At 46.4% G+C, this 72089-nt stretch overlaps 1 protein-coding gene and 1 long non-coding RNA gene across 2 annotated transcripts; both read left to right on the plus strand.

The window, feature by feature from the left end:
• Window positions 1–6819: 6819 nt before the first annotated feature.
• LOC144093780 (uncharacterized) lies at window positions 6820–52991 on the plus strand. The gene is made up of 3 exons (XR_013306328.1): window positions 6820–7018; window positions 49481–49814; window positions 52480–52991. It is a non-coding gene; the product is annotated as an uncharacterized LOC144093780 (long non-coding RNA).
• On the plus strand, window positions 15170–32670 carry LOC144094384 (uncharacterized). Its single transcript, XM_077628353.1, has 3 exons — window positions 15170–15446; window positions 23967–25402; window positions 29420–32670. Exons 1-2 carry the CDS (start codon window positions 15170–15172, stop codon window positions 25367–25369), a joined length of 1680 nt encoding a protein of 559 aa, XP_077484479.1. The 3' UTR covers window positions 25370–25402; window positions 29420–32670.
• Window positions 52992–72089: the final 19098 nt, after the last annotated feature.

Consider the following 72089-nt stretch of genomic DNA (forward strand, 5'->3'; position numbering starts at 1 on the left):
TAGAAAATAAAGTTGAAATAATATGGGAAGGAATTAAAAGTACGACAAGTCTCGAGGTACACAAAGGATTAAAGCAAAGTTGTTTTCTATCACCGCCGCTGTTCATGCTTTGTGATTAATATAGAAAGAAGGCTACAATGAAGCAATATAGCTTATAATCTGTCGTACATATTAGTCCGAAATGTTGTTGAGCAACGACTAGCGGATTTAATGTATGCGGACGATATTGTACTGTTATCAGATAGCCAGGAAGATTTGCAAACTTTGGTGAATTGCTGTGGAGACGAAGGAGACAGTCTAGGTTTCAGTTTTAGCGCAACTAAGTCAGGTGTGATGATTTTCACGGTACAACTGATGAGGTGCTTACAATACAAGGCCGTGAAATACCCCGAGTAGCCGAATACAAATATCTAGGGGTATGGGTAAACGATGGGCAGATGTACACGGAAAAGCACGAACAGTCTATTATAGCAAAAGGGCGGCGACAATCCGGGATAATGAAACATACGGCAGTATGCGGATACAACAAATGTGAAGTACTGAGAGGTATTTGGAAAGGAATAATGGTGCCGGAGCTTACTTTCGGGAATACGGTTCTGTGCTTAAGGGCATAAGTTCAGTCGAGATTAGAACTAAATCAGAGAGCTGTTGGAAGATTAGGACTAAGTGCCCTCGGGAAAACCACAGACGAGGCAGTACAGGATGATATGGGCTGGACATCGTTCGAAGTCCGGGAAGCTCAGAGTAAAATTCTGCATGAAGAACGTCTGGGGAAATTGGACTACAACAGGTGGGCAGCTAAGGTATTTAAGTACCTATATAGAAAGAGCGTTGACTCACAGTGGCGGAAAAGAACTAGGAAGCTTACCAGTAAGTATGCCAGACACGAGGCGGGAGAAAGAAACAGCATTAAATGACAGCTTAAGAACGGGGAAGGTAAAAATTGGGCAAATTCAATGGAAAAGAAGCATAGTGTAGAACTATATCGATACTGGAAAAGGCAGATCCGGAAGGAAGCGTTTTATGGTAACTCAAGAAGCAGTGCCCTACTGTTTGAAGCTAGGTCAGGGTGTCTTAGAACGCGCAGCTACGAAAAGAAGTTTAACGAAGAAGATTGAACACGTGCTGTGTGTGGTAAATCTGTAGAAACAATTGAACACCTCCTACTCAAATGTGATGGTATCCATCCCCATGTCGATGCAGGCACAGTCACTCTTCCTGAGGCCCTAGGGCTTATAGATAACCATAGTCTTGTAAATGAATCTGCGGTGGAATTACCAAAAAGCGATTGTGAGGTTGGTGGCTAAAAATCAGAGAAGTGACAATGTTAGAAGTGTAGGAAGACGTATTTAACGAAGATTGCCAGTTTTTTATTAACAACATACAGCACTGTTAAACAAAAATAAAGGGAAAAATAGCTGAGCATGGTGGCAACTGCCACCACCCCGTTTGAAAGGGCACGCTCCTACCTTTCGACCATTCATCCAGCGTATACATGCTCCTTCCAACCAATGCGGGCCGAGTCAACCCACCGTCGGCAGTCGGGCTGGCTCAGCCCGCTCGACGGTCGCTTAGCTCGACCTCCTACGGTTTACATGAGCCCGACAAGCGGTTTTAATCCCGACAGCCAACTCGACCCGGCTTTTGTCGGGATCATGTAAACACCCCGACATTGAAGGAGATTTCTTTTTGAAGGTCTAACATTCTCAAGACGCTCCCACGGGAAAAAAGGGGGTCTTTACTGGGAATTCTACGCACTTGCTTTAACTGGTCTTCCCTTCCACGCTTTAGCTACGAAGCTTTTAGTGAATCTGCCAGACAGCGAAGCCGAACGGAAAAGAAGTATTTCGCGGGATATCTACGCTAAGCAATTCTAAAGTCAAACAGGTTTCTGCTGACAGTCTTTAACGCGACGGCTGCCGGAATGCTTCGTTAAAGAAAAAAATAAGGCCAAAATATATTGCTTGTAAGAGATAAAGCTAACCGTTTTGTCACAATAACATGAATGTTTTGGGACTACTTTAGCCATTGTGGAAGTATAAATCATTTTAGAACATGCGTGTATACTCTCTCGAAAGCTCACCTGTACATCGTCTAAGATCTCGAGGTACTGAAATGTATTGGCGCTCTTTATTAGAGCCATGCATGACATTATTTACCTGTCCAGTTTCTGCATTCCATTATGGTGTTTTGTGCGCAGGACCAAGGTACAAAAACCTCATTTCATGCCTACCTGTCTGAAGCGTGGTTTTAACGCCATCACTATTAAAGTAAATATCCATACACCAGCTTACTTTACAGTATTTTTTTTTTCTTTTCAAGTCCCCAAACAGTTTAATGTATACAGGTTAATACAACAACACGTGCCCCTGGTAAGGGAAGGCATCGACACTATGCAAGGCATCCTGGGAGTGCTCGGGCATAACATCAGCAGAGAAAACAACGCAAGCCACGCGAGAGCAGTTGGAAGCAGTCCTGTCCAGCTCGAACCGGGAAGATGAGGGCAAACTGATCAAGCAAGCCCATGAGGCAACGCAAGCTACGGATTCCCTGAACTGAGGGTGCCGAGCACTCGACTCCAGGAAATCTTGTGGGTTCAAAAGTTTTTTCTCTCTCTCTCTCTCTTTTCACTAAACCAGAACCTGCAGTTTCAACGAACAACACCTACTTCGAGCCAACAATGCAAGAATAATGCAAGAATAGATATACTTCTAAGTTTAGAATCTTGATAGAATAGCTAAATTCCAGTGTTTGGAAATGGGTATTCTCGCTGAATTTCCTCTCTTCTCAGAAGCTTCATCGACGCAGTAGAGAATTTTCTTCAGGTCTGTTTAATACTGGAACACAAAACGTCTACCTGCATTTCATGCTGTGTGCAATAATGTTTACTAAAGATATGTTGAGGGAGCATCGAATAAAACTGGAATTCTCATTTTATTCGCACTTCTTGCGCTCCATCGCAGATCTCAGAGGTCCTGAGCTGCAAGAAATAAGAGAAAAATGGAGACCACGAAAGAGGTAGTATTCAAGAAAACAATTTATTTGCCAGCTGAAAAATATATACTAAAGAAACAAACAAACAAAAAATATCGGTGACGTCAACCGCGAAACAAGCATATGCGTATTTACAGCAGCAGTAAACGTGCGAAGAAAGGAAGCAAAGGTAGCATTTAGAAGAGAATGGTTTCCACTTCAGAAACGATGCATCGTTCACCCGTACAGGTAACCATCTCCGTCCAGTACAGGCCTCGTGCCGGCGTGGATGGGAGTGCGGGAAGTGTTTCTCTAGGATTGAAATTGCAGCAACAGCGTAAAACACTAAACGCAAGTCTAGAGGTATATGATGTGTCATGTTTATGTTGTGTGCGTGTGGGGTGGTAGTGGGCGCGTCGATTCAGCAGCGGTGTGCCTCTAACGGGTTAGGGGAGGCAGCTGTGCAGTTGTGACTGGGGATGAGTTACTTAAAATAAGTACAAAAATAAACGATGTCAGGGGATTAGGTTCCACAGCCGCGCAGTCAGAGATCCGCTGCTTTCATCGGCTTCTGTCTTGTAAACAATTAATTAGTTACCGCCTCGTGAGGTGACCCGCCAGTAAGACTGATTAGCTGATACCTCGAGCACAAAAGGATGCAAACAGTAAAACGACATCGCAATCACACGCAAAAGTCTCAAGGTGTCAATATAAATTAGAAAGCTTCGTGTTCTTTCACATCAACGCCTAAGGAACAAAAGTAGTTGCCCTGAGGAAGCTGGACAAACGACGGAACAATAAAGGAGAAGCAGTTAGTGCACAGCAGGTAATGAATGCCAACAGTGACAATCGGTAAGGGAAGACAAAAACAAGCATGTCAACATGGAAGGGCTAGAAACGCTGAAAACATTGTTACATAAATACTAATAACACACATGAAACCAGTTCACGACTAGGAGGAAAACAGAAGGCAGCGGCAGGAGGGCAGGGGGGGGGGGGGAGGTAAGGGCTCCTGGACTGAGGTGAGGACATCTTAGTATCGACAGTCTGCAACATGCACTCGACGTTCACGTCCATGCGCACAAGAAGAATGATTGTTCCTGCAAACACACTAACACAGTCAGTCAATCGCACATTTGGGTGAGGTGAATGGAAGCTGACTATGGCCATGGTGAGGAAGGGAGGAAGGATATGGTGGGGTAACGGTAGCGGAGGCCAGATGTGTTGTAGGTGGTGCGACAGGGGTACAGTGGGAGAGCGATGACAGTCCGTTGTTCTTCTGAGTTCTGGATGATGACGAGGGGAGGTCTCAGCGATATCGTGGAGCCGTGCCAGCGACACTACCACCATCCGTGTCCACCGCCGCCACCACCTCCAAGGAAGTGCGCTCCTCCAGAGACGTGGCCGCCACCGCCTCCATGTCCACCGCCGTAGCCGTGGCTCTCAGGCAGGATGACGTGCTTGTAGGCGCTGTGCGACTGCACCGCGTAGTACGCCGGGTAGTGCACGGGAATCTTGGAGTGCTTGGTGATGTGGAAGGGGATGATGGGTATCACCTTGGGGTGCAGCGCCTTGGCGATAATGAGCAGCTTTGCGATCTTCTTGTGCTTGAGATGGTGGATTGCTCGGGCCTCCTGCACCGCGACCGCGGCGACAAGGAGCGCCACCAGGGCTATCGCCAGTATCCTCCTCGAGTGCTGCATGGTGGTTGCGGCCGGTTCGGTAACCTTCGCTGCTGCCTGAGCACGATGCCGCTGCTTCGCCTGCGCTCTGCTCTCGGGTTCGGCCGCCTGTCTGCTTGGACAAGTGTGCTGCTGCTGCGAGTGCTTCCCCAGAAGTGGAAACGCTGCCTCTTATACCCCCGCACACTCGTCTGCCTCACCAGCTGACCTATATGAAGTCATTTCCATTGACATGGTAGAAAGCCACGACAACGCCTCTAGCACGCTGCCGGAGGAGGTGCGCGCTGGGCGAGGAGGAAGAGGAAGGGTGGAGAAGTGTACGAAGAATCAACAGCTCGCCTCCCTTCTTTGACTTTCTCCGGCACTCTTTCTCACACGGGATCACTGCACTGTTGTCCTGGGTGCCAAAAAAACCCATCGGGCGAGAGAAGCAGAAGAGAGTGTAGGCGGTGGCTCCGGTGTCTGCGCGGCCGCTCGGCGTTCGGTCGCCGCTGGCGGTAGTGCGGATCGTCGGGGCCTCCTTCTTTCGTCCTCAGAAACTTCTTCCCGCAGCGGAGACTCGAAATAGAAGCCTCGGTGGTCCACATATGCAAGCGCGGCCACCGATCGCGCGGGGAGGGCGAGGTCCGCACAAAAGCAGCAGCAACAGCGGCGGCGGCGGCGAAAAACGCTTCCTGCTCGCTGCTGGTCGGTCGGACGCCCTTGGTCCGCCTTTCCTGCGCGCCGTTTCCCGCCACCGGCGGTCACGGAAAACAGCACGCCGCTGCCACCGCTGCATCCCCCGGAGCGCACAGATGAGGCCTGGAAATGGACGCAACGGTCGCCCCCCTTTTTTTTTTTGGCGTTCCCGGCAGTGCGCGCGCACGCACGCACGCACACCACCAGCGCCTTCGGCTGGAAAAGGCGTTTTCCTTCGCCGTCGTTCGTCCACTTTCACTGCCGGCCGGGCCCGGCGGGGGAAACGTGTCGGCAGCGCGAGGAGCAGGAAAGAAAAGCAAGAACGCGACGGAGATGATCACCAGGCCGAGAAACAGCGGCAGCTGCTTCCTATCGGCCGCGATGAAGCGAGGGTGTACGCCGCTGCCGAAAAAGAAGGTCAGCCTCTGTGTACGAACATGGAAGCGCGGGACCAGAGAAGAGGGAGAGCGGAGACGACGGTGGAAGCGAGGCCCGTACGTGTCGCGTACCCGTCGATCGGTTCGGCGGCGGGACGTGTGCCGGCGCGTGCTGCCGGGGCCTCCTCATCCTCTCGGCGTGGCGAGAGCGTGTTTGTAGAAGAAAATGGATCACGCTTGACTAAGGTTGAGGGCGGCGCGAGCCAACGCGTACGTGCACGTGTGTATATGTTTATATATATCCACCTAGGAAGTGCGAGTAAGGTAACGGAGAGTCAGAAATAAACTGCCTGCTCCGGCTCTTTAATCGCCGCGCGGCCTCCAAAGACGAGAGACGCAAGGGAACCCGACCGAGAAGATGCTGGGAGTAGGTGTTTGGCATGTAGCGGGCAGTTGTTCTACGGGGACGGCCTGGCCGGGCCGCTGGGGCGTGTGCATAGAGAGAGTGAATGCGCTGCGTCCCTTATTAGGAAGCCGTTGTTTGCGAGCGGCAGTTGGGGCTTCCTTGAGGACGCCTTCCTTCCCAGCGAGAGTTTCCTTCGCCCAACGCGGAGCCGCACTGTTCGCTCTTGCATACATTGCCTGCGCCCAGGCCGCGATCTAAGTCCCCCTCCAGTCATCACGGCGAGACATCAAGCTCTAAGCGCACAGCGCGACGGAACAGGAATAAAACAAGGCAAAATAAGCCCCGCGCTTGTCACAGTTTGCCTCCGTCTCTTCGCCTCGCCTCGTACTCAAGCGGGTGCGCACGCAAATAATGAAAAAAACTTCGAGCCGGCATTTCTCGCTTTCCCTTATCCTTGGCCCTCAAACGCCCGTGGCTGGCAGCGCGACGATAGCGAGGTTGAAACTCGTTCTTTAGTATGCGTTGTTCTTTCTCGGCGAGCATGTCCGAGCTGGAAGTAGAGCCCACTCAAGGCCATGGTCATCGGCACACGAGGCTTACATCCGCCAGGCGCCTCCACCATCGGCCCGCAGGCAGCGCTGCCGAGCGGCAACTTCTGCGGTCCCGTTGCCAATGATCTCGTGCCACATTCGTGCGATGAGAGTTCGCCGACGCATGATGTGTTCAAGTAACGTTACAACAGTGGTTTCTCGTGAGGCTAGTCATTACCGAAAGGAAGCCGCTGTTTTCTTCCTTGAGTTGCCTTCCTGGGGGAATTGGTGCGAAGTGCCAGCCGTTATCATGCAGCGGTGTTTACCTCATATGTGATTTGCAAGAGTCGCCTGGGGCGGTCAACAGAAGAGGTAAGCGGACCTTACGTTATATACGTGTCCTTGTCTCGCGTCATTCATCATGTAATGTGGAGCAAGTCTTGAATATTTACAATTTTCGATATAATATTCCCGATACTAGAGCCGATATTACACTTTATGTAAACATGTTCCCGCTTTATTGGTCATCTATTTGCCCATTTCCACCAAAGTGGCGTCAAAATCGAATTGAAATTATCGAAAATAATGTTTAAATCTGAACGTATATCTAGACTCGCGTTTCGCGTAGTATATTGGCTTGATCTGAATTATTTCCCCGCTAGATGAAAAATTCGATATGCTCACGCGGCGCAATAAACTTGGGGTGAACTATACATTCATTTCTTTGGCAATTTTGAGCTTATCACCTTAGCAGCTATTTGTGGTATATAATCTGTCGCGCTTTCAACCATTACCTGTAGCTGCCAAATGTGATAGTTGCCTTTATCACTGAAGTCAGCACTATTGCATCAAGGTCCTCTACAAGTATTATTTATTTAAAACATACTCCCCTGCACCCACACAGGGGAGTAGCTGTAAGCAATAAAAATTAGAAATACAAGTATAAATACTGAAAAAAGCAGTAAACATAGACAATTACAACAAAACAAAACGGTAATAGCCTGTTATTACAAGTATAATCTATATTTATACAATATCAGCTAAAGCTATACAATATCAGCTTTGAATTGGTTGAGATGTTTATTGGCAGCAATTTTGCCGGGAAGGCGATTCCACTTTTGTGTTTCAGAAAGGAATACCGACTTTTGGGGCACAGTCTAGTCGAGAAGAGATGAGCTGAGAAACTAATACGTGTTCACTGCGAAGATGACGGTGGTGGAACATAGAGTGAGAAATGCAGTGGAGAAGTACGTAGTTTGGCAAGACATGCGGGGAAAGGCAGGTATAAGATGGCTTACATGTAAGTTATACTCGCTGTTCGGTTAAAATGAGAAAGTATGAAGCGTACTGTGTTTTGCTGTAAACTTTCTAGCGAATATATGAGGTGAGTCGGGCTTGCATCCGCTGCTAGGGCATGATATTCTAACTTGGAGCAAATGACCGGTTTGTAAAAGAAGTAATTTTAATTATTCAGGTGCTCGAGAAGTTGCGACGAAGACAGCGTCAAGTTCGTTAACCTGTTAAACTATGTGCGAGATGTCTACGGTTTAAGCCTGGCTAGCCACGATAAGAATATCTACATACTTATAATTAGCTGATATTCTTAATAGACTTTATTGATGCATTAAGCTCGTAACGAACGAAATGTGTCAGATATAGTCGTGTTTATATTTATTAATGTTGGGGACCATTTGCCGCATCCTTTTAAATCGTTACCTGCGTTAAGGTTGAACTGAAGGGTATTTATGTCCTCAGTGCTGGCTATTTCACGGTATAATGCGCACAGAAAGGTTAACATGAGAAAAAGCGCTAGAAGACGACTGACTGATAATTATTAGAAAATGTAGTGTGCGCAGCACTGCTGTATACCCTGATGTGTACCTTGATGTACTCCGGAGCGAACAGGAGTTACCTTAGAGTTCAGATTAGTAGCTTCAACAAACTGTGATGTAACAATTAGAGTATTCCCGCCAAGCAAGATTATTAGGGTCAAATTTAAGTTGGTGTAACTTATGCAATAATAATTAACAGGGAGGGAACTTTGACAAATGCTTTCGGGAAGTCTAAAAAGAAGCAGTCAGCCGGAGCGGAATTATCGGAGAATGGCAGAAGTATACTGGCAAACGGTGTCAGTTGTGTTTAGCAAGAGTAAGTTTTCCGAAAGGCAAGCTCTGACCATGAAACAATGGTGTGCTTGGAAAACGCAACCGACATCTGAATATACAGTGCTTACAATTTTCCATGCAATATTAATTAGACCGGTGGGTCCGTAGCCAAATGTTGAATGCCGGTTACCTGACCGCCGCACTGGAATCACGTTCCCGACGTTTTTTCAGCATTCGATTTCAGAGTTTGAATCACAGGCTCAACGCCACCGGCTTCAATAACAAAAGGAAACATTGGGACGTAGTTACAACATTGCACGTGTGATAGAGATCCTTATCGCATGTCTGATAAAGGGTTGCACACACTGCAGACAGCCTACATTGCCTCCGCCGGCGGATACAGTTGACGCCGATGCGCGGTGCAGAGGGCGCTCTAGAACTGACAAGGCCGAGATATGGCTACCATCGATAGGAAAATGGATTCTGTGAAAATCCAGCTGCGCAATCAGGATTGACGAGATTCTGCATCGTCTGCCGACGGCAACGGCCGCAGCACAGTCGTTTTCAGGAACTCCATCACCAGACATTGGTTTTTCACACGTGACACGCGTATTCGAATCACCATATTAATTTTAAGCAATGGGAAATAACGGCTTAACTAAAAATGGGGCTAAGTGCAGGGAAGAAGGTGGCTGTCCTTTAACTGTGTGCGTTGTGATGCGTAAGGGTCATTCCGTATCAAGGGGCAAGGAGGGGAGGCGAGGGGGGTGCCAATCGTCTCTTCTTTTATAGAACACTCTTCAAAGTCGTGAATCGACGCGGCAGCATAAGATCTCTATTAACTGAAATCCGTGAAGCTAGGACAATTGTTTTCTTTTAGTTAATGGATGCTACGCTTTCAATCACATATTAGTTGCTATCCGGTTTTTTCAGCGCCCAGTTCATGTTCCGCTTAACGAAACAAAACTGCGTCGCAAATGGGAAATATTGTGGCGATAAAAAAAAATTAAAATGCGAATGGTAGATTCTGTATGCTCAGCAGTACTTTACATTGCCTACAAGAAAAGTTCGCCTTTCGCTTCTCGTTAAAAAATGTAACGAAGGCTTCGTCCCGGACTCGCAGAGTCGATTATACCCGCATGCAGTCTGTGCGGTTAAGGCTCAGGATTTTTGGCTTGAAGCGAAATGTGTACTGGATCTTGTACAAACGGAGTTATTTCACTGGCCCTTGTTTCATTTCATTAAAGCCAGTATCTACAAGCGATATTTGGCTTTGGGCGCTGCCTTGAAGAGCCATTAGACTGCACAGACTGTAGTTTGCAGGCTGCGCCTCCGCTGCCCAAGTCATGATCGCATACATTGGCTTTACGTAGGTCGGCAGCACTAGCCAGCCACAGCAAAAGGATTTCCTCGCTAGATGCTCTTATCCTGCTCTTATTGTTGCAAGAACAAAACTCGGTTCTGCTGGACTTACTTTACATTGGAAACTGCAGCTGGATTATGTATGTGGTGGTCATTATATGTGGCAGTCTATTAACTTTGATTTATTTATTTTTTCTAGTGCTAAACTTATATCTATGTTTGCAGACTGAGAAAATTGATTTCAATTATCCTGGCATGTTGTTTTTATGTGCAAGGTGTTTTACTTAGGTTCTGCACTGATCAAATGTTTTGATTTGTATACTGACTGTTCTCTATTGTTGTCGCCAAAACGCCGCCTAATAGTTGGGGCTGCGGACACGTCAAGCCGCCTACTGGCTGCTTTTTTTCCGTAGTTCTCCATCCGTAATGTGTATGGTGAAAATAAATATTTGATTTGATTATGTCACCATTATTAATGTCCTCCCGCGAGAGATATTCAGTGTTAATGGCACATGCTACGTCCTTGCGCCAGCGAGGTTCGACTTCACAAACACCTGTAGCGAAGTTTCGCGTAAAGTACAGCTGTCATCTAACTCGTCACGTTAGCTATTTTAGTGGATCTACTCTTAAGGGTGTCTTTCTCTTTGTCGCTTGAATGACATGTTGTCAATCCGATTTTCCGCTTTATTTCTCCAAGCCAGAAAACATGAGCCCATTGTGGTCGAATAATTTCCCTCGCTTGGTGTTCCCACTGGACATTTTTGTTCTCAACTATACTGATTGACACCCATCATCGAAGTCGTACAAATGTCTCACACATGGCTGGAATCAAGCCTTCAGGCATTGGTGCGTTTGGAATCACTAAGTTTTAAGAGAAATACTTCTTTGGTAACACTCGACTAGCGCACGCATTTATTCACTTCTAAAATCCTCGTCACGATTTTCTCAGCCAGCATTACAGTCAAGGCTGAATTTAGCTAAGGGCGTTCTCCGCTGGAACCGACCTATCGGCGACGGAGAGCCGCAATCTCGACACGCCTTCGACAGGAAGCAGCGTCTAAGGGACATCAAAATTTCCACATGTTACGCCACTGTATAAGACACCGCACCGAACAGGTGACCTGGCCAAGTCATCTTGAGGCTAGCCACCAAAAATATGCTAGTGCTTGACTTCATTTTTTCAACCCTGAGCCATTGGTGTAAACTTACAGACAAGCTCCGCAGACACTGCTGACAAGCTCGAACACCGGTAATTTTGCCTCCGACGCGGGCGTGAAAAGTTTCGAGTGAAGGCCTGCTTTGGCTATTTGGCATTTTGTCCTCGTATGTTCATGGACAGTCTTGGTGACACTTGTTCGTTGAAGAAGACCTCACTCATTCGGCGAGGATGGTGCGAAAATAAGCAACGAAGTGACCGTAAGCTTAAATCCCCATACTTCCGAGCAAAGCTCGGCTAGATCGAGTGCCATCACGTAGGAAAACGTTGGACTAAGAATCGGCCACCTTTCGGACACCTATTGACGCAACGGAAGACGAGGAGCTTCTTCTAAGACCTTAACAGAGTGGCTTACTTGGAACTACAGAGTTGTTTCCTAAGTCCTTCCTTCGGTGATCTCGAATCAATTATTTGGAAGTCTGGAGGGTCATGCAGTCAACGCGTAGAATTATGCTGGTCTCGATGGTTGTGAGTACTTTCAACATTGTCGGTGGACCACAGCTTCACGCAGCCTCTTCAAGTGCTTCAACAGGTTTCGCCTTCGAAGCGTGGATGATGTCAGAGATTCCTCACTCCCTAAATTTTCGACACCAGCGATGCTGCATCGAATTTCTTGTTGAAGAAGTCGCGACCGTGTATTAACTACAAATTAAAACTTAAAAATCACAGGGCATTTAGGACTGCTTAAGTGCTGTGAAGACGTAAGCGTTCGACAGAAGACGCGCCTCCGAACACTGATTCCACAAAAGCTGAATCCAAAAAGGTCCGAGTGAAACACTCGAACACTCTGTCTGAATACCAGTCGCGAGCCGGCCCCCAACCTAAGAGACGTATGCTATATGCAACGAGAAACCGTATGACACCACCCGCAACGGTGTACGATGAACGGTTGAGTAACAACTATGACACGAAAACTGACTTTTGAGGAAAGTAAATGCGCAGTAAATGTCCCACATCTCGGTGGACACCTCAACCGTGCTTTAAGGGAAGAGGTAAAGGGCCTGGGAAGGTATATAATTGAAGGTGCAAATGTCGTCAGTCCGGATTCCTGTTACAAGCTAGCTTCCAACTTCAGTAGCGCATGCACACGCGGTTCACTACAGTATACTGTGGTACACCCTGTTGACTAATTATAACGTGCGGCCTTCAGTTTAAGGCTGTCGACTCGTGTACTGTACACAGCAATAAAAACACAAAGAAGATCGTGTCGCGCTCTTACCTTCCGTTGTAGTCATAAAACGAAGACACCAGCTTTCCTTTAATGAGCCAATTAGCTAAGCAGCGATGACCACTGCCTTGTGCATTTTCATGATCACATAATTGGCTGCAGCTGATCACGAAAAAAATGACGGGCCACTTAGCATGTTTAGGCCATGTTTAGGCCAAATTCGAATTAGGAGCGCTGGCAACTTTCATGTTCACTTTGGTTTCGGTTCAAGGTTCGATGCTCGGTTTCTAAGGTCAAACAGTCTTCAGACAAAGACGCGAAATCGGTGAGTGGGGGCCTTAGTGATGGCGCACTGAAACCGGGGGAGACACTTAACCTCCACCTGGTATGACGAAGTATGACGAAATAACTTTAAAGGCTCTTTTTCAGCTACCTGGGGTCCTCTTTGTATAGCACTTCGCAGAACCGCATACTGTCGGACAAGAAACACAAGGCCTCCCTCTGACAAAGTCGAACAAACGTGTCTCGGTGACTTAGGAATTTGGCGGCCGGTGCTCTAGCAACTGAGCTACGGCGGTGGCAAAGAAAACCCTCTTTTTTTTTAAGCTCCACACTTCGAATCTACCCGTCAAAGACCGGCTTCACGCCAAGGGGACTTTTGTGCCATAGTCAGTGAACTGTCGCCTATGCGGCTAACCAGAGACGATCGATCATTGCTTTGTGAGGGGACGTGACGCAGTATTTTTCTGGGACGTATTTCAAGGGCAACCAAAAAGGACAATGAGACATCGCCGTACCCTATGAGGTTCTTGCCTGTGCTGAAAGATACCGGGATTCTGTGCCAGCTGTTAATGCTGATTGGACTTTTTAGCATGAGGAAGCGCCTCGTGAAGGATCGACACTCCGAACCAATTTGTTCATTTAAGTCTCTGTTCAGTCAGCAGTGCGCCTTGGTGTGGGGGTTATCCTGTGCAGGACGGGCTGGTCCTTAAGATAACCGCTGGTCCTTAATATAACCGCTGGTCCTTAAGGGTAACGGAGTGGATTCCAAGAGAAGACAAGCGTAGTAGTGGGTGGCAGAAGGTTAGGTTGGCGGATGAGATTAAGTTTGCTGGCTTAGGGTGGGCGCAGTTGTAAAAGGACAGAGTTAATTAGAAAGACATGGGAGAGGCCTTTGCCCTGCCGTGGGTTTAGTCAGGCTGATGATGATGACGATGTCTCCCGCAATTTTGATGTGCAGGTGGAGTGCAGTGTACGAAGACATGAGAATATGTCTGCATTGCTGTCTAGTATGTGTGCACGTAAAGCATTTGGTAGCTCAGCGGGATTGATTTCCATGCAATAAAGAAAAAAAGTGCCTCGGTGGACTAGGGGCAGCGGGTCTGTCCCGGTGTCCAAAGGTTCGGGCTCGATTCCCATTTCACTTTCTTGTATGTCATAATCGCATTTTAATTATGTTACTACCTTATATTCACAACTTATGCGATTTTTTCAAATCCGCCACTCCACTTGTGACGTCACTACCTTTTTGAACAATCCGCATTTCCTGGCACACCGCGTTCTGCGCTGAACGCTATCTCGTTAATATGCTTTTACTGGGGCTTCGTCGTTCGTTAATAATGAAACTTCAAACGTATTAAGGGAGGTATTACCCGCCAATAAATATGGACGGGAGACTCCTTTACACGACTTTTTAGAGAAGTGCGGACATTTATTGCAGACAGTGCGTTTCTTGCGCTGATTAGTTACGCTATACGTTCCATGGCTATCTGTAAAGGCTGCACTCTGAGCATCTGTCGAATGAACAAAAAAGAAAAAACCTCTTGCTCTAACGTGCAAAACGCATTCGGTGGTGCTTCTGTAGTGAGGTATTTTGTCCAATAAAGATGTTGACCTAATTGTTCCTGGTTGTGGTTTGGTGAGCCTCCAGCGCGGTGACTGATGTAGGAGTGGGTGGTAAAGGCGTTTGTCAAAGCGGGGCTCAAGGTAGACCTCCTTTATGGTACGGCGCAGGGAAAGTCTTCCATCATCCTCCGAAGGCTTGAGGCCAGGGAATCAACGGTGCCCGGTAAAGAGTGTCGCGGGCGAGCTGATGGGCCAGCTCATTGCCGTCGATTCCTGAATGCCCATGGACCCAGCGAAGAAAAACGGCGAAAGGCTGTAGTGTGGAGATCGCTCGTTCGACCTCCTGTGTGAGCAAAGGGCCTAGGGTGCGGTTTTGTATGGGGCGAATAGTGGCTTGAGAGTCAGAATAGACCAAGTACTCTGGAAAGAGGGAAGGAGGGCAAATGACTGGAGGGCATGCGCAATGGCGAGGACCTTGAGGGACAATGTATCCTAGGGGCACAGGTGCGGCCCACTGGTGTGGATTTCAGGTGCAAGGGGGTGTCATAGTACAGGGCGTAGCTGCAGGAAGCTTGAGGAGCCACGACAGAGGCAGCCCTGTCGGCCACACCCTGGGCATCAAAGAGGGGAATGGTGCTGCGCGGCCGCATGATGACGGCCGGCGTGCAGAACGGGGGGCATGCTGGTCGGGAGGGAGACGATGCGAAGATTGGGAGCCGGGGTGGGGATAGGAGAGCTAAGGTGAAAATGGGAATTGGACAGATACCCGGCTGAGCCAATAATCACTCACCCTGACGGGTAACGGAAAGCCAAAGAAGCAGCGAGTCATGGTGTGGAGTGACAAGAGAATGGAGAGCATAGAAGAGGCCTGCGGCAAAGAGCTTAGCAGCAGAGGTATTGATAGGGAGCTTGAGAGCTGCCTTGTAGAGGTCCACAAGGGCAGCCTTGAGAGTGTAAAGTTAAGTCTGAGCGAAGGAAATGTACGGTACGAAGTACAAGACCTTGTTGAGGGCGAGCGCGTGGGCAACTCGCCACACATGAGCCTCGTGGAGACCTGCGCACCTAGTGACCACGCGCCGCAGGAGGCGAGTTACCGAGCCGCAGGTCGTGCCAGCTTCGTGGAGGGCTTGCATGTTCTTGTCCGCATGCAAAGAGAAGCCAATAACTTTGCACTTGTTAAATGTGTGCTTATTACAAGCAAGCCTAAGCTCAAACTCTAAGACAACCTTTTAAAAATACAGTGATTTATAAGGTCAACCTCAGGAAAGAATTCTTGGTTGTACGAGCAAGTTACACAGATAAACAGCAGCAGCAGCAGCAGCAGCACACATATATTCATTGGAGGACTAGGAGCTCTTCCAGTGACCTCAAATGAACTCCATGCGCCGCCAGCTGCGACCACCTTACGCATGCAAACTTCTGAACCGCATCGACCCACCTGATGTTCTGGCGAAGCCTGCTGGACAGATGGGAAGAAGTAAATAATTACGAAGGAGACTTTCCTGGCATTGAAAGACATATGAAATGCATGACGCTAAGCTGGTTGCTTCTGCTAGGATTGTTGCAAGTATGGAATGAAGAAAGAAAAGAACATGGAAGGAAAGAAGGAACGAAGGAAAGGAAGAAAGAAAGAGAAAGGGCAGAAAGAACGAAAAAAGGAAAAATCAAGAAATAGGAAAAGAACGGAAGCAAAGAATGAAGAAAAAAATGTGAAAGGAGGGAAGGTAAAGACGGAAAGCCACAAAGGAAGAAGCCAAGGAAGACAGAGAAAATGAAAGCAAAAGAATGGCAGAAATACGGAAAATAAGAAAAGCCGCAAAAAAAATGAAGCAAGGAAAAAAAGCGAAACCAATGAAGCAAAGTAAGGAAGAAAGAGAAAAAATACACAAGGAAAGAAAGGAAGAAAGACGGAAAGAAAATTAGGGAAGAAAGAAGGAACTAAAAGCAAGTAAATAGAGAACAGAAAAAGATACTCGGAAAAAAGAAGGAAAGAAACAAAGGCAGGAAGACAAGAGGATTGTTTTATGGTGTTTAACGTCCCTCCGTTTGCCCAGTCTTTCTCTTCGGTAATTACATATAAACTTTCAGATCATTACTTTGTAGGTTCTCATATTCTTTTTCCTTCTTTAAATAAATCATACCCCAATAAGGAGCGAATTTCATATACAGACACTGCCACATTTGATAACCTTATAGCCAATTTTAACTGGGTCTCTTTCCTCGAGGAAGTTAATTCTTTTAGCGTGTATGACAGGTTTGTGCAGGTTGTCAGTTCTATAATAGCCTCATCACAAAAGGTCAAAGTGATCAAGAAACGCAACCCAAACCTTCCTTGGTTAACAAGTGACATTCTGAAGGCCATTGCAGAAAAAGACGCCCTTTGGACACGTTGCGAGCGTAGTCCCAAAATCACACTCCTCAAAGATAATTTCAGGTTGCTTAGAAATAAAGCCACTGCCATGATTCGAGCTTCGAAACGTAACTATTTCAATTCGGCTTTTCGTAACAACCAACACTCTTCACGTAAAACTTGGTCAACTATTAATTGCCTTTTTGGACGAAACCCGAAACAATCCATTAGCGATTCATTTGCCAAATACTTCAAAGATTTGCCCTCTGCGGCCTCTGAGTTTAATGCATTTTTCTCTCAGGTTTCCAGGAAGTTTTCTTTATCCCACTATGAGGTTCCACGGTCTTTGTATTGCACAGCTTCTTCAGCTTTTCTCCCGACTATTACAGCCCAGGACCTTCATAGCATAATCTTTAGCTTCAATTCGATGAAAGCTGCAGGTATTGACAATATAAGAATGAGTGACCTCCAACGGAATTTTACGAATTTGCAGTCGGTACTTCTTTTTATGTTGAACGGTTTCATTACTGAGTGCTTCATTCCACACAATTTAAAAGTTGCCATAGTTAAACCATTACATAAATGTGGTTCTTTAAAAGATATTGAAAATTACAGGCCTATTTCAATTCTACCTGCGATTGCGCAGATTCTTGAAAAGCACCTATTCCAAGTTATGTACAGTTTTGTTTTTACGAATAATATCCTATCAGAGGCACAGTTTGGTTTCATTGCAGGTAAAGGAACTGTTTTGTTATTAGAAACTTTTACTGATATTATTTACTCATGTTTTGATAATAACCAACTCGCATGTGGTCTGTTTTTGGACGCTAGCAAAGCTTTCGATTGTGTTCGGCATGACCTACTGCTTGAGAAACTTGATGTCATGGGGTTTAGGGGTCCTTTTAATAATTTGCTAAAAGTCGATTTTTCTAATCGGGCTCAAGTTGTTGAAATCAGCGGGCATCGAATTTCTGAATCATTTCTGTCGGCAGGTGTTCCACAGGGCTCTGTTTTATCGCCATTGCTTTTCAATTTATTTGTAAATGATTTATCAAATGCTGTGACTGAATGTTATGTTTTTCAATACGCCGATGACACGTTATTGTTGTCAACAAATGCTTCGTTGCTTCTGGCCATGGAGGCTCTTGGAACAGATGTGGTGCATGTTATGGACTGGTTCTTAAATAATTCGATTTCAATTAATCAACAAAAAACTAAACTCATTTGTTTTCATAAACCCCATAAAAAGATTTCGTCTGTTGAACCATTGTTCTTACATTCTTCGCATTGTCTTAATTGTTGTTGCATTCCTATTAATTTTTCAAATAGTGTTAAGTACCTTGGTATACTTTTTGACAGAGATATGTCTTGGAACAGTCATCTTACTGCAGTATGTAACAAGCTTCGTGGTTTACCATGTGTACTATACAATGTTCGATATTTATTACCTTTTCAGACTCGCAAGCTTGTTGCGCATGCTCTTATTTATGGTATCCTCAGATATGGAGTCACTGTATACTATCATTGCTCAAAAACTTGGCGAATGAAATTAAATGCCATACTAAGGAACATCCTTCGATCCGTGGCATACAACACGGATGCTTCACCTGACTGCAATTTGTTTTCGCTTTTACAGCTGCCCTCTTTTGATGCCCTCTTCCATCATGTAGTAATTCGTGCTCACTTTTGGGAGAGCGAATTTTTGGTTCCTTTCATTCCTGTTCGTTCTTTTCGACATCACCCCCGTTTTACGGTACCTCGCTGCTACACTCATTATGGCCACTTCACTCGTAATTATTACATGCCCAAAATTTTTATTTCTTTGCCTGATTAGATCTTTTCAGTTTCTTCGCTGTCACAATTAACGAACTTCCTAAAAACCCATATGTCGGTTATATAATCTGTTTTCTTTTTCTTGTTTGCTTTTCATATTAAGGTTTATCATTGTTTGCTTGCTTGTCACACCTGTCTTTCATATGCCATTCACTGACTGCCGAGTACTGCCCGGCAAGCCTTTATGGCTTGGGCAGACTTGTCCTAAGAATTGTGAATGTGCTGTCTGAAAATAAAGGTGTTTATTATTATTATTATTATTATTATTATTATTATTATTATTATTATTATTATTATTATTATTATTATTATTATTATTATTACTATTATTATTACTATTATTATTACTATTATTATTATTATTATTATTATTATTATTATTATTATTATTATTATTATTATTATTAAAGGGCTCGGGCTATTTGGGACGCCGAAGTTAAGGGCTCCGGATAATTTCGATCACCTGCGGTTCTTTCTCGTGCACTGACATCGCTCAGAACACAGGCCTCTAGCATGCCGCCTCCTTATAAGCGCTACAGCCGCGGCCGGGACCGAACCCGCGTCTTGCTAGTTGGCAGCCGAGAACCGCAGCCATTGAGCCACCACGACGACTGCAAGAAAAAAAAACAAATAATAAAAAGGAAAGGAAGAAAGAAATTAAGCAAAGAAGAAAGAGAAAAAGAAGGATTAGAAAGAAAGGAAAAAGAAAGACGAAATAAAGTGGGAAGGAAAGAAAGAAGGAAATAAAAAGGTAGGATGGAGGAAGGAGACGGAAGAAAAAATAGCCTGGTAGAAAGAAGGAAAGGAATAAAGGAAATAAAAAATTAAGCAAGTAAAAAAGAGAAAACAGAGACAGAAAGGAAATCAAGGAGGGGAAGGGAAAAAGAAGTAAAAAAAAGAGGAATAGAATGAAGAAAAGAAATGAAAAAATGGAGTAAAAAAGAACGAAGAAAGAGAAAAAGAAGAAAGGAATAGACATAGAATGGAAAAGAAAATGCAAGGAGGAATTAATGGAAGAAAGAGGGGTAGAAAGCAAGATTCGAAGGAAGAGAAAAGAGAAAAAATAAGGAAAGAAAGAAGGCAGACGGCGAGAAATTAATAACAAAAAGTAAAGAAATAAGAGCAAAAGAACGAAGAAAGAGGAAGAGCGACCGCAAGAAACAAAGAAGGGAAGACAAAGAGGAAGGAAGAGAAAAACAAATAAAGAAGCAAGAAAAGAAAGAATGAAGGCACATAGAAGAAAAGTACGGAAGATAGAGAAAAATAAACGAAAAAAAGGCAGGAAGAAAAAGGACAAAGAACGAAAATTGAAAGAAAAATGATAAAAGAAAGGAAGAAAGTAGAATAGAAAAGTAAAACGACGAAAAAAATAAGACTCAAAAGAAGGAAGAGAATGAAACATTAACAGAAAAAAATAGAGACCCATCTGAGAAACGCAGGCAGAAAGAAAAAGTAAAACATAGAAAAGAAAAGTGGAAAGAAAAGCACAGAAAGAAGGAACGTAATGACGAGAAAAAACTAAAGGAATCAAGGAAGAAAGGCAAAACAAAAGAAGAAAAGAAAAGAAGGAAGGCAGATCAAAAGAAAGCAGGAAAAAGATACCAAGGAAAGGGCAGGAAGAAAAAAGGAAGAAAAGAAGCAAACAGAACAGAGGTAAAACGAAGGAATGACGGAAAGAAAAGGGGAACAAGAAAACAGGAAAGAAAAAGGAAGAAAGAAGGAGAGAATGGCAGGGAGTGGAAGGAATAGCATGGCAAAAAGAAAGAAGGGGAGCAGAAAGAAGGAAAGAAAGAAAGAAGAAAAAACAAAGGAAGTTGACTAGAACAAGGAAAGAAAGGAAGGTAGGAAAAGAAAGAAGCAAAGAAAAAGGAAGGCAGAAGGAAGGAAAGTAAGAAAGTAGGAAACCAAGAAATGAAGCAAGTAAGAAAGAGAAAGAAAACGAAGAAAGAAAAAAGGAAGAATAACAGCAAGCACACAAAGAAAACAAGCAACATAAAAAGAAATGAAAAGGAATAAACAAGGAAGAGAACAGTGGAAGGAAGAAAACAAGAAGAAAAAATGAAAAGCACGGAGGAAAGAAAGGTAGGAAGAAAGGACACAGGAGTAACAAAGTTGAAAAGAAAGAAGGGAAAGAAAGGAAGCGAGGAAGGAATGAAGGAAGGAAGGAAGCAGGAAAGCAAAAGGAAGAAAGAAAGAAACAAAGAATGAAAAACTGGGAGGAAAAGACCGAAAAACAAGAAGGCATGGATGGAAGCAAGAAAACAAGCAGAAGGGCAGAAAGGCGCAAACAAACAGGACATAAAAATAGAAAGGAAAGGAGAAAATGAAGAAAGAAGGAAAGAAAGAGAGAAGGAAGGAGGGAGGGAGGGAAGAGAAAAATAAGGAAGAAAATGGGAAGGAATAATAATAATAATTGGTTTTTGGGGAAAGGAAATGACGCAGTATCTGTCTCATATCGTTGGACACCTGAACCGCGCCGTAAGGGAAGGGATAAAGGAGGGAGTGAAAGAAGAAAGGAAGAAATAGGTGCCGTAGTGGAGAGCTCCGGAATAATTTCGACCACCTGGGGATCCTTAACGTGCACTGACATCGCACAGCACACGGGCGCCTTAGCGTTTTTCCTCCATAAAAACACATTAGAAGAAAGTGGAAAGGTAGATAAGGACGGAAAGGTGGAAGCAAATGAAAAAAATCGGAAGGGAAGAGCGAGAAAATGAAGAAACAAAGAAGGTGGAAAGGAAGAGAATAAATAAGCAAATGGGAAGGCAGAAAGAATGTTTGAAAGAAAGTGGAAAAGAAACATGGAAAAAGAACGGAAGAGAGAAGAAATGGAAGGACGAAAGAAACAAGGAAGAGAACCAAAATAAAAGGAAAGAAGGAAGTAAGAGAAAAGAAAAGATATGTAAGGTAAAAAGAAAGGAGGGAAAGAAGATGTCAAGAAAGAACAAAGAAAAGAAAGGAAGAAAAGGAAGGAAGGAAAAAAAGAACAAAGGAAGGAAGGAGGGAAGAAAAAAGGAAAATGAAAAGGAAGAAAGAAGGCAAAAAGAAGGAACGAGCAATGAAAGTAAGGAAGAAAGGAAGAAAAATAAAAGCAGGGTAGAAAGAAAGGAAAAGAAGGAAGCAAGAAATGAAGCTAGGAAGAACGGGAAAAGAAAGAAAAGCAAGAAATAGGGAAATGAAAAGGAATAAGCAATAGAAAAAAGGAAGACATAAATGGAGGGAAAAAGGAAGAGATAAAAGAAGAAAAGCGCCGAAGAACTAAAGGAATGAAGGATGTCGCTGTTAAAAGGGAAAAGGAACAAACAAGGGAAGGAAGGAACACAGGAAGAAAAGGAGACAAAAAGAAGGAAGGGAAGGAAGAAGTAGTGAACGCAAGGATGAAGAGAAAGTAAAATGCTGGAGACGAAATTCCGAGGGGACGAAAAGGAAACAAAAGAAGATAAAAGACAATGGAAGACAAGGAAAGAAACTCAAGAAGAAAGCGAAAAAGAAAAAAAGGAACAGAGAAGCAATGAAGTAAATGCAGAGAAGAATGAAGTATGATGGTAGGGAATTTTACATGGCACTAGGGCATTTGCGGCCACCTTGCGGCATGGCACAAGGTGTTTTTCGTTCGCTCAAGGTGGGGTCAAAGACAACTTTCCCAAGCAGTTCACCATGATTAAGCCGAGCACCAGGACATGGATTTTATGGCTCTTTACAACACGTGATTTGGACAGTTATATAGTCATCCAGTGTACATTTTCATATTGTTACCATCCCTTTTGAGGTTCCATAATCTTTTAGCTTCATCACCCTGTTATGTCCTTTATCAATTTTATGGCTATTTACACCATGTGATGTTGACTGCATCTGACTACCTCCGCCAGTGTGTTCCTATATATTGTGGGCGTTTTGCTCAATAAACTTCAGTTGTCAATTCAGCGCTCTTTCCTGTCCCTTCTTCGTTTCCCCTTAGGGCTTCTTCTTTCGCGCTGTTTCACTTAAGAATGGACCAACTAGCCCAGGAAATGTTTTACTTCAATACCGGGCCAGGGGAAGGAAGAGAAAGAAAAAGGAAGGAAGCTTGATAAAAATAAGGAAAGGAAGGAAGAGAAAGTGAAAGAAAGAGGGGAATAGAGAAGGAAAAAAAGGAAGAAAGAAAGGAAGGGATGAAAAGAAAAAGAAGCAAAAAAACGAAGACTGAATGAGCAAAAAAGAAGGGAAGCGAGAAAGCAAGAAATACGGAAGGAAAGGAAGAGAAAACAAAAAGGAATAAAATATAGAATTGAAAAAAGAAAACAAAGAAATAAAGAATAAAGATGGAAAGGAGGGGAGGAGAGGAGAGAAACTAATAAACAAAGAGAGGCAGCAACGAAGATAAAAATAAAGAAAAAGAGAAGGAAAGAAAAGAAGAAAGGAAAAAGAGAACGAAAAAGGAATGCAATAATGATGTAAAGGACGAAAAAAGAAGAAAAAAGGAAATAACAGTAAACGAGTATAGGAAAGAATTAGAAGGAAGGGTTTTATTTTAAGAGAGATTTATTGTCTCACGGCATCAGTGATAGGCGAAGGTGTGATGAAATATGTAGTAATGATTAAATTAATCCTTAAGGAAGGACCGAGACAAATAGCTGCCCTCAGCTACGATTCTCCGGTCAGCTCCTGTGACTGAGTAGCGGGAAAGTTGACGAAAGAAGGTTTTATTTGCTAATGATGCGGGAGAGGAGAGTTGCGAATATTTGGCTTGAGCCAGAAAAGCCGACGCTGCCATCGACTTACAGCAGTTGGTTAGACCTTATCTCACGTTGCCGCAGTGAATGCTTTCAGTACTGAACTTCAAAGAAAAAATACGACAGAGACACTTAAGTCTGTTTACTTGTGGGAATGCATTAATCTCCCTTGGTGCGTTCAGCCCACCCACCCACTTTACAATTAGAACAGTATCAGCAATCACAGCTTCAAAAAAATATTACAATGTTCAAGCAGTTGCACATATTAATGGAATCGTCAAATGAAAATTATCGGTATTCGGGCCATGTCGCCGAAAATAATACAGCCTCTGTTTGCCTGTAGAGCTGATACAAAAGCCATTACTTTCCTATTAAAACCCCATTAGCTAGGATAGGTTCATTTCGTGTTACTTGAGGTGCTTTGTCAATTTCTTGGACTTTTTTCTGTCGCACTGAGCCAGCGTTGTTTACACGTGAACACTTTTCCAGGATTCCAGGAACACTTTTCCAAACGCTTAACCGAGTCGGGACAACTATTTCCCGCCAGCGGTGCTTACTGGCTCTCTACTGCGTACGATGGGCATGAAAAACAAATTATCGCAGTAAACACCTCCATCAAAAAAGAAAAGGTTAACGGACACAGTGATCTTAATGCTTATATTTTCTTTCGCAGGCAAAAAGAGATTGTTCAAGTAGCCCAATGCACCCAAATTGAGCCTCCTCATTAAGCACGCGAGCGACCGCCATACGGCGCACAACCCACGCTTCCAAAGCACAGAAAACGGCCGCTAGGGGGCCCGAGTGAGCGGACGCGTTTATTATCGGCTCCGCCAATTTCTGGTTCCTGTGCCCAGCTAAGTCCTTTCAAGGACCCACCAAGGCCCTCAACGGATTTTGGAAGGTTCACGGACCCCAATCGCTACCATCTTTTGGATGTGCCCAATGACCTCGGTGAGCTACCTCTTGAAAATGTCTCTGGCAGCCACGCCGCTGCGCTAAGCCTCGCCTCATCGAGGCGAGCCTCGCCGGCGCGCCGCGTTCCTCCATCCCCAACAACCATGGAGGAGCCCGTGGATGGAGAGACCTTGAACCCCTTGGACTGCCACCCTGGTGAGTGGAAAACTGTGCTCCATGCATACCGTAATCGGACCACGGATTCGAATTCGCCCCCAAAACACCCGGTATCGGCCTCCGTTCAACCTAAACCAAGCGCCAGCAACGCCGGCGCGCCACCGGACGCTGCATCTGGGAACACCCGAAGCGCGTTCAAGGAGACGCCGCAGCTCCCACGCATGACGCGCGCCGTCGTCCATAGAAGTAAGCAACTCGCCGCACTGCCGGCGGGAACCATCAGATTCGTCTTTGGCCCGCGAGGCGGCCTCTCCCTGGAGAAGATCCCGGCTCCCAGTATCCTGCAGGCACTTCACTCGACTCTCAGCTGTTCAGTGATTGGCGAGTTGCACATAAGAATCCACCCAACCAACAACACCTTCACAGTGGCGACGGTAGCGGAGGCAACAGCTCTGGCATTGGTGAAAATTCAACAAATTACCTTAGCTGGACAATACCCGGTAGCCGCGTACATCGCGGCCCCTCCAGCGGCAGTCAAGGGCGTCATTTCCCGGGCCTACTGGAATGAAACAGCAGCGCAAATCTTGACTGACTTACAGTACAGAAACCCGGACACTAACATTATAGCGGCCCGACGCATGGGGAAAACAGCGTCCATCTTAATAACTTTTGCCTCAGGTCCCGTGCCTCACACAATTAAATATATGTGTGTGGTACACCGCTGCACCAAATACAAGGGTAGCCCCGATGCCTGCACAAACGGCAGGAAGCCTGGACACAGGTACGACGTGTGCCCTCTCCCGAAGGCTGGACTCTGCCCGCGGTGTGGCGAGAAGCACACCCCTCAAGAGACCCCATGCACACCTAGCTGCATTCTTTGTGGTGGTTCCCACCTTACCGGTACCGGCTCGTGCAAAGCCAGGACCCCTCCACCTCGTAGACAGACCGCGCTGAAACCCAAGCAACCAGTGCCCACGCCAAAGGACTTTCCACCGCTAGTGCCTCATCAAGATCGCCAGCGAGCCTGGACCAAACCCACCAGTACACCCCAAACCTCATAGCGGGAGGAAGAGATAGCTCTCCTGCGGGAAGAGGTAAGGCATCTTAGGGCAGCCATTAATTCTATCCATCCTACCGTTTCTCCACCCACTCCTTCACCAACACCCCAAACCTATTCACCTACACCCCAACCCTCCACACCCCCTCCACAAAAGAAACGCAGACCAGAAGACATTCCAGACATGGATTCTAAATTACAAACCTTTGCCCAACAGCTCGAAGCCAGTATTCTGGCTCAGACTCAAAATTACATTGAAGCCGCCATCACTAAGCTTACAGAAACTATTATCAATCAAGTAACCACTGCCATTCTCCAACAAATTCCACAAATAATTGCTGGAATGTCTTCACATCTCCCAGCTAGCAACCCCATAGCTGCTCCCATCCTCCGCCCCCCCCCCCCCCACCCTCCAGCATGGCCCAGTTGACGGGCAATAATCTCCAATTAAGCATCCTACAATGGAACTGCAGGGGGTTTCGTCGCAAACGAGACCCCCTGCAGCAGCTCCTCTCTGCTTCCTCCACACCCCCTGATATAGTAGCACTTCAGGATGCTGGCACAAATTTATCGCTGCCAGGATACGCTCTGGTACCCTCTGACACCACTCCAAACCCCAGGGTTACCACGTATCTCCAACATTTTGTACCATACACTTGCCATGTACTAACCTCGCCGGTAGCTCACACATTCCTAGAATTAATCCCCTCCACTCACAGATCTCATCCCCTCTTCATCCTCAACTGTTACCTCCTTCCGAGGCAACCGGTCTCAGATTTAATCTCTCTAATTAGAGCCGCCTCCAACGCTGGAAACAGGAACCCCCTCATTATATTAGGGGATTTCAACTGCGCACATGTAGACTGGGGGTACACCCACACTAACAAGAGAGGAGCGGAATTGCGCAACACCCTTCAGATGCACGGCCTGTCCATATATTTTGAACTGAGCACACCTACAAGAATTGGCAATAGTGTCACTGTCGACACAAGCCCAGATCTTACTTTTGGTCGCAACGTTCCCACTCCGGTGTGGACAAACACAAATGAGGCCCTGGGCAGTGATCATTATATCATAACTATACAGCTTGATTTCGCCAAAAAAGCTAAAAACTACCGTGTCCTGCCGCGGTGGCTCAGTGGTTAGGGCGCTCGACTACTGATCCGGAGTTCCCGGGTTCGAACCCGACCGCGGCGGCTGCGTTTTTATGGAGGAAAAACGCTAAGGCGCCCGTGTGCTGTACGATGTCAGTGCACGTTAAAGATCCCCAGGTGGTCGAAATTATTCCGGAGCCCTCCACTACGGCACCTATTCGTCTATTCTTCTTTCACTCCCTCCTTTATCCCTTCCCTTACGGCGCGGTTCAGGTGTCCAAAGATATATGAGACAGATACTGCGCCATTTCCTTTCCCCAAAAAACCAATTATTATTATTATTACCGTGTCCGAATTACCAGCTGGGATAATCTTCGGAAGCACAGAGAGGCCAAAACATTAGAATCCCCATTTAACCTCCACACATGAATGACAGAGCTGAAACACGATATCCAGGCATTCACGCAAACATTAGACGCCACCCCCGAGACTCCCGTTGCAGACAGTCGCCTAGCGCACCTACTCCAAGCTCAGAACAGTATCCTCACACGCTGGAAAACCCAGAAGCAAAATCGGAAACTTAAGCTAAAATTAGCGCAACTACAGAAACAAATAGAAGAGCACAGTGCCGCACTCGGTAAATCTAACTGGCACCAATTATGTGACGGATTACGCGGTAATCTCTCCTCCACCAGGGCCTGGCATCTTCTACGGCATATGATAGACCCCACTGAATCTAAAAAGCAAACACGGCTTACACTCAAAAGACTTACCCATAAAAATCGTCAAAATCATCAAGCACTGTTACGCCAACTACAATCAACTTATACCACTGTGGGCCAAGCTGTATCATATCCCGACTATGTAGGCCCCGATCAACCCTCCCTCGACGCCCCCATTATGGAGGTTGAAGTCAGAGCAGCCCTTATCAAGCTCCGAAACTCAACCCCTGGGGAGGACCAAATCACAAATGTCATGCTCAGAAACCTAGATGACCGTTCAATTTCCCTTCTCACCGACTACTTCAATGAGTGCTGGGAAATGGGGGCGCTACCCGCTGAATGGAAGCACGGGAAAATAATTTTCATTCCTAAACCAAATAAGCCCATTAACGCCCAATACCTCCGTCCCATTTCGCTGACTTCGTGCTTGGGAAAACTGTTTGAGCATGTCATCCTCACCCGTCTCACACAACACATGGAATCCCATGGACTATATCCCCATACTATGGTAGGATTTCGAGCCCACCTCTCGGCTTGGACGCCCTACTGCAGATTTCACACGCTATCCTCAATGACATGTTACATCACACCAGAGCAATCCTGGCAGTCGATCTCACCAAAGCATTCGGCAAAGTTACGCACAGCGCCATCCTGCAGGGCATCCAAGAGCTGCAGTTGGGGCCTAAGACCTACAACTATATTCGGGCCTTCTTAAACGGTCGCACAGCCTCACTGCATATAGATGATATCCAGACCCCCCCCCCCCCCCTTCACACTTGGTAATGTCGGTACCCCGCAAGGAACGGTGTTATCTCCCTTCCTCTTCAACCTCACCCTCATCCCCCTGGCCAAGGCTCTCAGCAGCATTCCGCACTTAGGACACACACTTTGCGCGGATGATATAACGGTTTGGACCACATACGGCTCGGATGGCGACATAGAATCGACCCTTCAGGAAGCCGCCACAACTATAGCTACTCACGCGGCAAACATTGGGCTTGAATGCTCCCCCACAAAGTCGGCACTCCTCATAATCCGCCCGCGGCGCGTCCCTACCTCCCCCATCACGATCTACCTGCATGACACTCCCATACCGCAAACACCTACCCTCCGCATTCTTGGCCTGCATTTACAGGACACGGGGGAAAACAACCTTACCCTGAAAGCACCAAAACAGTCCACTTACTCCGTCATCCATCTTCTTAGAAGTGTTTCACATTCACGAGCCGGTCTAGACGAAGCAGACAATCTCAAGGTGCTGCATGCCTTTGTGCTTAGCCGCATTCTTTACGCCACTCCTTACCTGAACCTCTCCTGTGCGGATAAAGACAAGATCAATGCTCTAATCCGCATGGCTACCAAAGCAGCGCTAAACCTACCAAAGAGCACTAGCACGGACAGGCTCTTCAAATTAGGAATGCACAACACTATACAAGAACTTATAGATGCACATCGCTACACACAGTACCTTCGTCTGGCTGGCACGGAAACCGGACGATATATACTGGATTCTCTGGGAATTCGCATACCGGACCACACGACAGACTTCATCTTTCTCCCTCGCGCCATACACACCGCGCTTATCCTGAAACCCCTTCCTAAGAATGTCCACCCTGAATACAATCAATCCCGCCGCGTCGCGCGAGCCAAAGCTCTTCATAAAGAATATGGAACTTCAGAGGATGTGCGCTGGGTGGACGCCGCATGTGGTCCAGACCGTTCAGTAGCTGTGGCTTACAATCCAGCAGCCCCCCCATTTACCCATTTCATAGACCCCCCTTGTACCCCAGAAGAAGCAGAGGAAGCAGCTATAGCAATAGCCATTGCCCAAACCAATGCGGCTTATATACTTAGCGATTCCAAAACAGCCGTTCTTAACTTCGCCCGCGGACGCGTCCATCCCCCCGCGTGGCATATTGAGAATGTGCACCCTAAATCCCGATAGGCGTATTGAGCTCGTGTGGGTGCCGGCTCACTCTGGCAATCCCGGAAATGAGGCCGCCGATAACATAGCCCGAGGACTTATTTGCCGGGCAAATGGCGACCCCAGCCGGGATTTCTCGAGGGAGCGGGCACACACGTTTTCGGAATTAACTCAACAAGCACGCCTTGCCCGTCGACTCTATCCCCCTCCCCACCCCCGCCTATCCCACTCCCAACAAATCCTCTGGAGGCGACTCCAGACCCGAACTCTTCCTACCCCTCAGCGTCTCTCCTACTTCCGCCATGTTTCCCCAGAGTGCACTCTCTGCGGCGCTCCGCACGCCACCCTGGACCACATCCTCTTCGGCTGCCCTGCCGATCCTCCCCCGCAGGGACAGCCCGCCATCGGTACATGGGAGGAATGGGAGGCCCTCCTTGCGTCGCAGGACCCGGACACGCAACTTCGCTGTGTGAACCGGGGTGCCAGTGCCATGGCCCTACGTGGCCTGGACACATGCGCGTAATGTGAGGGCTGTGCGGTGGCCCTGAGACCTTGCACGGTCCAAACTCGCTTGCTTAATAAAGTTTTCCATCCATCCATCCACCCAAAGCACACCGAAGATCTTGAAAAGTAACCTATGTCAACGGATGTAACACGTGTTGTGTTGTGTTGTGTTGGGTTTTATGGCACATAGGCAGCTAAGGCCATCATGCGCCAAGCACAAGGTATAGAATTGCTTTTCTACAGAATGTTTTGGAGTATAAAAAAGAGGCGATGGTGCAGATGACTTAAAAAGATTTTACTGCCTAGTAATAAAAGGGAAGAAATTTGGAAATGGCTAATGGTAAAAGCCTTAAAGATGGTCAGGCAGCCTAAGCGACTTTCCTTGGCTAGCAAGGATCCTGAGGCTCCCAACCAATCAAATAAACAGCCTCAGCCTACTTCTCAAGAATGAGAAAGTGGCTGAGGTATATCATGTATAAAGGCGATCCAGTGGTTAAAAAAAAAAATTACAGCTTTTCAAGTACGCCTGCTGCTTTTAAAAAGCTAAAAATGGAAGGTATGTTAACAATGGCATTATCAGCTAAAAGCAATGTAGGGTGGAAAGGAATGCATTCATGATAAAATTGAGTGAAGTACTTTTTTCTTAGTTTTTCTAGTTTTATACATGAGAATAAAATGTGGTTAATTGTAAGTTCACCACCGCATTCTTCGCAAACAGGTTTATCTTGTTTTGTTAGCAGGAAGTTGTGCGTAAGGTGCGTGTGGCCTATTCTGAGACGGCATAAAATCACTTCTTTAAAACGTTCTTGGTGCACACACGACTTAAATTCACCTAAAATCGGCTTTATTAAGTGTAGTTTATTATTCAATTCGCTGTTCCAAGCCGATTGCCATTTTTTCCTTAACTTCCTTTGTACTAATTTCATGCAGTCATTCAAGGGTATATTTACTTTTTTTATTTCCTTGCCACGAGCTTGAGCAGCACAGAAATCTGCTCGCTCATTGCCTTTTATGCCGACATGACTCGGGACCCAGCAGAGTTTAATGTTTTGTCTTCTAGCTGTGGCTGTTACTATGTTGTGTATAATGTCACCAAGTATAGGAGTGATTGCGTTTCTTGAGTGGAGGGCTGTAAGTATACTTAGAGAGTCTGTGTAAATAATAGCGTTTTCGAGGTTCTCGCTGAGTATTTTTTCTACGGTCACATATACTGCGTAACATTCTGCAGTGAAGATGGATGCGCACTGTGGAAGTCGTATTGTTGTCTCCGAATTCCCTCGCACCACTGCACTTCCTACATAAGTATCAGTTTTCGAACCGTCAGTATAAAAGGCTGTGAAACCATTGTATTTTTCCTCAAGTGCCAGAAATTCTTGTACTATTTGGAGTTGTGGAGTTTGCTTTTTGCGGAACTGTGTGAGAGTGAAATCGCAGAATGTAGGAAAATCATACCATGGAGGCAGTGGACCTCGTCTTTGCGCAATGCTGGGTAATGTGTTCAGTATGCCGAGATTCTGGCAGATCTCTTCAAAGCGCAAGAGCAGTGGCCTGGTGGTTTGCGGTTTGTTGTTAAAGATTGTTCTGGATGGACACTTTGTAACTATTTCATAACAGATGTGTTTTGGAAGGGAACGGATTTTTAGGACGTATGAGCATGTAAGCATGCTTCTTCTATCTGTAAGTGATGGTTCGTTTGTTTCGACATAAAGACTGTTTATGGGCGACGTCCTGTAAGCGCCAGTGGAAAGACGCAACCCCAAATTATGCACTGGATCTAGTCGTTTCAAGTAGGATGGCCTTGCAGAACCATACACCAGGCAGCCATAGTCTAAGCAGGACCGTACCACAGAGCGATAGATGTGTAGAAGGCTTGCCCTGTCAGAACCCCAGTGTTTGTGTGAAAGCACTTTGAGTATATTCAGCGATCGAGAAGCTTTCTTTTTCAAGGCATTTATGTGAGGTAGAAGTTAGTTTTCGGTCAAATGTTATGCCTAAGAATTTGTGTTCAGTTTTTAAAGGTAACTGGCTTTCGTTCAGGTATAATGTGGGGTCTGTCTGTAGACCCCGTTTCAGTGAAAAAAGTAAGGCCACTGTTTTCTGTGGAGAGAACTGGAAACCATTCCTGTCTGCCCATGTTGCCAGTTTATTTATTGTTAGCTGTATTTGTCTTTCGCAAGTGGATATGTTTGAGGATGTACATGCTATCTGAAGATCGTCAACATAAACAGAATACATAATGGACCTTGGGATTATTTTCCTAATAGAATTCATTTTTACGACAAAGAGAGTTGTACTTAAAATACAGCCTTGGGGTACCCCATTTTCCTGAATAAAATTCTTTGAAAAGGTCGAGCCTAGGCGCACATGGAATGAGCGATTGGATAAAAAGTCTTTTATGCAATTTAACATCCTGCCGCGGACGCCAAGCTCGGCAAGGTCTTGCAGAATCCCAAACCTCCAGGTTGTGTCGTATGCCTTTTCTAAGTCAAAAAAGACTGCAAGACATTGTTGTCTGTGTATAAACGCATCTCTGACAGTATTTTCAAGGCGGACTAGGTGATCTGTGGTGCAGCATCCTTTTTTAAAACCACATTGATGGCTGTCGAGAAGTTCACGGGATTGGAGGACAAAAGTTAATCTTATGTTTAGGACACTTTCAAAGGACTTGGCGAGGCAACTGGTAAGGGCTATGGGTCTATAACTGTTCGGAGCGGTTGGTGGCTTCCCGGGTTTAAGAAACGGCACAATAATAGCTTCCTTCCAAGCTTTGGGTATTTTTCCTGATACCCAAACTTTGTTAAAAAACTTCAGAAGCGCCTCCACGGCAGGTTCAGAAAGATGGGCTAGCATTTGGTAATGTATTTGGTCTGGGCCGGGGGCGGTATGTTTACCGGCAGAAAGTACTGTTTGGATTTCTTGTATTGTAATTAAACTATTGTACGGTTCGTTTGTACCGCAGTCTGTCGGCAGTCTTTATTTCTCTGCTGTCTTTTTGTATTTTAAAAATGAATCGCTGTAGTGGGATGAGCTGGAAACTTCGGAAAAATATTCGCCTAAAATATCTGCCTGTTGTTCTAGACTAGTCTCTACACCGGGGGCGGTAAGAAGGGGGACTGTGAATGGAGAGTAGTTGCCTTTTAGCTTTCTGACCTTCTCCCACATTTGTTTTGATGCGGTTGAGTTGTTTATCGACGACACGTAATTTTTCCAAGAAGATTTTTCTGCACTACGACGGACATAACGAGCTTTTGCTCTCGCCTTTTTAAATTTTATAAAATTCTCCTGTGTGGGGTATCTGCGAAAAATGCCCCAGGCTTTGGTTTGTTTCTTTTTTGCTTCTTTACATTCTTTTGTGTACCAGTATTTGTGATTTTGTTTTACTATTCCAGAGGATTGAGGAATAGCTTGGCGTGCAGCGGCAATAATACAGTTTGTGAGACATTCGTTTAGTTCGTCTACACTCCCGTCGTCAGAAACTATTCCATCTAGGCTGGCTTTTTCACGGAACAGTGCCCAGTCGGCTAAGTGCAGTTTCCATCGTTGTGGTTTAGTTGGGATTACTTCGGGTGAATGTGCTAAGCTAATTAGTATGGGTAGATGATCACTTCCATATGGGTTATCTAAGACATCCCAATTAAAATCTGTAAAAATCGAGGACGAACTAAAAGACAAATCTATGCAACTGAATTTTCCTGAGCTAGGGGAACAATAGGTTTGTTTGCCAGTGTTCAGGAGGCAAAGGTTATTGGAGAGTATAAAATCCTCGATCAGTTGGCCTCTAGTGTCGGTTTTGTTACTGCCCCAAAAACTGGAGTGGGCGTTAAAATCTCCGACCATCAAAAACGGTTCTGGTAGTTGCACTAAAAGGTCTTGTAAGTCTTGGAGTGTTATTTTAAAATGTGGATCAATATAAACGCAGCACACTGTGAGTGTTTTAAATGTGTGCAGGATGGCCACCACAGCTTCTAATTTGGTTTTAAGCTTGTGTTCTCGGGCTGCGATTCCACTGTTAACAATGATGGCTACGCCACCCGAAAGCCGGCTCACCTGCTCTCGGTCACGGCGGAAGACCTTAGAGTGTTTTAGAATGTTTTCGTGTTTAAAGCCTAAATTTGTCTCCTGTAAACACAAGGCGACAGGTGAGTATGTGGCTAATATGTCTTTTATGTCGCTTAGGTTATGTAAGAGTCCCCTACAGTTCCAGTGTATAAAAGCCATGTTGTATTATGTGGGTACTGAAAGGAACTAGGTTGGGTTTTCAGGCGCCCTTATTCGGGGCTTTTCTTTTTTGTTTCGGTCTATGGAGCCCCGCCGCCCTTTCGACGTCGACGCCTTAGGACTACTTTGACTTGTGTCCATCGTGTCCATCGCATCCTCCGACACGCTGGACGAACGTGCAAGCCGCACGTTTGTTTTCATGTTCGGCCTCTCCGTGTGGGGAGGGACCTTGGGGTCCGCGGACCTGGAGGTCCGCGCGTCCTGTTTAGTGGGTGGTGGCGCAGCGCTAGCTGCTGCCACCTTGGGCACGGGTGGCCCCACTACAGGCTCACTGCGTGTGGCCTGAGTGGGAGCCAAAAGCGGCTGTGGTGCTGTGCCCCTTTGCACCACATCGGAGAAAGTAGGTTTGTGTATTGAAGCTACCCTCTTTCGCGCTTCCCTAAATGTTATGTTTTCTTTGACTTTGATTGTGACAATCTCCTTTTCTTGTTTCCAAACTGGACATGTGCGTGAGTATGCAGGATGGCTGCCCTCACAATTTACACATAGGTGTGGTTCAACTGCACAGTTTTCGGAATCGTGTTCATGGGAAGAGCATTTAGCACATGTGAGTTGGCCCCGGCAACTCTGAGAGCTGTGGCCGTAACGTTGGCATTTGAAGCAGCGTCGTGGGTTTGGTATGTACTGTCTTAGTTGGAGCTTTATGTAGCCTATTTCTACGGAGTCGGGGAGGATACTAGATGCAAATGTCAGGACAATGTGCTTTGTGGGGATTTCTTTATTATCTCGTCTCATTTTTATCCTGTACACGTTGGTCACGTTTTGCTCCTTCAAACCTTCCAGAAGTTCTTCATCAGTTACATATTTGAGGTCATCATCTGAGATAACTCCCCTAACAGTATTCAAAGATCGGTGTGTGCTGATTGTGACCGGTATATCTCCGAATGACTTCACTTCTGACAATTTCTCTTGTTGGTGGTTGTATAAAACTTCTAAAAGAAGGTCTCCGTTTGCTAGTTTTTTGATCTTGTACCCTTCTCCTATGGCACTTGTTAAAGTCCTGGTAACAATGAATGGTGACACTTGTCTAGCAGTTTGTTCCTCGTGTTCGCTGTGAACAACGTGGAATCGAGGGAAGCTTGTAGCGTTTTTTTTTTTTTTGAAGAATTTATCTGTCTCGGTGCGCCCTCTTTTTCGAGGGAGATCGGGTTGAAAAAAATGAGAAGCCATGGAATGCGTTCTTTGTTCGGCAATGGTGGCAGCCACCCACCATGGAGCCCTACATGGGGACGGGACAGGTGCCTTTAAAAAGCCCTGTCTGCGCCAGCTGTACACCATCACTATAACCAAATATGGCGTAACAAAGGTTTGTCAGCCACACAAGGTTAACCCTCGCCGCCAGGAAAAAGGAAAAACCAAGAAGTGAGTGGGAGACAGGAGAGTTGTGAGAAAGGGGTAGGAAAGTGAAAGATGAAGTGGAGAATAGGAAAAGGCGACTGCCGATTTCCCCCGGTCGGGTCAGGCCGAAGGTGCCGTCTACAGGAAGCTGGGGCCGAAGTGGTGTGTTGCCTCCGCCGAGGGGCCTTAAGGGTCCAAACGCTCGGCATCGGCTCAACCACCAGGATCCCCTTTTCCCCGGACACGGCGATGCCACGCACGGCGAGGCGTGGGTGCTCGGGTCCGTGGTGATGCACGGTTCACCATCATCCCCTTGCGGGGATGTCCCTGCGGATGCTCGGGAACCCGCGGTGTCGCCACTCACCGTCGCGACGCCTGCAAGCTGCAGGCGCCCCCCTGCGGGGAGGATGTAACACGTGTAACCGCTCAGGCAACCATAATCCGCCCATCCTCAAAATAACCGTGGAAGACGCATCACCGCCGGCTCCATTTCCCGATTAGGTGTAGAAAACAACGCAAGGTTGAAAATCGGTACGAGCACATTGCAAGTGCTACGACCGCTAATTGCAAACCTCCACGACCAGTTTTCAAGCGTTTACGGGAAGCGGGTACAAACACATAAAGGATGACTAACACGGCCGTTACACAAGTGAAAATGTTCTTTATGGAACATAGAATGCTCAAGTTCCGCACACAATAACAAGCACAACGAGGAAAATACGGTGTGTTCCGATGAGGCGCACTACTGTCGATTCCACTAACTTCTAGCAAGCCTTGAGGCGGCTTCGTGAGTCTCATTAGGTACTGTACGCTTGTCCAGTGCCTCTGCCTCTTGAAATAGCGCAAGGCTGACGAATAGCACTAACATCAAAAAAACCACAGAGTACCTTGCAGCACAGGCAGGAAGAGAGCCGTCGACTTCATTCCGGAAGTTGCCAGAGAGGATGAGTCATGGTGAGCGCCTTCAGGGCGTTCACCAGGGGACACGTGCACCATTCGATCGCGTACCTGCAGCGAAACCGGCGACCACAACAGCATGGCGCCCACTGCGCCAACGAGACACCGCGCAAGGTGCTAAGGCTGGCCTGGATGCGCTTGGTGCCTGGAGGGACGATCTCGTGGGACGTCGGCCCAGCACGGGTCTACAGGACTCGCTGCCGCCTGGCAGGCACCTTCGTGGACAGCGCCTTCCTCTCCGCGGTGGTTGTTGTCGGTCATCACTGCCGATCGGCGACCGCATTCCCTCAGGGCACCGTTGTCGTTTCTGTCCAGATGTGAGCTGACGCATATCATTACTCAGGCCCCAGCCTGGAAGCGGAAGAGCTGACTTGTTGTTGCCTCAAAAACGATGACATGGGGCGTGCCGCAAAACGGTACGTCTTCTGTTTCTTCGTTTTCTACTTGCGCCCGTTGATGATCAGTAAGCTGTAGCCGGTGAAAGAGCCGCATGTGTAAAGCGAAGAATATTCAGGTATATCATAACCGGCTGCGGGGAAAACAGAAGGTTACGGTAAGTTTATAATGCGCAGAAGGGCAAGAGCAAAAATAGTGCGAGAATTTTGTTTACCCTGTAATGCTCCAATCTTATAGCTTTAAATATAATTTTAATATTTGCAGGAGTTGAGCGTGAGCGTCAGAGAGAACAACAGTATGAGTGGGATTCGACTTAGCTTATCACTACAGACTTGAAAAAAGGTTGGAAACTTTATTATATGGACCCACAGAAGATCGACGAAAGATATGCGCATCCTGGCCAATCTCCCGCAATCTCCCTTTAAGCCTGAAAACATCATCATCATCATCATCATCATCATCATCATCATCAAGTCTTTATAAAAAGGAAAGCTTCATACCTAAATTCAAATTCATGCTTCTTGAGTTCGACTACTGATCCGGAGTTCCCGGGTTCGAACCCGACCGCGGCGGCTGCGTTTTTACGGAGGAAAAACGCTAAGGCGCCCGTGTGCTGTGCGATGTCAGTGCACGTTAAAGATCCCCAGTTGGTCGAAATTATTCCGGAGCCCTCCACTACGGCACCTCTTCTTCCTTTCTTCTTTCACTCCCTCCTTTATCCCTTCCCTTACGGCGCGGTTCAGGTGTCCAATGATATATGAGACAGATACTGCGCCATTTCCTTTCCCCCCCAAAAAAACAATTATTATTATTATGCTTCTTGAGTCATCATGACAAATATATCTCGCAAGCACCACTACTTGGCTTTTCTTTTTTTTTTGCAACAAAATTTCGAAAGCTCATCACACGTATGGCCAGACCTTCTGCATTACCCGATTACGTATACAGTGTTTGCACCGCCCGCTATATGACATTGATCAACCAGGTGCTTCACTTTGTCTTTGTATTTATTTTGTAAGACAGCCGCATCTGCTGCGGGACTTGGTTCTGTGTATGCAGCTTTGAACGTGCTGGATAGCAGTATAAAATTCAGAAATTTCGTGCACTCGTACTGATTTGCACTTCCGCTTGTTTGAAATTTCATCTGTGCTTCTCTTTCCCATTCTCACTATGCAGCTGTAGTGACATAATTTTATCCAGCTTTCAGTGATTTGCGGCTACTCACACACTAATTTTCGAAGCTCAAAGAGGAAGTTTAAAAGAAGGAATCACGCTTCTTGCACGTGGCTTCTTTTTACGCTAATTTTTGCCACCAGTCACAACGCCATGAGAGGAGCCGACCTATGCAGGATGATGCAATCATTTATCATATGTCGAATCACATGCGCCTACCCGTACTATCATCTGCGTCGCAGCGACCTAGAGGAACTCAATAGCGTCATTAGGACAGCATACAAGGCGGTCTTTGGCCTACCGGCATACGCCAACTCAGATCGACTGCTGCAGTTGGGAATTTTCAACACGCTCGATGAGCTAATCAAAGCCCATACGTTCCCACAAGTGACTCGCTTGTCGCGCACTGTTGCGGGACGCGCAATTCTCTACAAACCCCACATCCACCCCGTTGAGGAGGTATGTGCAACACCACATTTATCGGCCGACATTACTAACAGACTAGTTAAACCAGTAGCCAAGAACATGCTGCCAGGTAGACACGGCGCCCGCAGGAAAGCTAGGGCGCAGGCACTCAGGAAACAGTACGAGAACGAACCACGAGCAACGTACGTGGATGCAGCTCAACACATCAAAGGCGGGACATACGTGGCATCTATGGCCACTCCAAAGTCAGCCCTCGTTAATGCCACGACATTTCACGCTAGCTCCACACGCGAGGCGGCGGAAGTAGCTATCGCAATGGCCATCGCGGATCGCCGAACCAAATCTATTCTAAGCGATTGTAAGAGCGCCATTCAAAATTTCGCCAAAAACTCGGTAAGTGTGGTAGCAATGCGAATTTTGTGCGACATCGGAAACGAGGGCGACACCGGAAACGAGGGGGTAGACCGTCTAGCCCGAGGTTTAACCAACCGGGGGACGGGAGATCTCTCGGTATTGGATGCCTCCACCGAGGCGCCTCGCTCGTATGCGGAGATTATGAACTTTTATCGAGAGCTAAGATGCAGATATCCCGCCCGTCAATCCGACCTTGACAGGGCGCTAGCCACGACACTCAGATGCCTACAAACAAAGGCCATTCTTAGCCCCTGCCGATTATGTTTATTCACAAGCAGTGAATACGACACTGCATGCCCGCACTACGGTGAAGGCGCGCACGCCATCCAAGAACATATATTATGGGAATGCGCTAGTAAACACACTCCGACGACATTCTTGCCAGCTTCATCGGTGGAGGAATGGGACAAGCTCTTGGCCAGCTCAAGAAAAAGAACGTAGCTGGCCCTCATCATGCGAGCTCAAGAGGTCGCCCCCAACTGGAGGCCACGCCGGACTCGCCTATGCCCCAACTAATGCCTTCCATTTTGTGGAAATAAATTTGTAGCTACCACCACCACCACCACCACCTAATTTTCGCTAAAAAAACGTCAACTATCGCCAAACCTGACACCAAAATAACAAATTTGGGCGGACTTCTAGTTAGAGTTGACTATATCTCTATATTATCGTGGAGTCCAGTTCAAAGTCCCAAAAGAGGAACAATTTAAAAGCCGACCGCGTTCAACAGAACGCCCAGTGTCCCGAGGGAAACTCGAAGAGTTGAGTTGAACGAACTCCAATCTTTCCTATTCACCTGTTCCGGGCTGAGAAACGCAGTGAGTCGTATAGCAGGTGCAAACATCTAAACAACTTCAGACAGGTGTGTGTCATGCAAATTTCAAGCAACCCCCATTTAAGGGACTTGAAAAATCACAGACCGATCCGCTTACTGTCCGTTGCCTACAAGGAATTTACTAAAGGTAATCACTAATAGAGCAAGGACAACCTTAGACTTCAATCAACCGAATGATCAGGCAGGCTTTCGTAAAGGATACTCGACAACTGACCTTATTCACACTATGAATCAGATCATATAGAAATGCGCCGAAATATCCAACGCCTGTATATAGATTGGAATGATTCCGAGAATGTATTTGACTCGGTGGAAACCTCAGCACTCATGCAGGCGTTGCGGAATCCGTGTTAAGAAGTCTTATATGCAAATATAAGTGCCTGGAGTGCGGCCTGATCTCGGTGGCCAGAACCGACAACGCACTCCCTCACCAGAACAGGAGTGTGCCACCCTGGTGTAGTACTTCGCCACAACCTTCTATGATCAAACCAATTATATGCAAATACTAGAAGATATATATACATAGCAACTGCACAGCTACCATAGTCCTCCATAAAGTCAGCAATAAAATTTCAGTAACGAAGATTGTCAGGCACGGAGACATGATCTCGTCAGTGCTATTCACCGTAAGTTAACAGGTGGTATTCCGAGTCCCGGATTTGAAACAGTTGGGAATAAGAGTCATTAGAGAATAGCTAAGTAATCTGCGATTCGCTGAAGACATTGACTTGCTCAATCACTGAAACGATGAGCTGCAAAGCATCATCAATGAGTTAGGCAGAGCAGAAGCGGTGTGTCTAAAAACTACAAGCAGAAAACGAAACTACTGTTCGACAGTCTAACAGGGAAACAGCAATTCACAATTTGTAGCGAGGTACGTGCTGGAAGTGGTAAGGGAATACGTCTCCTTAGGGCACGTAGTGACCGCTGATTCGGATCATGAGAGGGGAAAACTAGAAGAATAAGAATAGAGCGGAATGCATATGAGCAGTTTTCTGAGATCATGAATGGCTGTTTACCAATATCTCTGAATAGAAATGTATAATACAGCTTGTCGTGTTCGATGCGACGCCCGGTCGCCCAAAGCCAAAGCTCCTGGCCGGGCAAGGAGTGACGTGGTATGTCACGTGGCTGCCACACCTCCACCGCTCCTCCACTTGAAGGTCAAATTACGGCGCCGATGACCTGGTTTTGACTAGGACCGTAAAGCTTTCACTTTAAAATTACGGCAGAGACACAAAAGTCTGCTTGCGTGTGGGAACGCGAAAGCATTAATCTAACTGGGTGCATTGACACCCACCCACACGCGCGCTTATGACACCAGCTGGAACACTGTACTACGTATGGTTGCATAGCAATTTTTATAGAAAAATAGGTCTCTAAGGAAAGTAAATAGCGCAGAAACATCTCGCCTGACTCCTCAACCGCCTTTAAGGGAAGAGGTAAAATGACCGGACAGGCATACAATTGAAGGAGCGTATGTGATCAGTTCGAATCTCTGTCGCAAGATACGTGTAAGCTGTATGCAGCGTTAAATCGTATTGCACCACACGGAACCCAGTACGACGAATGGTTGCGTCACAATTTTGGTATGAACGTTGTTGGGAAAACTGGCGCCAAATTCAGGTCAGCCGGTGAGGAGTATACAAATTTGGACAAACGGCATCAATATGATTGCCTGAAGTGGCGGTGCTCGGCTTGCTGTGTGCGCAATACGGCCTTTTGATGACGTCACCCTACTTTTCTTGCCATCGCTGGGATTTTCTGCACCATCGGCGCGTACACACACCAGCACACACGCCACCGGATTTTCCCGTAATGGGACTAGTAAAGCGTTTTAATTTAAACCACGCGCTTCTAATATAACTTTTCTGCGATCGACGCATCTGTCTGAACGCCGACTTGACAGCGTCCGCTGGAAAATACTGCCTACAAACTGGTGAGCCGAGCATGATTATGTACTGCTCGGAGCATGAGTGAGAGGCCTCAGCCAGTGAGGCCGGGTGAACTTGTGTATTTTCTCCAAGGGACGCTGCGAAAGGCATGCTTAGTCGCACAGCAAACGTACTCAACTGCCTACTCGAGTACTGCATCAAACATTTGTGCGGAGATTTGTTTTACGTAGTAAGAGCCAGCGCGTTCCGGGAGTGGATTACAGCGTGAAACGCATGTCAGAATGAGGCTCCCTGAAGAGAAAGGTGGAAAGCAAACCTTTTACGAAAGGCTCCGTTACTGGATACACATGTCGAGAACTGCAGGAAGGGCTGTAAGGCAAATGATGATAAAAGCATGGCACTGAATTCAGTGCGAAGTACTGCTACAATGAAGAAAACCTGTCGAGTCACATCGTCCGAAGACAAGTGATCGAAGTTTGAAAGGCGCGGTGACGCTGTATGATCACGGTGCATCCCGACAGCTCAAGTCACGCGCACATATGACACGAAGATTCTTGTCTCGCGAACAAATAAGCTTCATTGTGTTTCTTCTGACGCAAGCCGTAATTTTGACTTGCAAAGGACCCGCGCAACGAGAAAGTGCAGAATTTGGCGCACGTATATAGAACGCACTATATCTTCATATGATCACTTTAGCTCCTGGTGTCCAGCAGTGACAGCTTAAGAAAACAACACGCTTCCCCTAAAGCGTGTCATATTTTGTTTTATTATCAAGACCGAACCACTAGAACACTTGCAGTTATTTCAGTCTCAAGAAGAAACTATGTTGAAGCAGTTGCACAATTTTTTATAGGATGGCGTAAACTGACGGGCTAGTTGGTTTTACATAGTGTTTTACCAGCGAAAGCAGACGCGGAGGAAGGAACACGGACAAAGCCAGTTTGTCTTTTTTCGTGTTCCTTCGTCCGCGTCTGCTTGCGCTGCTAAAACACCGTTTTTAATAGGATCGGCAGAGTATAAAAGGTCAGTCATTGTGCCATCTCGCCGAAAACATTATAGTTTCTTTTTGTTCGTCCCAGCAGCTCATACAATGACTATTACTTTGCTATTAAAACCCTATTTGCCAGTCAAAGTTTCTTTAATGCTATTTGAGATGCTTTTTCAAGTTTTTGGTCTTTTTCTGCCGCATTGAGTCAGCGTCGTTTACATGTGCACACTTTTCTACCCCGTTCACAAACAGATTTCTGTTTGAACGATCTTCCGTCAGGGGTGCTCTACTAGCTCTGAACTGCGTACGACTGGCATTAAACACACAAATTACGGCGTTAAACAGCTCCGTGAAAATAATCGAAGGGCTAACAGACACAAAGTGATTTTAACGCTTATATTTTCTTTCGCGGGTAAAAAGTGATTGAGCAAGTAGCCCAAGGCACCCAACGTGAACCTCCTCATTAAGCGTGCGAGCGACCATGCTGCGGCAAACAACCCATCATTCCATAACACACCGAAGTTCTTTAAAATTAACCTATGTCAACGGATGCGACACGTGTAACCGCTCAAGCAACCATACTCCGCCCATCCTCAAGATAACAGTGGAAGAGGCATCACCTCCGTATCCACATGCCGTTTGGGTGTAGAAAACACAGCAAGGTTGTAAATCGGTACGAGCAATTGCAAGCGTTCCGACCGCTAATTGCAAACCTCCACGAGCAGTTTTAAAGCGTTTTCAGAAAGCGGGCACAAACACGTAAAGGGTGCCTAACAAAGCCGCTACACAATTGAAAACTTTCTTTATAGAACACAGAATTCTCAAATCCCGCATACAAAAACAAGCATAACGAGAAAAATGCGGTGTGTTCCGATGACGCACCATACTGCTCATGCCACTAACCTCTAGCAAGTCTTAAAGGGGCTTCGTGAGCCTCATTCGGGACTGCACGTTTGTCCAGTTCCTCTGCCTGTCGAAATAGCGAAAGGCTGACGAATGGCACTAACATCCGAAAAGCCGCAAAGTACACTGAAGCACAGGCAGGACGAGAGATGTGGACTTGAGTCCGGAAGTGTTGCCAGAGAGGATGAGTCATGGTGAGCGCCTCGATGGCGTCCACCGGGAGACGGGTGCACCATTCGTCCGCGGAATCGCAGCGAAACTGGCGACCACAGCAGCATGGCGCCCACTGCGCCCACGAGACGCAGCGCAAGGTGCTAAGGCTGGTCTGGAGGCGCTTGGTGCCTGGAGGGACGATCTCGTGGGACGTCTGCCCAGCACGGGTCTACAGGACTCGCTGCCGCCTGGCAGGCACCTTCGTGGACAGCGCCTTCCTCTCCCCGATGGTTGTTGTCGGCCATCACTGGCGATCGGCGACCGTAATCCGTCAGGGTTCTGTTGTCGCTGCGGTCCAGACGTCAGCTGACGCATAGCCTTACTCAGGGACAGGTTTGGAAGCGAGAGAGCTGACAGGGAACATGCGGCAAAACGGTACGCCTTCTCTTTCTTCGTTTTCTACTTGCGCCCGTTCTTGATAATTAAGCTCTAGCCAGTGAATGAACCACACGTGTAAAGCGAGGAATATTCAGGTATAACATAACCGGTTGCGGCGAAAACAAAAGGTTGGAGTATGTTTACAACGAGCAGAAGGGCAAGAGCGAAAATAGTGGTGAATATTTTGTTTACCCTGTGATGCTCCCAATCCTTCTTATAGTTATAAAAATAATTTTAATATCTGCAGGTCTTGAGCGTGAGTGTCAAAGAGAATAATAGTTAATAGAATTAGTGAGATTCGATTTAACCTATCACTACTGAATTGAAAAAAAAAGGTGGGAAACTTCATTATATGGAACCAAAGAACAGCGAGGAAGCATGATTTTAAAATATTTGCACAGCATCGCCTTAACAATCATCTTCATTGCCCTCGTGATCAATGGGCGATAAAAGGAAAGTTTGTGTCTCCAACGCACCCTGCCGTTGCTATCTGCCGTTATGCCTGAGGACATCATCATCATCATCATCAAGTCTTTGTGAAGAGGAAAGCTTCATACACAAACTCAAATTCGTGCTCCTTGAGTCGCCATGACATATATCTCTCGCAAGCAACTCTACTTGGATTTGTTTTCTTTTGCAAGCAAATTTCGAAAACTCGATCAAACACGTATCACGAGACCTTCCGCACTCCCCGATTACGTATACAGTATCTGCACCGCCTCCTACATGACATTGTTGACCGGGTGCTTCAGTTTGTTTGTCTATGTATTTATTTTGTAAGACATCCACTCTTACAGCCACATCTGCAGCGGGACTTTGCTCTGTGTATTCAGTTTTGAATGCTCCGGATACAAGCATAAGATTCAGAAATTTCATCTACTCCTGCTGGTTTTGTATTGTCGCTTGTTTGAATGTTCATCAGCACTTCTCTTCCCATTCTCACAAGGTATCTGTTCCGACAAATTTTTATGAAGTTTTCTTTGCAATGCGGCTACTCACACACAGATCAACGAAGCGCAAAGAGGAAGGGTAAAAGAATAAATCACGATTCCCGCACGTGAAACCAACCGCCATCGTGGCTCCTAATTTTCGCTAAAGAAACGTCAGCTATCGCCAAGCCAGACATCGAAAGAACAAATTTGGACGGGCTTTAGAGTTGACTATATCTCTCCATTATCGTCCAGGCCAGTTCAACGACCCAACAGAGATAGAATTTAAAATCCGACCGCATTCAGGACAACCCCCATGTCCCGAGGGAAACTCGAGGAGTTGATTTGAAGAGACTTCAATCGTTCCTGTACACCTGTTGGGCTGAAACACAGAGTGAGCCTTATAGCAGGAGCGGACATCTATACACCGTTAGACAGGTGCGCGCAATGCAAATTTCAAGCAACCCCCATTTCAAGGAATTCAAATATCACACACTGATCAGCTTACTGTTCGGCGCCTACAAGGTATTTACTAATGGGAATCGCTAATAGAGTCGGGACAACCTTAGACTTCAGTCAAACGAATGATCAGGCAGGGTTTCGTAAAGGATACTCGACAACTGACCGTATTCACACTATGAATCAGATGATATATAAATGCGCAGAAATAACCAACCCATGTGTATAGCTTGGAATGATTTCGAGAAAGTATTTGACTGAGTGGAAACCTCAGCACTCATGCAGGCATAGCGGACTAAGGGTGGAGAAAAGTCTTATATGTAAATACTGTAAGACATCTGTACCGACTGCACAGCTACGATAGTCGTTCATAAAATCAGCAATAAAATTTCAATAACAACGGGTATCAGGAAGGGATACAATAACGCCAATGCTATTCACCACCTGCTAACAGCTGGTATTCCGAGGCCTGGATTAGGAACACTTGGGGATAATAGTTAATGGAGAATACTTTAGTAATCTGCGATTCGCTGATGAAATCGGCTTGCTCAGTCACTCAGGAGATGAGCTGCAAAGCATGACCAATAAGTTAGACAGGCAAACTAGAACGGTGTGTCTAAAAACTACATGCAGAAAACAAAGTAATGTTCAACTGTCTAGCAAGGAAACAGCAGTTCACATTTATTATCGAGGTGCTGGAAGTGGTCGGGGAATACGTCTACTAAGGACAAGTAGTGGCCGCTGATCGGATCATGAGAGAAAAAAAACTAGCAGAAAAATATAAAGCGGAGCGCATGTGACAGATTTTTTGAGATCATGAATGGCCGTTTACCAATATCCCTCACGAAAAAAAAAATAAACTACAGCTGGCCCGGTAGCCCAAAGCCAAAGCTCCTGGCCGGGCAAGGAGTGACGTGGTATGTCACGTGGCTGCCACACCTCCACCGCTCCTCCACTTGAAGGTCAAATTGCGGCGCCGATGACCTTGTTTTGACTAGTACCGTAAAGCTTTCGCTTTAAAAATACGGCAGAGACACAAAAGCCTGCTTGCGTGTGGGAACGCGAAAGCATTAATCTAACTGGGTGCATTGACACACACCCACACACACACGAGCGCGCATGACACCACCTGGAACACTGTACTACGTGCGGTTGCATCGCAATTTTAATCAGAAAATTGGTTTCTGAGGAAAGGAATCAACACAGCAACTGTCTTCCATCTCGGTGGACACCTCAACCGCCTTTAAGGGTACAGGTTTAAGGAAAGGAAAGGCATACAATTGAAGGCGTATATGTGGTCTGTTCGAATCTCTGTCGCAAGCTGCGTGTAAGCTATATGCAGCGATATATCGTATGGAACCACACGGAACGCAGTTCGACGAATGGTTCCGTCACAGTTTTGGTACGAATGCTGTTGAGAAAACTGGCGCCACATTGAGGTCGCCCAATGTGGAGTGTGTTTGTGTGTGTGTATATATATATATATATATATATATATATATATATATATATATATATATATATATATATATATATATATATATATATATATATATATATATATATATATATATATTGAACAACATATAACAGGTGTTTAAGGGAAGGTGATCACTAATTAAAAAAGGGGGGTTTGAGGTAACGCGAAGCAATTTGGCCCATAGTAATATGTTGGCGGATGTCATAAAATAGGTGAATCATCTCAACAAGCTAGGAAATTAACTAAATTCCAACACCTGAGTCCAGTTAGAGATTTGCAGCCGGCCGTTAGTAATAGCCATATCATTTTGTAGAATTTAGAAAACACCATTACTCTCGCCGCTGTGGCACGACGAAATTTGGCTATTTTGACTAGTTACGACCACTGGAGGGGTTGCTTTGCCTGCACGCTTTCGAAAGCGCGTGTATATTCGCACGATGCAGCCAAATTATGACGAGCCACAGTGGCCGGCTACAAATCTCTAATTGCAATCAGGTGCCTATTGGTAATAATAAATAGTTAGCTATTAGAATTTAGTTAATTACTTAGCTAGTTAATAAGATTCGCCTGTGTTTGACGTTTGTTTTACCTCAAAAACTATTTTTAAGCACGAGTGATGACCATTACTGAAACACCTGGTGTATACATATATGATTGCCTGAAGTGGCGGTGCTCGCTTTGCTGTATGCGCAGTACGGACGCTTGATGACGTCACCCTACTTTTCTTGTCATCGCTGAGATTTTCGGCGAGTACACACACTAGCACACACGCCGCCGGCTTTTCTCGTAATGCGACAAGTAATGCGTTTTCATTAAAACCATGCGCTCTTAACACGTCTTTTCTTGCAATCGACGCATCTGTCTGAATGCCGACCTGACAGCGTCCGCTGGAAAATACTGCCTACAAACCAGTGCGTCGAGCATGATTCTGTACTGCTCGGAGCACGAGTGAGAAGCCTCAGCCAGTGGGGCCGGGTGATCTTGTGTATGCTCTGCAAGGGACTTTGCGAAAGGCATGCTTAGTCGCACAGCAAACGTACTCAACTGCCTACTCGAGTACTGCATCAAACATTTGTGCGGAGATTTGGTTTACGTAGTAAGAGCCAGCGCGTTCCGGGAGTGGATTACAGCGTGAAACGCATGTCAGAATGAGGCTCCCTGAAGAGAAAGGTGGAAAGCAAACTTTTTACGAAACGCGCCTTACTGAATACACATTTCGTTACCTATAGGAGAGGCTGTGAATAAAATATGGCACTGGAAGAGGTGCGAAGTACTGCTACAATTATGAAATTCTGCGATGAACCGCGGCGCCCGAAGACAAGTGATCGAAGTTGGACCGGCGCGGTGACGCTGTGCGATCATAGTGCATCATTACCATTACGGCTCAGGTTATGCTCAATTATGACACGAAGATGCTTGCGTCCCCTAGAAATAAGCTTCGTTGTGTTTTTTTCTGACGCAAGCGGAAATTTGACGAGCTGAAGAGCAGAATAACGAGAAAGTGCAGAATCAGAGCACGTATAGAGAATACGCAGGATGTTCATATGATCGTTTTAACTTCTGGGCACGTTCGCATCGGCGAAACGACCGGAGCCCAGCAGTGTTAATTTTAGAGGTCAGGCTTCCTCTAAAGCTAAAGCAGTCATATGTTCAACAATACGCTTCAATAAAAATAGCAGTCCTCAGGTCTCAATTACGCGACTTTATTTTATTATCAAGACAAAACAATTAGAACAGTTGCAGTTATTTCAGCTTTAAGAAAGAGGACTATGATTAAGCAGTTACACTGTGTTTTTCATAGCATCGGCAGATGAACAAGATCAGTCTTTGTGCGATGTCGCCGAAAGCGATAGTTTGTTTTTATTTTTCTGTCCCGTGAGCTCATATAACAGCTATTACTTTCCTAATGAAAGCCTATTTGACAGGCCAGGCTCCCATGTTACTGGGGGTGCTTGTCAATTTCTTGGACTTTTTTTCTGCTGCAATGAGCCGGCTTTGTTCACAGGCACACATTTTCCTAGCCGGTTCACAATTAGCGTTCTGATGGAACTATTTCCCGCTAGGAATGCTCTTCTAGCTCTGTACTGCGTACGACTGAGATTACAAAAACAAATTATGGCAGTAAACAGCTCTATTAAAATGGAAATGGTTAACGGACACAGTGATTGTAACACTTATATTTTCTTTCTCAGTAAAAATAGATTGTCCAAGAAGCCCGATGCACCCAAATCGAGCCTCCTCATTAAGCGCGCGAGGGACCAAGCTGCGGCGCTTAACTCATGATTACAAAGCACACCGAAGTTCTTGAAAATTAACCTTTGTCAAGGGATGTGACACGCGTAGCACGTTCAAGCGTTACGAACGCTATTCGCATACCTACACAAGCAGTTTTAAAGCGTTTACGAGAAGCGAGTACAAAGGATGGCGAACACAGCCGTTGAACAATTGAAATCTTTCTTTATAGAACAAACAAAGCTCAAATCCCGCATACAAAAACAAGCATAACGAGAAAAATACGGTGTGTTCCGATGACACGCACTACTGTCGATGCCACTAACTTCTAGCAAGTCTTAAGGGGGCTTCGCGAGTCTCATTCGGGACTGTATGTTTGTCCAGTGCCTCAGCCTGTCGGAATAGCGCAAAGCTGAAGAGTGGCACTAACATCCGAAAAGCCGCAAAGTACCCGCTATCACAGGCAGGAAGAGAGCCGTCGATTCATTCCGGAAGTTGCCAGAGAGGATGAGTCATGGTGAGCGCCTCGATGGCGTCCACCGGGAGACACGTGCACCATTCGGCCGCGTAACTGCAGCGAAACCGGCGACCACAGCAGCATGGCGCCAACTGCGCCCACGAGTCGCCGCGCAAGGTGCTAAGGCTGGTCTGGAGGCGCTTGGTGCCTGGAGTGACGATCTCGTGGGACGTCGGTCCAGTACGGGCCTACAGGACTCGCTGCCGCCTGGCTGGCACCTTCGTGCGCAGCGGCTTCCTCTCCCCGATGGTTGTTGTCGGCCATCACTGGCGATCGGCGACCGTAATCCGTCAGGGTTCTGTTGTCGCTGCGGTCCAGACGAGAGCTGACGCATATCCTTACTCACGGACCGGTCTGGAAGCGGAAGAGCTGACAGGGAACGTGCGGCAAAACGGTACGCCTTCTGTTTCTTCGTTTTCTACTTGCGCCCGTTGTTGATCATTAAGCCGTGGCCACTGAATGAACCGAATGTGTAAAGCGAGAAATATTCAGGTATACAGAATAACCGGCTGCGGCAGAAATATAAGATTACGGTGAATTTTTACTGAAGAGGAGCTCAAGAAAGAAAATTGTGTAGAGTTTAATTTCGAGGAATTCAAAAGAAGCCTACGTATACATTGCCATACCGCTTGATTTTTAAAAATTTCTTTCAGCCAAATGTTTTTTTAATGTCAAGTCATGCACTCTTGCGTACCAGCGATCATATCTTCATATCTGCTTCATTTGTTGCTTGATCGAGTGCTACTGTCTGTAAGTATGTATATCTTAAGTGTCATTGCTTTTTAGGTTGCTGATTCCGCCCTGTCCGAAGTTTCTGCAGCATCAAATAATTTGCTACTTACACATACTTTTTTTGCTCTTCTTTCTATTGTTATTAATATATTGTGTAACCTCTGTATTGTCAAACCTAATTCGACTTTAAAACTTACAATGTTGTGTATCCCTGTTCTTCCCCTCCTATCCTTTCCTTATTTTTGCGTTTGTGAAGTCCGGCTCCCCTCTATAATGCCCACCGGGCCAAGAGGGTAACTGAAATAAATAAATGTCTGGGGAATGCTCCCAATCGGTCTTTTAGTTATAACGATATTTTTAATATTTGCAAGAGTTGAGCGCGAGTGTTATAGAGAACAATAGTGAATGGATTGAACGGGATTCTGCCAAAAGAGAGCTACAGAAGCATGATTTTAAAAGATATGCACAGTACCGTCTGCACAGTCATCTTCATTGCCCTCGTGATGATGACGACGATAGAGAGATAGGTATATAAATTTAATGAAACGAAAGCAGAGAGGTCGGCCAGAAAGATTTAGATCTGGCCTGCTGCTCTGCACTGAGGAAGAGGAGGAGAAGAAGAAAGAGAGTCGTGATAGGTGAAGATGTGGTGAGAAGGGAAATGAGAGCATGTGGACGCACAGTTGATGGCATCACAATCGACGATAAAAGGAATAACTATTCGAAAGAGGAAAGATTCACATCTAAATGCAAATAATTGATGCTTGAGTCACCAGGGCAAATATCTCTCGCAAGGACCTCTAATTTCCTCTTTTTTTCTTTTTTTGCAAGCAAATTTTGAAAGCTCGACACACGTATCGCCGGGCCCTCTGCAATCCCAGATTACGTGTGCAGTATTTGCACCGCCTGCTGTATTACTGTGTTGATTAGATGCTCCAGTTTGCTTATCTATGTATTTATTTTGAAAGACAACGACTGTTACAGCCACATCTGCTGCGGGTCCTGGCTCTGTGTATACAGTTTTGAATGTGCTAGATACGGGTATAAAATTCAGAAATTCCATGTACTCGTACTGGTTTTGCACTCTGTCTTGTGTGAGTTTCATCTGTGCTACTCTTTCTAATTCTCACAGGGCAGCTGTTATGGTATATTTTTATCCAGCCTTCTGTGCTTCTCGGCTACTCACACAGTGATCAACGAAGCGCAAACAGGAACTGTAAAATAAGAAATCGTAATTCCAGAACGTGACGCCGCCGCCATCGTGGTTTCTAATTTTCGCTAACGAAACGTCAACTGTAGCCAAACCTTACTTCAAAGGGAGAAATTTGCACGGACTTTGGGAGTTGACTACATCTCCCTGTTATCGGGGAGTGCAGTTCAAGGACCCAACAGAGGAACAATTTAAAAGCCGATCAAATTCAAGATAACTCCAGTAGCCCGAGTGAAACGCTGCAATTTTAGGTGAACAAACTTCAATCGCTTTAGTATATCTGTTCCGGGCTGAGGCACAGAATGAGTCGTATAGCAGGTGCAGGCATCTAACCGCCATCAGACAGGTGCTCGCCATGCGAATTTCAAGCAACCCCTCATTTACAATGTACTGATCGGTGCCCCGTGGTTATGACTTACATTGGCGCATACCCATGTGTAACCGTACATAGCAACTCTGTTCTTGTTGTTGCTGTGGTATGCCTGAAGTGAAAAATGGCACCCAAGTACTGTGGAGGACTGGCTAAGACACCGGCACACACGTCAGAATATTTTGCTGCAGACTATTTGAAAGACGACTCACATTAAACAACCGGATTTCTGGGCACTAGGCGAGTAATTGATTGGAGGAAATATTACTGTATGCGAATAATCATGAACACCAAGTTAAGCCGCAGCATTAGCTCTGATTTAAAAGTACGCAGTCGGTGAGGTGAGGAGGGCGGATGTGATTAAAAAGTTTTAGGGTGGCCGCAGCTGGCACAGGACAGCCTTAATTGGAGAGATGTGAGAGAGGCCTTCGTTCTGTAGTGGGCGTAGTCAGGCTGATGATGATGGCGATGATTTCATAAATACCCAGATTTGTTTGGTCCCGATTACCATCAAATTAATGTAACAAATTGCGGTAGATCACGATCGAAATCGCCATGCCTAGAGCTGCAACATTTTTGACCAGAAATTTCAGCCTTGACCGTACAAGTGCACTCGTTGAAAGCAGATTATTTCACTTCACGGGGAAAACTCCACCGAACAAGAATTTTCGTGAGATTTGCCTATTCGTGTTTCATATGGATCGTTTATGAGTAGCAATATGCACCTTTTTCCTTCAATGCTTGCAGGGGACACGAAGGAAAACAAGAGATCTAACAGTTCTCTTCTCCGAAAAGAAAGCAATTACGGAAGCATTAACGACGACCATAAACCGGGGTTTTCCACATTGAGTTTGAAGAACAAAGCGGCGTCATGCAAGCCAAATTTTCTGCACAGAGCATGCTTTGCGTTTTCTGTTTCGGTCATGACGACTACCGCCTACACCAGCAAGATTCTAAAAGCAGTCCGTGGACCTGGAATTGCCACAGAGGATGAGCCAAGGCGAGCGGCTCGATGGCGTCCACCGGAGAGTTAAATGCATCGTCCTGGCATGGCGCATAGCACCTGACGGTGCCTGCTTACACTAATCAGCAAAATACGGTCTACCACTGTCGATATGTTGCCACAGAGGATGAGCCGTGGTGAGCCGCACGTCCGTGGCGTCCACCGGCGGGCGAGGCACACCTGCCAAGGACCCGGTGCGTTGACCCTGAAGGTGCCCACTGACGCTAATCAGCAGAAGATGGTCGACTGTCCACTAGGTGCCGCCAGTGAGGATGAGTCATGGTGAGCGCTTCGATGGCGTGCAATAGAGGCGAAAGTGCACCCTCCTGCATGCCAAAGGCCAGGCGCTTAGATCCTGACGGTGCCCACTGTCACCAGCCAGCAAAAGACGGCTAACCGCGGCTTCTGGATGCGGGGCAAATTGCTGGGACGGTTCCTTCCGACGGCGGTTGGCGCAGCTGAATGGCGTGGGATGAGGATTAACATGGGTTGACGGCAGACCTGCTTGAAATCGAGAGAGCTTGCAAGTAACTTGATGATGATCAGGCGTCTTGTTGTTGTTGTTGTTAGCCTAACAAAAGATGGCACATACCCACACTGGGGGATCGGCCAAGAATCGGGTGGCTATTCACCTGAACGCAGTTAACAAAAAGGAAAAGCACGTTGGGAGCGCAACACCGGTGAATTTTTTGTCATGAACAGAAAAAAGATGAGTGTTTTGATTAAAATTTTAAGAATAATAATAAAGAGAGGGAATAAATATTAATGATTTTTATTAAAAACGTAATTATTGATAGAAAAGAAAAGGTTGGAACACTTAGCAAGGCAGTCGGTGAGATTCTATCAGGAAATTTAGAACAGCGGTACAAACAGATCTGTGGCTGAACCCAAATGTGGTGGCGCCAAATGATAGCAAGAGCGGGCTGCTCAAACTAAGGCCAAGATGCTGCAAGTGCTCCTCCAGCAACCTTTTTCTCAGAGAGTTGAATCGGCGACAATACAGCCAAAAATGTTCAATAGATTCAGGCTCACGGCAAAATGCACAAAGGGGAGAGAGCGCCAAACCCGACTTGTGTAAATAAAAATTAAGAGGGAGGATGCGGCAGCGCAGCCTCGTCAGTGATACTTCAAGCTGCCGAGAGCAACAAATTTTCCTGTTCCAATAATATTTAAGGTGCTCATAATCCACCGATGTTAAAAGTGATGTGTCTTGCGTGCTTAAAAACGCACGTCGCCGAAATCTAGATGCTGTAATATAGGCTGTAGCCGGGATGATTGGCAACACGGGGCCGCTGAGGGAAGCCTTTGCGAGATTATCAGTAATCTCATTTACTGTCACACTGCTGTGACCAGGAACCCATACTAAATGAACAAGGCTCAAATGCGGAGGAAGTAGGGATAAGAAAGTTGATAAAATGGGACCGTCAACATGTGCAGCGAGGGACGAACACAAAGATAAAGAATCAGTAATTACTGCAACTGCTGTAATAGAGGGGTCTAGCTTGCGTAGAGCAAGTACAACTGCTAGAAACTCTGCCTGAAAAATAGGGGTAAAATCTAAAAGGCGCAGAGAAAAGGACCAGTCTAAATGCGAGAAAAATATTCCCACACCTGCTTTTTCATTGCATTGCGATGCATCAGTGGCTATTGCTATATCTGTAGGTAGGGTCCTCAGATGATCTTCTAGAAGACCATTTAGAATACTCGGTGGCAAAAGTTTTGCATTTTTTGCGAATATGTCGTCGAAAACAATGTGTATAGCGGGCCCATTGCGAAGCGCAGGAAGGATATCATAAATGTTTACATCTAAAGGCTGAAGTAATCTTTGCACAAACACTACCTGAGGGGAATTGAAACGAGACCAGGGGACACCAAAAAAGGAGGTCGGCTGAGAACAGAAAATGCTTTGGGAACGGTGGAAATGGGATTCATAGATCCTGAGGTAAGATTGCACAGTTAAAAATTGAAGTCGTGATAAGAGAGACGGAATGCGGGCTTCAAGGTACAGCACATTGATAGCCACAAATTTTGGAAGGCCGAGGCACATGCGAAGTGCTTCCCTCTCTAAAAGGACGAGAGGGCGAAGTTTATATGTAGCCGAGCCTGAAAACAACACTGATCCAAATTCTAAAATTGGCCTGACATACATTATGTAGATCATTAATAGCGCATCTCTGCGCATGCCGTACCGGTGATGACATAATCTCCGTAACATACCCACGGCACGAGCCCCTTTCGCCGCGACATGGTCAATATGAGGTCGCCAGGTGAGTTTGTTGTCATAAATGACCCCTAGGTATTTTAGGGATTGAACCTGCGGTATTGTTTTTAACTGGCAAGTGAGAGAGACCACTACAGGAGTGAATAGAGGGAAAACAAGAGTAGCGCACTTGCCAACATTTAACTTCAGGTGTAATGCGCTCAACCAGTGCTCAAGTGTATTCAAATATGACTGCAACAGACCATACAGAGAATGTATATTCGGCGCAGCAGCAATAAACGCAATGTCGTCCGCATAGACGTAAGTGCGTACATGGCGGTGGAGAGGAATTAAGCTTAACAGAATATTAAAGAGCACAGGAGAAAGAACAGCTCCTTGCGGTACACCTCGCGTTTGTCTATACCTCTCTGAATGAACACCATTATGGACGCAAAAGAATTCCCTGTTATGAAGAAATGCAGATATCCATGCAACTATTGTTACGGTGTGGGATGCCACGGGGTGGCCACGGGCCCGCCCAGAGAGATATAGCAGCAGTACGGAGGAGAGCCGGCGAAGCACGACCGGCGGCGGCCAAGCTTTCTCGTTCTATCTCCCTCGTGCTAGAGCCGCGCGCTCGCCGCTCGCGCTCGCTCTCCGCCTCTTCTTTTATTCCCGTATCACTATATAATCTGGAAATTGAAGAGACTGTAGCCTATGTATCAGGATGGAGTGTTCTACACTGTCGTAAGCTTTGGCGACGTCTAACGTAACCAAAGCCGCGACCAGGCGTCTACGACGAGCAAGGAGAATTCTGCTCTCAAGATCAGCATGTGCATTCCATATCGAACACCGTGGCCGGAACCCGAGTTGGCACGGGCTGAGTATACTTTTGCGGTCCACAATGGCTGACACCCGAATTAGTAACACCCTTTCTATCAACTTTACCACGTTTGATGTTAAAGAAATTGGCCTAATATTATCCAATTCATAGCCTCCACCCTGATTTTTATGTAAAGGGATCACCTTGGACAGCTTCCACTCAGAAGGTATCCAAGCATGTTTGAGAGAGTAGTTTATTAGGTGCAATTAGGAGTTGGGAGACTCTTCAAATAGAATCTTGAGCATCTTTGTGGTAACACCATCAGGACCAGGAGCAGCAGCTGGCAATCTCTGGACAACTTGTGAAAGCTCTGATAGATTTACTTGTGAGGCATTATCATTTGGCACGACTGGTGCAAACAACAATGGTCGCATAGGTAGTAAAGACGAGAACCGCTTTTGCAGGCCTGTGGCTATTAATTCAACCGCCTGGATAGCTTCTACAGGGGACATAACTAATGACTGAAAATTATGAAAGGACATGAGCTGTTTCCTAGACCGTAGAAAACCGAATAGTGCACGTTGGTTGCCTGCCTTTGAAAGATAATCGAAGTGTTCTGAGTCATATTTTTCCTTTGCGCGAGAAACTGTGCGTTTAAAGGTGGCTGCAATAAATTTATAATCACTCCAGTCATTCGGACATTGGTTATAAAGAAGCTTTTTCCATGCTGCCTTCCTCCGCCTGTAATCTTTTGTACAGTCCGCATTCCACCAGTTAGAAGAATTCCTTTTTGTTGGCCTCACCAGGAACTCCGACTTTTTACGGCTTTCCTCAATAGCCAGACATATGCTTGCTTACTGGTGGACCTCGGCGATGTTAGACACTGGAGCAAGGGCAGAGCGCAACGCCGTTTGAAATCTGTCATAATTTACATGTGACCGCAACTGAGAAGACGCTGGAGTAACACGACATATGATATCAAAATGAATAGGTATATGATCACTAGAGGTGCCGCTATCAACTGTCGACCAATTCGTTACGCCAATTCCAGGACTAATGAACGTGAGATCTAAAACAGATTGAATGTGTGAGCGAAGATAAGTGGCCTATCCTGAATTTAAGCACATCAGGTTGTGATCAGAAACCCAGTCCCAAAGGCGCTTGCCGCATGTATTAGTCCTAAAACCCCCAAGACACATGGTGAGAATTGAAGTCCCCAGCCACGAGAACTGGGTTTTTACAGTTTACGAGTAATAAGTCCAGAGGTCTAACATCCTGGACTCCATTGGGGAAATAACAATTTGCTATTGAAAATGGAGTGCACCCAGGAAGTACAAAGTCTATTGCCAAAATCTCACAGTCAGGAGACATTTGTTGAAAAGATACCACAGCCCTGTGGCAAAATTTTGAACAGACTAAAGTTAGTAAACCCCCGCCTCTTGACTGGCGGTCTAGGCGAAATTAACGGTAATTTTTGATATGAAAATGTTTGTCGGTTGAAAGCCACGCTTCTTGCAGAATTATGACATCCGAATTAAGCTGAGTAGAAAGGCAGTGTAAATCTGTGGAAGCGGAGAGAATAGAGCGACTGTTCCACTGCAGAACTCGCAACGACGCCATGGTTGCGAAAGACTAGCAGCAGCAACTCCTGCTCCAAAATGGCATCCTTGGGTTTAGTGCCAAGCTGCATCTTCTTTGATTTGGGCTGGGTGCCCAGAGAAGACAACGAATGAGGCATGGGGGACCCACTGCGCTTAAGAAGCCGCGCATCAGGCTCCACCATCTCGGAATCATACATTATATCAACATCCCTCGAAGTACCCGAGGTAGGTACAGCGGAAGGGACAGAAGTTTGTTCCTGGGGTTGTGATGCTACTGGAATTGGAGACCGGATAAGAGGAGAGGGAATTGCTGTCGAAAGAGGTTCTAAACTAGCCCGCACGGCATGTGTAATCTGAGTCGCTAGAACATTTGTAAAGCACTCCGACACACTTGCGACAATCTTTTCTACCATTTTAGACATCGAAGCCTCCACAGCAGCCGCAATTGCCTGGGACAGCGTTGAGTCTAACATGACACCTTGCCTAGCGGTCACACCGGCATAACCGTGGGCACGTTCTTTGACCTCTGAAATAGCGTCACGGCGCGAACAGCGTTTCCTGTCAATTATTTCCAGAATTTGAATTTCCTGAGCTCGAGAGGCACAATTTGAGTAGTTTGCAGAGTGCGCACCACCGCAAAGGCAACACTTCTCATTCTTCTCAGTGCAGGTGCTCGTTGAATGACCATCCCCACAGTTTCAACACCTCAAGTTGGATTTGCAACCGCCGGCGCTATGTCCATAGCGCCAGCAGTTGTTACACTGCAGAGGCCGAGATGATAATGGGTCTACCCGAAAAATTAGAGGCCATGCCTTGATTTCAGAGGGGCAGGAAGTGCCGGCAAAGGTAGCAATCACTGATTCAGTGGGCATCCGCAAGTTGTTTACATCCCGGCTACAGCGGTGCACAGCAACAGCACCTGCAGCCGACAGACGCTCAAGAGTCTCTGCCGGAGACAGGGAAGAGTCTACGCCTCGTACAATACCTTTCGTGCACGCCAGATGAGAAGGAATGAAGGAACTTACCCGAAGGGAGGCAAAGGATGAGGAGTTTAGTAAATCTCTTACACAGGCGAGGTCTGGCGATCTGCACAGAATCCCGCCGCGTCCAAACTGGCGAACCTCTGAGATTGACTCATAATGAGAAGTCGCCGACTGGAGAGCAGCCCGAACAGCACCAGGGTTGTTCATCTTTATAGCACCACCATCCTTAGGCACCAGCGCGACAGGGATACTGCCGACACCACGCGCAAAGACGCAGAGAGAAAATGCCACAATCAGCCACCCGAAACTTAGCCGATCGTTCCCAGCAGAGCAGAGCCGTCGGGGCAGCGATGAACAGGACGAACGCCACTGGGTCGAACGATGTCCTCCTAACAGAGCAAGAAGGAAGGAAGGAAGGAAGGCCTCAGAAGTTGCTGGCACAGAGCGTCCCAGGTGTTTCTTCTTCTTCTTCTTCTTCTCCTCAAGTAATATGTTTTAGACATTGGCATCCTCTTCCTCGCCTTCTACTTCTGACTTTCCAATCAGTGAGCTAGAGGAGTGAGAAACACTGCTTGGGACACTGGGGGATGCAACACCTACAGTTTCAAAAAACTGATAGGGAACAGTAAATATATAGTCGCTAGACAAAGAGAATACTAAAGCTAAAATTCCTGGCTTCTGTAACGGCCTCTGTCATCGGGATCATTAACACCGCAATAATTTCCGACTGCTTTACAGTAAATACTATACTGCTTATGTCGTTCCTGTCGGTTTTGTTTTGTTTCTGGCACCTTCCTCCAAGGTTCTATTTGCACAGTGCGTTTCATGTAGTGCCTTTGGTTGAAATGGGTGTCAGTGAAATTTGCGCACAGAAAATTTGTCGCCCCTTTACTATATTTGTCTGTGTGACAGAAAACTAAAAGAGGATTAGGGACCGAATAGACACCCCCTAAAGCATCGAAAAGCTTTAAATCTTCAGCAATGAGCAAATTTTGCGAAAGAATTAGAGAACACAATTTTAACTTAAAATTTGGTGAAGCCGTAGCCTACTTGGTCACGCTTATATTTCAACAATTTTTCTCTAATAAATCCGCAACATTAACGTGCACCGTTAAAATTTTATGACGTCTGTTGCAGCTTCGAAAAAACGCACTGCTATCTGCGTAAACGTAAAAGATGAAGATGTAGCAGAACTAATGCAGCGTTCTTCATGTGAGCCTAGAAAGCACCTGGAGTACAGCACCAGATCAAGATAGCGATGTAGAGGATTATGAAAAAGAATCGAGTTTTATCACTTGAGGATACCGGCGAGTAATATTAAGAGACAAGAATACGCCGCGGGCGATATCAGCAGGGAGAACCCCCTGGAAAAAAAGGTATATGCTCAGAATATTTCTCTTGTGTTCGCTAACATTCTTCCTATAGAGTGTAAGAAGTGCTGCTACCGAAATTCCTGTAACCGCATATTATTTAAATTTTCTTTACACGTGGTCAAATAAACACGTAGTATTTTATGCGTGCATATGCATTTGCACTTAGAGTGATGATAATTATGATGTTGATGATAAAATGTTTGTTGTACAAGGCTGGCACTTCTGAAGTAAACACCTCTGTTCACTACGAATAAAATAAGGCAACCACTTTGACTGCACTGCAAACTAAGGTACAGTGAAACAAGACTTATGTAGTATGCCACAAGTTTTAGCCATAGAAGCGTGGTCGTTCTTAGCAGGTTCTCCACGCCGGCAACATGAATCCGCTAATTTCCCACAAAAGTTGTTTTCGTTCCTTTCAGCAGGGTGTTTCATCTGCATAAAGACACATTCTCTCATTACGCCTGCTAGGGAATGGAAAGAAGTAAACCGAACCAAGGTTAACTTGCCTTGTCGCTCAAGACAATAAAGAGGCGACAGATTGTGGAACCACAGTATTGCACATCCTCACGCAGGCAGAACGCCGTGTGAAGCAAATCGACATTGTTTAGCGCGGCTTGGTACAGATATTATGTACATACCTCAGTTTTGCCAATTTATTTACAGGTAGGGCACCTCAAGCAACCGTAGCAAGGGTCGTCGCAATAAATTCATCGTGAAAGAACTCATCATGTATCTGTTCGACGCCGTTCGGTGCTCACGGCACCGAATAGATGCGTACCGTATAGTGGGCCCAGAAAAGTTTCGCCCGAGATAGAAAACACTGACAAGAATCGCACGTCCAATTCTCGTAACGATAAAATGGCAAATTCCGACGCTTACATCCCGCGCGTCACCGTCGTTTTTGACCTCGACGTCAAATCTACAGGAAAGTTGCCTACGAATATTTGTCCACGAGAAACTTTCAGGCGTTTGCCCGTGACAGCGGAATAATTTCAACGGCAGCTATTATGGTACGTTCATCTTATTTCTTTCCGTTCATGTTTATAATGTACTGAAAGCGGACGCACACCACTCCAGACCTGGGCAAGAAAAAAAAAGTTGGGGAGATTAATCACTAAACGTTTTTCCTGTGGTAATGCGAATTTCAGCGACAGTTTGCGCATGAAGAAATTCTGGTGCCTTTCCTAGTGTATGGAAATTCTTCTTTGGGTGTGGATGTCTGTCGTTTTTATCTCGCCGCGGATGAGCTCTATAATGAATGCGTTTTTCTGGGAGAATTAAGGTAGACGATGTAGTTAACCAACTGTAAAGGGGGGGGGGGGATTTTATTTTTCAGGAGATTTTTCTGCTTCGACGGATTGAACGGCTTTATCCTCACACCGTTGGCGCTGGGCCCCAGCTCTGGGTGTGCGTTTGGCTGCAGCGAAGAGAGAGCTGGAGTAATCCATGTCAGAGCAAGTGGAGAACTGAAGACGCGCCGTTGGCGCCAGGTCTGCAATGAGTGCTTGTGACGTCATTTGTGACACCACTCGTGTCGTCACTGCTCAGCTAGAGTTTGTGCGGCAGGTCTGGCAGCGTTTATCGGTTATAGCAGATGTGATGTAAAGTTACGGCTTTACGAAACATATGACAGAAGCTATAGCATCACGCTCAACAATCGCATTGGTGCTTGTGCCGCATAAGCATGGCGACACACAGAAGGAGGTGAAAGCGGCACCAATAAGTGTATCAGGAAGTGCTCGGCCACCATTGTCTTCACTAACACGCGAACACCATATGCTAGCGAAGTAACCGGGGATGTCAGGATATTCTCTGATTGGCCGAGACAGTGATGACGTCACCGGTGCCCCGTGACAAATAAGGACTAATCACAGTGCGCCGCCGCCAAATTTCAAAATCCATCACTGCCAGAGAAGGCAGAAATGGAAACACTAAGATTCTGGGAAGGCTGATACTGTCAAATCAAAGAAACGAACCACTCATTAAGAAATTGAGGAACACCGTCAACCAATTCTCCTTCTTCCCCAGACGCATAGCGAACAGGCGAGACCAGGAAACCCGGAGAGAAGCCGAGACCAGGAGACTAATGCAAGCCGTCGTTCTTAGAAGAGTCATCTGCTATTCCCCATACCTCATTCTCACAGTCAGAGAAAGTGACGAGCGGGATACCGTAATTGGGCAGCCATGCAAAACTGTCCTCAACCTGCCCCATCATAAGCCGAATGAAAAAATATTATAATTAGTAATGCATAGCCCCTTGGCAGAAATGATGGAAGCACACCTTGCCTCGCAATACGAAAGACTTTCAGGCACCGAAACTGTCTATTTCATCCTAAGAAGAGCAGTACTAAGATAAAAGGGAATCCGTGTGTTCACCTTGCCAGTTCCAAGACACATGCACAAAGACTTAACAGTCCCTCCTCTGTCCAAAAACATGGATCCAGACTAGGCCAGAAGAAAGGCTATGGCACGAAAGCTTCCCAAATGTTTTCAGTTCACAAATACACAGTGCACGTGGACACGGCAGAACTTGCTGAGAGAGGCATTTTCCGTGGCAGCCGCCGGTTGCCAAGGCTCTTCCCTATAGTATCGGCGATGATCGATAAAACAAAATTATCGGAGGAGGCCGAAGAAGCTGCCAGAGTTTAAACCATTACCTCCACTTCTGCCAAATACATCACCAGTGACTCTAGCAACTTTCCAAATGGAACGGCCTGTTCTGCAGCCATCAAAATCCTACACAAAATATGCAATACCCGCCAAATCACATTCATATGAGTCCCAGCTCATTCGGACCATCATTCGTAGTTAACAGGGAGGTGCGATACCCCGAGCTCAGATCGGCCAAGAAATGAATGAAATCCTGCAAGGAAATTACAACATCATTCAAGAAAAATAGACAAGTGTTCCCAGATCCTCATAGATCTATAAGCAAAACGCAACAATTCGGCTGGCGGCAGCTCCAAACGGAGGCTTTCTTTAACGAGTAATTGAACTCCACATGGTTCCCAGAGCAATTCAGCCCTGTCTGTTCTCTCTGCGGGAACCAAAACGCAGATGCACCACACATCCTATACCCATGTAACCAAGAGAACCCATCGGAGAGTCTGCAGCACTCTACCAAATCGCAGTGGGAGTACGCGCTGCTACAGCTAGGACCTGGAGGATCAATTCCGAGTCGGACAGCGAACCGAAGAGGTCGCCGAATGACATCTTCGGTCGGCCACCTGGCGTCCGGCCTAGAAGGTGCCCATCGCGGGGAGGGGAGCTCCACATCATCCCCCGCCTAAAACCTCTTCTTAAATAAAGTTTACCTCCTCCTTTTCTTCCTTCTCCTCCTCCTGGGAGGCTGCGACAGTACCGACATCGCTACCGGGGAAGAAAAGCGTAGCAGGGGCCATTGAGAGTGTCAGGTGAGTGGAAAACCTAATAAATAAATAAAACGCGGAGTTCAAGCCCGCGGCGGCGCGAACAGACCAGCTTCGCTGGTCACTGCATTAGACCACCGTACCATTGCCCCTGGCGAACATCCCGCATGCTTAACTGCAAGTGTCTCGCGCTGTACTCAGGATGCGGTCTACATTAAATTCCATCAGTGCGCAATAGATCCAGAAAACACCGCTATCGCATCGCCCTATTAAAGTGACCTAAGCGGCCCCATAATCTTCGAAATACGTCTCGTTCTAAATTCAGCCGCCGAGGCCAGAATTCGATCTTGCCTCTTCACGCGCTGACTCCGCACTGCAATGCCATTTAGTCACTGGCTTAGCTGCCACGTCACAGATGTAGCTAAGAGTTTGTAATAGAAGAACGCAAGGAACTGATGAATTCCATGAATACAGAGATTCACTCTTTACATGGAGGAGAAAGAAACCGTGCCAGGCTGTACTTTGTTACCTAAGCTTCAAGTCTACTATATTGAAAGCCGAAAACGAAATGTTGGCATGATCGACGGATGTAGCACTGCGGGAACCACGGTATTTACTCACGTAATGAACGCGCTAACAATATGTACGCATCCCCTTCTTTGACTGAAAAAAAACACCTTTTATTTCCTCGCGTAGATGATGCACCCAAATAAATTTGGACAAGCAATCTTCTGCTGACGGTAGTGAATGCCAGCAGGCACCCTACTGTAAACCAGAGCCGCTACTCAGCGCTACAAAAGCGACATCTTTTTAATGTCAACAATACCTATCCCTACGAGACGAATAGACAAAAAAAAATGTTCCACGTGGAATCCAAGAACTAATTAAAACCTTGACTGGTTACAAACGGCTTCTCTCTTCGACCTGCGATACTGAGAATTGTAGCAACTTACTGCGCTTGGGCTTCGCGCTGAATTCTGGGAGTTGTGCTGGAGTAAAGTCTAGTTGCGCTCTCTTTTCGCTGCATATGTGCCCCGCTACGCGAGTCATAGGTGCGCGTTAAAGATAAGTTCTGTGCACTACGTTCTAGTGCACTACGTTCTAGTGCACGAAAATTATGCTAACTAGCGCGTTTAGTTTTATTTTCAAGGCGACGCGTACGGGATGAATTTTTTAATCCACTAGCTTAATTTCGGTCTCGTTTTTAATCCTTCCCATTTTGTCTGCATATTTTCCCCGCGCACTGAACGCACCCAGGAAATGTTCACAGATAGTTTAGGAAAATAAAATGCGTTCATTATGCCAAAATATACGGTGTACTTTTGCACTGATCTCCGTAGAAGTATCCAAGAAACTGTGAAGCTGTAAAAGAAGCACGTAGGTCCCTCAGTTAATATTTGCTTAACATTTTACAGCTTGCCGACCAATACAGAACATAATGAAGTTACAAGGCGAAAGAGTAGTGACGGAAGAAATTATTGCTGACGGAAGAAATTATTGATGTCTGAAAACAGTGTCTGCTGCCTAGAAGACATAGACCAGGTGGCCATTTTTGTTCTTGGATTTTTACGTTAGAATTTATTGCTTTTTTGCATGGCCTTCTTTTGGCGATGCAAGTAATTTTACAGTTAATAGAATTATAAAGCTGTTCCGTCTGAAATAAGCTTTCGGCACTCATAAACGTGACTACTTTGTTTCACCTTAATTTTAACCTCGTGTTCACCTGAATGGCTTCCTCCTTTAAGCTTAATCGCTTACATGAGTCTGATGTTCCAGCGTGTGAAAAAAAAAATTGCTCCTTTGACCCACATGCATTCATCCTACATTACTTCGTTTCAGGTGATATATTCGTCGCCAAGTGCTCGTATTCCACTGATATTCCAAAAATATAATCGCACATTTCTGCTAACAAGCCTTCATGCTGGGACAACTCGCGAATGATTTGTGAAAAGGTGCCACTCCCACCTCAGTACACTCGAAGAATCTAGCTGCAAAACACCCTTTAAAAAAATTGGAGCGCCAAATAGCAGTTACGTACATCGGTTAACCCATGAGGGTATTCGCGGAGCCAAACATGAAAAAATGTTTGCGCGAAACACTCGTTGGAGGGAAAGGGAAAAGGTATTAGACTAAAGCTAGACGTAGTCAAGTCGTGCCTCATTAATCCTTTAGGAATTCCCTATGCGACACCAAGATGCCCCTGAACCTTTCCTTGTCACATTGCTGCGTGTCGAGAAGTTTAGCGAAGCATCGTTATGTTCAAGCAGCCGTGCGACAGGTTTCTTTCAAATATACTGCAGAATATTATACCCAACAATGAACGATAACCCTAAAGCTTGTCCTAAAAGAATGACGTATTGATCATAAGCCTTATAAAAGGCGTACCATCGGGATCAAATGAAACGCTAACAACGGAGAGCGTAGCCTGTTTACGCATTTTGCCAGTCATCATCAAATTTCGACGCGCTCATACGGTTTGCAATAGTTTTGGTTCTGTTTTCTTTGGCGTTCGTTTCCTCGCTTTAACACTCGATCGCCACGTGCGTTGTTGACACAGACCGTAACATGCGCAACGCAATACTGCTGGCGGCCACGGCTGTGACCCGCGAGGGTGAAGCGAGCGTTCTTAGCTCCCGGGCCAGCAGCGCTTTGACTCTGCTTCCATCATCGCCCTGTTATCAGAGCCTGGTGGTGCCGCGAGCAAATAAAGGTCGACCGTTGCGCGTGTATTAAGAGGTTCACGACACTTAGATCGCGCAACGCCGCTACCGTCCGCTTTACCTAAACGAAAAATCAAACGTGCACAGAAGTTCGTACTTTCTCCGTCACAGAAACAAAAAGAAGACTGTCCACGGTAAGTGCAAGGATTTGAGAAAACCCAGCACCAGACTTCCAAGACACACTCAGGGAAGCCTTGCCGAGATTTCGGTGAGGTGCATTCGGCAAGAAATGTGAGGCTGATTGACGAAGCGTCAAAACTTGGCGAAATCGCCTCCAGCAGACCCACAGCTGCCATTCGTCGAGGAACGCTGCCGTACAGCGAGCCGCAAAGTGCGAAGCGCGTAGGCAGCACCAATCCTCTTATAGAGCGGCCCACAGAGCATCCTGGGAGCCGCACTGGAATGGCCGCCCCGAATGTGCCTTCTTTGTACCAGCCCGCACATTTTCGCATATTTTTATGGCAACACCTTGCGGAGACAGCTCCAACAACATAACTCCTAGCTGGTCCCGCAGGCATGTCACTTATTTGGCCAAGTGTATGGGACTGCGGTCATGCTAGAAGTAGTACAGGCCGTCGGGGAATGGGCCGTCGAGAAGATAAGGCAAAACGACGGCCCCTTGATGGCGTCGCGGTAAGCTGCAGCGTTGAACAAGCCGTGCAAGCGAAACAGCGGTCCAAGAATATTCTAGGACAGCTCCCACACACTTATGGTGCGGCGGTCTGTGTTTACAACGCGTCGAAGATTCAGGAACTGAAACCTAAAGAAAGAAAAATAACTGAGAATTCCGTGGCTTATGATGTAATTTGCTATCACCAGGTGGCGAAAATGCCTACGAACGATACACAAAAAACACACAGATAGGGGCCTAGTATCGATTCCGTCGTAATATTAAATATGATTGTACTATTGTTTTCGCTTCGCAGTTCTGCATATGATGACCATTGCATTAAAGCAATCGCGCCACAAATATGACGAAGCTGACATGCACACATGGAAGGAAACACTAACCTGGTGTTGTGGGCGCTCCAAATTCGCTGAAGCTGGTCCAAACGTGTTGAATACGTTGTCTAGTCAAAAAACATCACGCAGTGCCAGTTCTCCGTAGTCCATGACGCGTCGTCTTGTATTCCTATTTGCTTTTGAAACCGCAGGATCCTGCGGCGGAACACGGGTTCGTAGAGCAGTCTTGTGCAGACAGCGTCCAACAGTTGACCTGCTGTCACACAGCTGAGAAGTGCACTTTATCTCACGGGCCAAAATGTTGTTCGGTGCGTCTGCTGCAGCGGCCAAATTAAGTAGGGCTTGATGCTTGCCTTTAACCCTCCGTCTGTGCCCACAAGGCAAGTTTCCGAGCCGTACCTCATCACGAAATGCCTGGCAAATTCTGTTAACTGCAGACAGTGGACGACCTGTTTCCTTCGCATATGGCATGTTGCTACAAAGCGTGACGGCAAAGAGAAACTATTTGCGCTCTTCCGTAAGCCCGGCATTGCCCGTTTCAAATGACGCTCGAATGTTCGGTTGCAGTGTATTTAAGCTTCAGATCTCGTGGCGATAAAGCTGGGCTCACTACCAGAAACAAGCGATCGAGGAACGGCCCCGGTGGACATCGACCGTAACCTGTTCGGTATTTTGAACTGTCCGCATTGCAACCAGACGCTGATAACGCGGCGATGATTGAAGCAAAATCAAAGCGCACCAGGCCAGGCAGATAAAAGCGCACGCTGCACACAGGCAGACCACAGTCGCCAGCGCTGCAGTGGCAGAGAGAAAACAAACGTCAAAGAAAAAGGCAGCAAAACTGTAGCAAACCGGATCAGCGCGCCTATCTGTCATGTCGGGCAGACAGCGGAAAACTGGACTTTGGCCACGCTCTCCGCTGTTCGCATTTCATTCGACGGCGGTAGTATACCATTCCTACTCGAAAGTCTCAGGTTTTGCTCCCGTGCCCGAACGGTAATTTTCAGCGCCAAGTCTCCCCGACAGATGCGCTCCCTGCTATTTGCGGTCGCGCTCTTGTGAAAAATTGACGCAACGGCTAAGCCAGGGTAAAGCCTAGCCCGCATGGAGCGTTTTTCGCATTCGAAAACGCGTCTCGCATTACACGCACGCGACCGCGACGTAAAACTTGAACCATCACGGTGTCAAGAAAAGGGCGCAAGAAGCGGGCGGGACAAGCCTCTATGATAGCGCAAGTTCTTAGGGCATGGTCACGTGTTTCACATGCGCCTATAGCTTTCGCATGCGAAAACGCTCCATGCGAGCCAGGCTTAACAGGGCAGCTGGTTGTCAGCTCGAATATAGTTAGACACGAAGTCGGATGCGCTTCTTGCAGGGAAGAGTGAGAAGCCGGCAGTAATACCGGGAGGTCATCGCGAGGTCAGAGACGCTTACACAAAGAGCAGACGGATTGTGCCCGAATATTTTGTACAACACCTTCTCGACTATTTCGGCTTTCGCTTGCATTTAGGGCCTCCGTGTTTACACTTGTGCTGCACGTACTGTTAGCGTCTTGACGCTCAAACCGTCCTAGCTTCGGCCGCAAGAACCACATGGTCGTCACGCCACATCTTCTTTGCTGCGGTTTCGGCGGCACGCCCTGCGGGGTCTCGACGCTGACGCCTGTTGGCATGGCATTGACACCAAGGAAGCCGCGTCGCATAAAGTAAACCCCACTGCATAATCTGGCTTCGGGCAATCTGCTTGTATTGCAATGAACGTAAGTATAACAGATGTAAGAGTTCCAGAAACCATAACTCTCGTCGAACTACCACCCTGGACACGCCACCATGTACGTTATTTGGACCTTAGCGCCGTCCCCAGCATCTGGCTCGCAATATGGACTAACTGTTGACGGCCAAAAGCAACTTCACTATAGGTTGATCACTCAATTTTCCACAAAAAAACCTCATTGCTGTATTTAACAGCTGCACGAATCTCTCGAATGTGGGCCTCAAAATTTTCAAATAATTTAATTACAGTATATTTTAAACTTACAACTGAACTGTCTATTAATTAAAGATGTGTGTGTGTGTGTTCTGGGGATGTAATGGTGCATAAGCAACTAAGGCTACCATGTGTCAAACAAGGGGTGGAAAAGTAATTTGTTCTAATATAAGGCTATGATTATTTAGCGTGATAGTTTGTTTATAACATTTCGCTCTTCGACAAAACTGAACGGAGTCGAAAAAAACATTCTCTCCGACGAGTAAGCAGTGGTGGAAAGGAATTAATGTCCATAATGAGCTTCCAACTTGGCGGGGTAGAGAGCGCAAAGAATGCCTCACAAAAGCCATCCCATTTTCAAATTGATGTGTTTAATTTGTCGATAATGGATGACAGTTTATCAAAAAGAAAAGCGTACAATTAAGACGCGTACAAATGGGTTTGCGGAATTCCAATTGGCAGACTGGCCATAGTCTCTAAAGTCGTTCGGTTTCAGTGAGCCGTCTAGCTGGAATAGTCCAGGCATAACATGCATAGATGATGTGCAGTCCGCTGGTCAAGGTCGGCAGTAGACACGGAAGATGAGTCATGGTGAGCGCCTCGATGGCGTCCACCGGAGGTCGACGTGCCCCCATCCGTCGTGTGCCTGACTGACGCTCTCAGCCGCAGTGCATTTCACTGTGGCCACCAGATGTGGCGCACCAGCAACGCCAGCAATAAAACAACGGTGCACCGTTGGCCGGGTGTTCCCACTGAGGATGAGTCATGGTCAGCGCCTCGATGGCGCCATCGTGATCGTGAGGTGCATCATTCTGCGTTGAGCCTGGCGCGACAGTTGTCTCAGCAGCAACATGCTTCCCTGCGGCCATGAGATCTGACGCATGCTTCTTACTCTGCTCCGACGGGGCTTGGCGACCTGAGGAATTACAGGGTGAGCCGTTGCTCAAGCACGCGCTACCAGGACTCGATGGCGTAGGCCTAGAATCTCCGGGCGTGGTAGCTTGCGTGCCACGATGGATTTCGCAGACCATTGCTGTGTTCTACTGAGTTACGCTCCGTGAAAAGATGTAATCGTTGCTGTCCAGGAGTCAAATACCGTATGCACACACCGAGGATCGGTCAAGCCTCGGGAGAGCTGGCAAGCTTTGTTTGGCAGAATGTGGGCTTCTGCCTCTTCGCTTTCTACCTCTTCGAGGTTAGGGGGCTTGTAACCACTGCAGTGTCGCCCCCTGTAAGGGAAGATTAAACAGTTACAGTGTGGCTGATTCGTAATATTACAGGGATACGGAAGCTTACAAGATGCTCCAGAAGCAAGACAAGTGCTAAACGCGCGTGGCGATCCATACCATTTTGAAAGGAATTACTCAACGATTTTATTCATCGGCGTTAACCACAGGGAAACGGACATGGGACCTGCCGAAAGAGTCGGGAAAAAATCATATTTGTTGTACAGAAAGCATAGGAAAATGAGCATGAAAAAACAGAGTTTATGAAGTGACATTAACAGCTTTGACATCTCTCTTTCCGCTCAAGAACCACCGGCGATAGCCCAACAACGACTCCGCGGTTTGTGAGCTGTCCTGGTAAAAGAGGTGAGCCATTCTACTGAGAACCGTGGAGCAGTAGGCTGTGACCCATGATAGAGAAAGAAAGGACCGATACAATAGGACTACGCATGCAGAGACGAGAAACCATCTTCGTAGACATTCCCAGGCCAGAGCCAGGATTGAATCGTAAAATTGATTACACGCTGCCCACGGCCCAGAAACACGTCGCGCCCACTTTCAGCCTCCCTCCGCCGTGCTCTCGACTGCTGGGCCTTGTGGCGCTATCCTGGCCAACGCCCTTTGGATTGAAGTTTCATTCGTACTGTGCATATTGTCGGGAACGTCGGCTCGGTTGACGAAGTGTGGCTCTCATGCTGGACTCCACGTGCTCCTGCTGTTGTGCTGTGCCTGTGGCTATTAATTGTACTCGAATATCTCTTTACCTTCTCATAAATATATGACACTGCAACATCACAGTGGGCGAGATCTCTCTTAGGCCAACACAGGACTCCGCAGCATACTTTATCTACCCACTTGTTTATCTACTACCTATTGTTTTATACAAAGTGGAGAAATAATTTTTACAGGTCTTTGTTTGCTCAGTATACGACAGAGGCCTGAAACGAACGATCCCCACGCTCAGCCAGTTTACACGTTGCTGCTGTTGTGTGTGTTGTTTTTTCTTAGCCTTGGAGCCGACTGGCCAGCCCTGGACTGACTCGTGATGTGAGGGCACGGGTTTCCGTTTTCCTTCCAGCCTTTGTGTTGAGCTGTGGATTTTTTTTTTCTCCGCCTCTGGTTTTAAAAAAAACACCTGGATGATTCTTACTAAAACTCCCAATGAAATTTTCGAAACGGTAGAGAAGAAATCTTCCGACCACCCCTGGTGCCAAGATTGAAAAACGGTTGCATGCTTCTGATTCATGCAGTCTCTACATACTGGCACGGGAGGTCCAGATCATTTGCCAATAATGGCGGGTCGACTGAGACCCCGAGACCCCCCTGGGTTTAAACGCTGCCGCGAGTGCTCCTCGCTCCTTCTTCCTGTTTGCGGTAATCAGCAGCTTTCTAAATAATGCGTAGTGAAAGTTTATGCCGCTCAAAAATTGAGGACCTAGCGTGCGTAGCGCGTCAGGTAACATACATGTGCAAGGAATTTTAGAAGCATAAATTAGGTAGCGCCACCAAGCGGCTGAAGTAAATATTACTGTGTGGGACTTTGGGGAGTTCCGCGAAGTGGCGCTGCTAGTCCGAGAAAGAGATCTAAATGTGGTGCCGTTCGGTGCGACTATGAACCAGCGGTGCGCGTTTGGAGCTGGTGTTATGGAGCCGGCGTGTCAGCGTTGTCTAGCGGTGGTAAGTTGCAAAACCAAATGATTTGTAATTGAAGACGAGGTCTGCATTGTGGTGCAATGCGCTGCGTGGTCTGACCCTACAAGTCACTCTTGCGGTATAAACGGTCCAAAACACTACACTTCAGTAAATAATACACGAAGTTTCAACGGTCTCTCTTCAAAAAAAATAAAAGAAAAACAGCTAGAAAGGGAAAAAATTAATCAGTTAAAAGTAGAGTTGCCCGAACATTAAAAATTTTCGAACGCCAATCGCTAACGAATATGAAGGAAAAATGCCTTCGAATACCGAATCTATGTCGAATATCTCTCCAGTATGAAAAACATTTTAGGAAATATAAATAGCAAAATTTGCTGCCATTAATGTTTTATTTTAATTGCCTATGTCGTTTGTGACCGAAATCAAGAAAGCCAAACTGCATGAGCACCATACGA

This window comes from Amblyomma americanum, chromosome 6 (assembly GCF_052857255.1).
Source record: "Amblyomma americanum isolate KBUSLIRL-KWMA chromosome 6, ASM5285725v1, whole genome shotgun sequence".
In the NCBI taxonomy this organism is placed as follows: Eukaryota; Metazoa; Arthropoda; class Arachnida; order Ixodida; family Ixodidae; genus Amblyomma; species Amblyomma americanum.

Coding starts and splice junctions, on each gene's coding strand:
- LOC144094384 (XM_077628353.1), top strand. CDS start 15,170: ATGGTGTGGAGTGACAAGAGAATGGAGAGCATAGAAGAGGCCTGCGGC. Junction 15,447..23,966: donor GGCGAGTTACCGAGCCGCAG/GTCGTGCCAGCT, acceptor CTCCTCATTAAG/CACGCGAGCGACCGCCATAC.